This window comes from Hippopotamus amphibius, chromosome 11 (genome assembly GCF_030028045.1).
Source record: "Hippopotamus amphibius kiboko isolate mHipAmp2 chromosome 11, mHipAmp2.hap2, whole genome shotgun sequence".
Classification (NCBI taxonomy): domain Eukaryota; kingdom Metazoa; phylum Chordata; class Mammalia; order Artiodactyla; family Hippopotamidae; genus Hippopotamus; species Hippopotamus amphibius.
The window spans coordinates 74,928,041-75,000,129 of NC_080196.1; positions in this window are offsets into that span (position 1 = coordinate 74,928,041).

Sequence of the window (72,089 nt, forward strand, 5' to 3'; positions counted from 1 at the left end):
GTCAGGCTCAGCAGCTGGGCTTGCTTCTGTCTGCCGGCCATGCGTCCGCTCAGGGCAGGGCGGGTGTAGCTAGAGGGAATACAGGGGCTCATGTTTACAGAGGCTGAATGATGAGAAAAACTTAGATCCAAAGTTAGATTCTAAACGTTTGACTCAAACGCAGGCACTGGTGGGAGCAGAAGAATGACGAGAGGAAAATTTCATGTGCAATAATAATATCGTGTAACTCATATCCGACCTTTAAGGGAAGGAAGTGTGTGAGTAACAGGAGTTGTAAAGGGCCACGTCGTCAGCGGAGGCTCCCGTCCCGGGCTGTGTCTTGTGATGTCACCCATGCGAGCCTGACTGGCAGGTGACCTGGTCACAGCATGGTCTCGATGGTCTTGATCAGCCCCGGGGCCCTTCTCCCACCAGCGAAAGAATTTGTTTACAGACTTGCCCGGTCTGTTTCTCACAGAGCTCCGCGTTCTCCCTCTGTCGACTCATAAGTGGAGTTGTTACATTCTCCCTCTGCCCAGGGCCTTGGCCCAGGCTGCTGACGGGCTGAGTTAGACGGCGACTGGAGGGCCCCCCCACCCCCCCACCACAGTGTAGCATGCACAAGCAGCCCTTCTACCCAGGTCCTCATTCAGGTTGCTCCCATGTGAATGAGCTGCTCTCCTGAGGGCGGCTCTGCCAGAAGCCTGCACGGTGGCTCTAGGAGCCCTGGTAACGTCAGGGTCTGGGTCCTGCCACTGGCATTGGCTCAGGTGCGCCCTCACTTTCCTTTCCGCGCATGCGCATTACTTCAGGCCAGTGTGAGGCTGGATGCTCCAACTGCCCGTTTGTGCGCGCCCTCATTTCAGGTGAGTGCTGATGCTTACACTTGCTAGCTTTGAGGTGTGGGACAAGGCACTAACAAACAAACAACTTTCTAAGTCTTGGTTTCCTCATCTGCCATATGGGGACGCCAGCCGCTAACTGAAAAGCAACTTGAGTGGAAACCTCAGTTTATTTTTGTCTGGCACTGGTAGGACAAAGAGATACATAACAAGGAGTCAAGCTCAACTTGGGGCGGGGGGGGGACAGTTCTTCTATAAGCCAACCCACCTGTCCCATCTGATCTCATATGCCCCGCAGTGATATCTCTAGTTCTATAAAATCCTTAAAGTTGCAGGGTGTTTCAGGTTAATGCAGATGCTTTCACAGAGGATTTTGTAACCTTCACATAGTCCTGTGACGTGGGTAGAATTGCTTTTTTGTCCCCCCTTTAGAGAGAAGGAAACAGACTTGGAGGTTTTTGGGTTTTGTTTTTAAGCAACTTGCCCCGAATCTCACAGCTCTAAGCAGAGCCAGTCCTCAGACCCACGTCTTCTGGCTCCAGTCCTCGGTGTTTGTCCCACGGCCACAGCACTGAGGTCAGCGATGACCCAAACGATGATCCAAACGATGACTCTGAGGCTGAACACGATTCCAGATCTTCAAAGAGAGATTCTATTTGATCAATTCTATTGTACCAGCAAAGCAGGCTTGAAATCTGTAGAAAGATCTTTTTCAAAAATAGCAGATGAAACAATACTGGTTAAAGAACATTCCAACTTCTAAACATTCCCATTGTAAATCTGTGCCCCAGCCATCAACCCGAGGTGGGGGTGGCGTTGGTCATACATAGATTCACCATTTGAAGAAAAGAATAAAAGAGTCATCACAGGAACTTAAAACAGCACGTAGCAGGAAATGAGGGAAAACATCATGCATCGTAATCCTGCCTCTGTCTCTAAGGAGCAAGGTGGAAAACAGATGCCTATGGCTTGAAGAGAAACAGTCATATTGGGAGAGTGTTACAGGTGCTAAGGAAGAGAATGTTTTTCATGCCTTGGTTCAGGGGATTCCCGAGGGCCCGGGTCTGCTTCCAACAGCACACCCTTCAACGTCTGTGTTATCTGATATATGTTTATCATTGGGTATGAACAATGTGGGGAGGAAAGTACCGTTCCCTTCCAGGGGAACCTTGCTCCCCATGACAGCTCCATCACTTCATCTCTGTGGGGAGATGGTGACCCAAGGATTCAGGGTCATTGCAAAGATCCTACCTCTACCCTCCTTCCTCAGTACCCCCCTTCCTCTCTGTCATTTCCATTTGTTCCTAATTTTTTTTCTGTTTTCCTTGCTTCTGAAGAAAGTACTGGGCCATGAATCACTGGTTGAGATACACGCAGGATTTTTCTAAATCAGGCCTCATCGCTGTGAACTCTCTTCTGCATTAGAGGTGAGAACTGGATCATGCTATGGGCAGGGTCCGACCGCTCCTTGGTCCAGCTGACTAGCGGTATGAGGTGAGTCCAAATGGTGAGCAAGCTGATTCAGTTCTTCTCAGGAGCTTCAGTTCTTTTCACCTGTATTTCTTGATTTTGCCAAACTTACCTACTTTCAAACATCAGGCATATTACCTGGAATGCTACACCCGAGATCCTGGTGCCTTGGAGTTTCCCTTACCTCTTCTTTCTCAGTGTGGCCCAGATCTGTGGGCTGGTTTTCCTTAGTCATGGTTGCTACTAACTGTGTTCCCTTAAAGATCAGCAGTCATATCTTAAGTGCCAAATCCAATTTCCTCTGTCCATTTTCCATCTTCCTGGACTGACCAGATGACCCAGTTAGGAGGGTCCCATTCTGATTCTCCTCCTTTCTCTCCATATAATGCTTTTACCTCCTTGGTGGTTCCTATTCTTTCTTCTTTCCTCTGACAATGGGTGTGACCCTCAATGTTACCCTTGGTCCTCTCACCTTCTCTCTGCACAGTTTGTTTTGGTAAACTCACCAATGACTACTTTAAATGTTACCTCTACATGAATGACACTTGTACCTCAAGCCCCACAATGCTCTTTGTGGTATCAATATCAGAGGCTATCGTCTGGCATTTGAAAATGTGAAAGTTGGAAAAAAATATTAGAGGTGGATTCCGGATTTACAGTTTTATAAATGAATCAGCCAAATGCTATAGACACGCCTGAGTTCATATCATTTAATTGTGGTAGAGACAGCGGAGATTTGCCCTAGCCTACTTCCCCTCCTTGTCTTTCCCTTCATGTCTGCACCAGTCAAACTGGGCTATATAAGCTGCTCCTTTGTCCTGATGCCATGCCCACAATTTTTCACATTGTTTCCTTTCTGAAATGCACTCCTCCTTCCACCACCTTCATCTATAAAAACGCTACCTCTCATTCAGCATACCTGAAATATTGTTCTCTCCTATCAAAAAAAAAAAAAAATCCCAGTTGATCAAAGTGGTACGCAATGGCCAGGAGCGTGGGACTCTAATGGACCAGCATCTTTAGGAATCTTAGTGGGACCTACCCATAGATTTAAGGGGACAAAGGCAATGAACCTCCCCCCGCCCCATTCTTCCTACTACTTACTTCCCCATCACCAATCATTAGTAAAATCCAAAATGTCTTTAACTGATCACATGTCAAAAAGTTAACTGTTATGTGGGATGGAATTCAATGAAAACTTTTAAACCTTTAAAACAAACAAACAAACTTCTATCTCCAAAAGAAGTACAAAATATCTGTTGATAATTTAAAAGGCATAGCAAAGATTTTGCCCCTGTTAAACTTCCTTAGACAATGACTTATTTTAGGCATTAGAAAATTTTTGATTCAAAGGACAACTATTTTTATCAACTACATGAGTCACTCTTTCTTACCGTTTATTTTATCTGCCTCCCACTTTCTCCTTTACACACTCATACAGTTGGAATATTACATGGTTTCCCAATTCTCTTTTATTCTAGTCAGATTTTGGTTAGAATTTAATGTTGAATGTAAGTATGCCAGAAATGTTTTTATATTTATTCTAATTCTTAATTTTTCCTGCCATTAAAATATGTTGAAGAAAGAAAGATGGGAAATTTACGCTGATGAATAGCTTTGCATCGGGACGAACAAATACCCCACAAATGAACTTCTGCTTTTAATTTATTATTAATCATCAGTGTTATTGGACAAGGATGCAACTATTTTTAGGTCTCTTAAAACTAAATCTTTGCTTAGTCTACTGAGCTCCTTTGTTAAGTGGTCCAAGAAAATCCATATTTAGTGGGAATTTGAATACTTGCATTTAACTTTTTACACAGCGGGTTACAAAACCATCTTGACATTAGTGAAATTACACAGTCCCCACACTCAAGCCCCAGTGATGCCATGTCTGGCCAAGAAGCTATTGAGAGAGAAGAGCAAAGAGAATGAGGCCACACTCTGAGCTTGATACTAAGACAAATCACTTATACTTCACCCCACTGAGTCTTGCTTTTCTTGCAAATGAAAGCAGCTCCATATCCAAATTCTACCTTCCCTGCTCTCTAGCTTATGGGCCATCACCCTTTCCAAAGTGGAGAGCCCAGTGTCTGACCCCTGTTGTAAATGAGATAGTGTATGACAAGTACTCGATGACTAGTATATCATCGAAACCCAGAAAGTGGCAACACATTCCTATTATTTACCCTGAGGGGTCTATGAATCCCTCTGAGGTCCTGAAAATGGATGCTGTTTGAAGCCTCATGCCACTGAAAATTGACCAACCTGTCTTCCTCTTCACCTTGTACCCTCCTTCATAAAATCACTTGTCGTGATGGTAAGGCCAATTATCTCTGAAGCTTGGAAAATCCTAACATCCACATGGTCGGGAAATCATAGCTGTAAGGGACCTAGTCCTTTAAAACCTGCCTCTTTTGCTAAACTCTAAGTTCCATTAAAGGCTGGGACCCTTTGGTCTTGTTCCCCCACTGATTTCTAGTCTCAAGGAATCGTCTCAAGGAGCAGAGTAGGCACTCAGCATTAATACATGGTACCCTGGCTCCTGATCCAGGCCATGTCTTCTCAGTCCTCTGATTTCGGCTATAAATACAGCTGTTCTCACGGAATTGGTGCCACTTGACTCATTCTTCTCTAGGTCAAGAAAGGCCCTTCACTGTGGGACGATGAGTTGGCCAAGACTGAGTTTCCCTCCCACACAGTACCTCAGGGGAGACACTGGAGGGCCTGCTCTTTTGTGTGCTCAAAAAGCACATTCTTTGCACACAGGGGATAGTCAAGCTGCTTCGGTAGCACAGAACCCTCTGGAATGAAGAAGTTCTGTAAACAACCATCTCATCTCACAGGGTTCAGTAAACACCTGCAAACACTAACGGCTACTAGTTAGTGTCTTCAAATGCATGTTCAGTCTAGGGTTATTTTCACTTTTTTTTTTTTTTTAAGTAATGGAGAGTTTCTAGGATCATTTTAATTGACTTTTCTATTTTTCATCTGTACCTAACCACAGACAAAAGGGAGCCAACAGTTCCTTTATGAAACTTCTTGTTGCCAGATACCCTTGGGTGTTTTTGATTGTGTGGTGCACACCCATTGTTAAATACGCCGATTGTTATCCCTAGTAGAGGAACAAATAAGACTCTGGCTCTGAAGCTTGGGAAAGCCCCATTTTCAGGACAGACAGGAAACCACAGCCTGGGCTTTGATTGACCTTGAGCTTTACTCTCACCTTCCTGGCCCCCTTCCTCACCTTCTACTCGCCCACATTCAAACATACCCAATATCCACTTGGGCATAAGTGATAGGAGGAGAGCTTCAGTAAAAGTGGGAAGCTATTTTCCCAGTGATCATCTGGAAATTGTAGAATCTGGAACTGGGAAATGATCTAGGGTTCTATTATTTCATCCAATTCCTTCATTTAACAGAGAAAGAGAATTGAGCCCCAAGTGGCTAAATGATGAAGCAAAACTAGGACCAGGATCCCGAGGGCCGACTTAGAATTCTCCAGACAAAGCCTGCATGAGGGCCCACCCCATGCTGGATTTTACTGTACACCTTTAAGCTCATATGGAGCAGAATCTACACTGAAAAATAGTTAATAGTCTTTTGTATACTTTGATCTAAAAACTTCCCAGCCTCTAAGGCATATTTTAAAAGTAGAAGTAAAGAGAGAGAAAGAGGTGATAGGTACTTAATTTAGATGTTGGATGTAGCTTCCTAGTTGTTCCAGAATTCCTCTTGATTTTATTCAGCTAAGTGAAGACCAAATTACCATCATGGGTAATTTTTATGAAGGGTTGAATGACTTAATTAGCTTGGTTTTTATAGTAGCCTGAAGAGATCCATCCCTACTGACTCCTGTGTTTTGACAAAGCTCAAACACTGTTATAGATCAAAGGGAAGATAACATGAAATCTGGACATGTCAAGGGTGCTACACTGAGAGCCTCCTGTAAATGGGTAATTGAGGAGCTGTTTCCAGGCTGGACTCCTGACCCCAGCGGCTGTAACATCAAGGACAGAGATAACCACAGTCTGGGGCGTCTGAGCCCTGGCTGCTGGGAGAAACGGATCCTCATCCACACACCTCTGAGTATGTGATCGTCCTGGCAACGATTCAGAATATCAACTAACTGCCGAGACTCTTGTAAACGTGTCTTTCAAAAAGGAACCTTCCTTCATGCCAAGTCTTTACTGCTTCCGAAGTCTCATGCTTCCTTCAAAATTCACATTCTCCTTATTTATTATTGACATTAATATAAACCACACCAAAGCTATCAAAGCCAAAGTTATTAATCTTGCTAACGCTAATTTAAGCCAATATTGGTTACAAATAATGTTTCATCTAATGTTGTGTGTGGTTGAATTCAAAGCCAGTGACCTTGGGTTAAAGTATCAGCTGTGTACCCTTAGAAATGACACATTTTTTCAGAGTCTATAAAATGAGAATAAAAACACCTATTCTGTGAGGCTTTTGCTTCTTAACAATTTCATAGATAATGTGTGCATTGTAAGAAACAATTTTTGTAGAGCAAGGTACATTATGTTTTAAGAAATAGAAGAAAAGTAGGTGCAATGGCAATTAAACTTACAAACAATTCCAAAATTTAAACTAGAATTAGCCATTTTAGAAACTTACACTTTACCCATACTTAAAATTTATAGTTTCTAATCAGAAGAAAATGAATTTTTTTCTTTTGAAAAAAACTCAGACTCCAAATGAGTTCTAAAAGGCTGGCTATTCACATAATGTTCTTGAAGTAATCAAAATAAACAATATGTTTCTTTTTAGGTGACTAGATAGATGTTCATGTAAAAATTTCAAATAGTCTCAACCCTGTGAATTCTAAATACACGGGATTATTTTTTACTTTGGCTCTTTCATTAAAATTTACTAACTTTTATTATAATCATCAGGATTTTTCCAGGGGGACCTGAGACCCTGTGAATATCTCACAATTATGCTTAGATGCTACATGAATGGATTATGTAAAGCTCGTAGAGGAATCTGTTTTTCTCGAAATTTTTCTAGGATGAAATGCTGTGAAGAAAGAATTTTAAGTGCTAAGAGAGAATACATATTCAGACCTTTTCTGTACAAAAGGGTTTGCTCTGAAATCTTGAGAAATCATCAAAAAAAAAAAAAAAAAAAAAGGAGGACATTCAGATGTATTGTTATTTAAAGATTTTATAGGAAAATCATAAATGCCTCATTTCTGTAGCACTTAAGTTTTGCCCTCCAGATGGATGAAACATATTTGTTACAGAGAGTCACGCAGCAATTTATGAATCTTTGAACATGTCTGTTTAATGGAGAAAATAGTAGACCCTTCATGGATGTACAGTGGTGCTATCTATTAATTCAGTGAATTTTACAAAGTAGGCACAGGACCTTTTCTGGTTTCAATCTTTAGAGGTCAAGATCTCCACCACAATTCTGACATAGAACCTAATATATAGAGAGTTTTCACAGCTTGCTTCCATGTGGCTTCCTGGTCTACCAAGCAGCCTCTGCTACCTGGTTCATAGCCCACACCAGCTCTGAGGGGCATGGATGCGGGTCTACTTGGAGTCTAGTGGATAGTGTGTCCTCTCTTGCTGGAGAAGGGAGAATGTTGGTCAATTTGTTGAAAATTTTCTTCCCAGATTTAAAGGACAAAGAGAGATTTTCTCCTGAACAGATATATGTCAATTACAGAATATATCAGGACTACATCTCAGTCCTCTAAGCCTGCTGGTTAATTTTCAATTTCCTACCCTTAAAAAAGAAAATAGAATGGAAAAGAAAGAGGAGGACTGACTCTGAAACTGTCAAGAGAGTGAAAAAAATCCTCAAAATCACAGTATAGTTTTTTTTTTTTTAATTAGCAAGCATATGACACTGTGTAAAGAGGCCTTATGTACAATTACTGGCTCTCCTTATCTCTAGTAAGAATTCTATTTTGCAATAAGAGAAACTCAAGTATTGAGGGACAAACACATTCAAGGTCACATAGCATTGGATGTATGATGCAAGATACTGGAATAGCATTCCAATGATGGTGACATTCCCAGTTATCTCTCAGGCCCCAGAAGACTGGTACACAAAATAGAGACACATTACATATGGTTGCCAGATAAACTACAGGACATCCAGTTATATTTGAGTTTCAGGTAAACAACAAATATTTTTTAATATAAGGGTGTGCGTGCAATATTTGGGATATATTGATGCTAAAAAATGATTCATTGTTTATTCAAAATTCAAACTTAACTGGATGTCTTGCATTTTTATTTTCTAAATTACCACATTAGATTTAAATAACTATATTTCTTTGGTTCTGTTTTCATCAGTTATTGAAGAATCTCTAATCTCTCTTAAAAACATTGGAAGAACAATCCATAGAGAAAGAACAGTCTTTTCAACAAATGGTACAAATAAAAAGACAAATAGCCCGAATTTAAAGATGGGCAAAGAACTTGAATAGACATTTCACCAAAATATTTACATACAAATGACCATAATTCCATGAAAAGATGCTCCTCCAACATCATTAGCAACTAGGGAGATGCAAACCAAACCCACAGTGAGATATTTCACACCACTAGGATGCCTAAAATAAATGACAGATGATAGCAAATGTTCATAAGGATGTAGAAAAATTGGAGCTTTTATTCTTGGCTGGTGGTAATATAAAATGGTGCAGCCATCTTGGAAAACTTTCCCTTCAAAATGTTGGACATGTAGTTACCATTTTGCAATTCCACTCATAGATATAAATCCAGAGAACTGAAAACATGTTTGCACAGAAATTCGTACATGAAACATGCACAATATTATTTATAATAGCCCCAAAGTTGAAGCATCTGAAATGGTCATCAGCTGATGAATAAACAAAATGTGTTACATCCATACATGTTGCATGTTATTTGGCAATAAGAAGGAGTGAAGTGTTGATACACGCTGCAATGTGGATGAGCCTTAAAAACATCATGTTAAGTGAAAGAAGCATGTGATAGAAGACCACACACTGTGTGGTTCCATTTATATAAAAGAAAGAATGTATATTAGTGGTTTCCAGGGGATAGGAATAGGGAGAAATGAGAAATGAGTGCAAATGACATGGGGTTCCTTCTGGGTGATAGAAATGTTCTCAAGTGAGAGAGTGATAAGAGTTGTACAACTCTGTGATTATACTAAAAACCACTGAATTGTATATTTTTAAAGGGTGAATTATATGATATGTTGCATATATGATAATGTTATATATGTTATAAAATATATGTGAATATGCTTTTTTTGCAAAGAGAAACATGAAATGAATAACCCATAAACTAATGAAATTGTAAAGCACAGGTAGTGAGAGGGAATGAGGTAAAAGGGATAGGAAAGAGAAGGAGATTTCTCTGAGTGTAACTTTTAAATAATGATTTTACTTTGACTATGCTAATGTTTTATGTATTCAAAAATAAAATGAAATAATACAGTACAGAAATATGAAAACTGAATACAAAAAGAAACAAATGAACCTAATTTTATCAATTTGATAATAAAAATATTCAGAAGAAAATAGAATTGATCCAAATAACTACTCTGACAATAGATATAGAACAAGACGAACTGCAGAAAATTGATGCCCAGGAGAACCAATATCCTCACTGTGGGAGAAGAGATATATTATGTTGAACCATTTGTAACTGCTGATATTCAATAGTTCTTAACCCTCCAAAAGGAAATTTTGTTTTATTTTATTTTTTATTATCTTTTATTGTTTAAAATTTTTATTGGAGTATAGTTGATTTACAATGTGTTAGTTTCAGGTGTACAGCAAAGTGGATCAGTTCTACATATACATATATCCACTCTTTTTTCTTTTTATATTCTTTTCCCTTACAGGCCATTATACAGTACTGAGTAGAGTTTCCTGTGCTGTGCAGCAGGTTTTTATTAGTTGTCTATTTTATGTAAAGTAGTATGTATATATATGCCAGTCCCAATCTCCCCAATTTATCCCTCTCCCCCCATATCCCCTGGTAACCATAAGTTTGTTTTCTATATCTGTGACTTAACTTCTGTTTTGTAAGTTCATTTGTACCCCCCCTTTTTTTAGATCCCACATATAAGTGATATCATATGATATTTGTCTTTCTACGTCTGACTTACTTCACTCAGTATGACAGTCTCTAGGTCCCTGAAGAGAAGCCTTCTTTATTCTTTACTGTATGAATAGTGGTCCAGACATGTATCGTAAGAGTTTCCCTGACATTTTTTGTAAGGTTAAATAGGTGATAAACTTTTGAAAAATTTTTAGTGCTATTACTTTTCTGTATCACCCCCCACCTTTCTGGAATTCAAATTCTGTGTACATCAGGCTGTTCGATGTTATTTCACAGATCACAGATGCTCTGTTTATTTTTTTCCCCAGCTTTTAAATTTTATTTTGGATAGATTCTATTGCTTTGTCTTCAAGTTCACTGATCATATCTTCTGCAGTGTCTAATTTCTTAATTTGATCAAGTATATTTTTCATCTTAGGTATTTATTTTTTCATGTCTGTAATACTGATCTGGGTCTTATATCTTCCATTTATATTCTATCATTCTCATACTTTCCCCTAATTTCTGAAACTATAGGGTATATTTATAATAGCTGTTTTAGTACTCTTGTGTATTAATTCTATCATCTATGTCACTTTAGGTCTGTTTCTGTTGATATATCTCCTAGCTTTACATCTTTTATTTTTCTTTACACCTAGTAATTTTTCACTGGATGCCAGATGTTGTTAACTTTATAGCAATGAGTGAAGTTGGGTGAAGCTGGAAAAGGTGTAGTCTGTTAAAAATTATTATGCTTTGTTATGGAATGCAGTTAAGTCACTCTGGAATGGCTTGATCCTTTTGAGCCTTGCTATAGAATTGCCATTATTTTGTGGATTTGGAACAACTTTCAGTCTAAATATCATTTGGCTCCACTCCTGAAGCAATACGCTTCTAAGGACTACCAAATGCCCAGGTATAGGAGGTCCTTCCTCTCTTTTCTTTCATCCAGAAAGTGAACTATTCCAGGCTATGTAAAAGCATTAGTGATGTTTCCATCTGCTTATTTCCAGCAGTTCTTTCTTTAATCTTAGCCATTTTCTTACACAAATATATAGATCAGAACTCAATCAAAGACTCAAGGGAAACTTTGAAGTTCTCAGAAACTCTTTCCCTCTGTACAATTCCCTCCTCTCTCTGGTACTCTATTAGGAAAAATAAACTAAATTAAACTAAACTCTGAATACTGCTTTCTCAATTCAGGGAGCCATTCAGGCAATATGTAGGTTCTGCCTCCCTGTGCTGTGACCTTGAAATTCTCTCCAGGCAGTGAGCTGGGGCATTCACAGGGATCACCTCATATGTTTATTTTGTCTAGGGATTATCCTCTATGCTACCTGTTGTGCATCACCTAGAAAGGTTATTTCATTTTGTCTAGCTTTGTAGTAGTTTAACGGGGGAGGGAAAATTTGGTTACTGTTACTACATAATGGCTGGAAATGAAAGTCTTTAGTAATACTATTTCTATTATAAAATGAGAAAATATTTACGAAAATGTGGAAATTACGCATAAGTAAATTAGAACAAAATGCCCATTGATCATTCACTAAACACATGAAAATTTGGTATATTTCATTCAGGTATTGTATTTCCTATGATTAGCTGGCTTTATTTTTTTTTAAAGCAACAGATAAATATGGCATTTAAAATACAACTTTAATATTTTCCTATGCTCTTCATTAGAATCACTTACAAAGCCTGGACAATATCCCAACATGTAGACCTGTATACTGTGGACTATTTAACCTTCTCTCTGCAGATGGACGTTTAGCTGATTCTCAGTTTTTGTTATTATAAATAATGAATATTTTTATACAGATATTTTTGTTTACATTTGAATGATTTACTTAGGTAACATTGGAATTACTGGATATAAGTATTTTAAGGGACTCAATTCATTTTTTCAAGTTGGTTTCCAAAGAACTATATCATTTAAAATATCTTATTCAGAAGGGAGGGAATATGGGGGTATGTGTATAAAAACAGATGATTGAACCTGGTGTACCCCCCAAAAAAAAATTAAAAAAAAAAAATGATCCAACTAAAAAAAAAAATAATAAAATAAAATATCTTATTCACCATTCTACATGCAATTATGAAGTACTTACTCTGTGCCCCTCATTGTGCAAGGTTCTGGTGATGTCAGATGAGTAAGACCCCGACTTTGAGTTCTAAATGCTTACAGCCTAGCTGTGGAGACCAATATGTTAATAGATAAGTGCTGCAAAGCATTATGGGGGCTCTGTATGCACATGAACAGGTTGCAGCAAGTTGCTTTGGTCAGAGAAATGTGTCTACTTTATTAGCTTACAGAGGCTGATGTAAAGTAAGCATTTAATAAATAGTTGTTGAAAGAAAGTTAGTTAAAGAAGTGAATGTTATTTGCATTTAGTGACTTGTTCAGAAAAAGTTTCTTAGACAAACCTATAATTTATAGTTAGTGTATCACTAATTCATTCACACATTCATTTAATAAGTATTTTTTTGGCAATATGCCAGGGAACATGTTAAGTGCTAAGGACGTTGTTGCTACAGTTCCTGTGGAATTTGCTGCCTGGCATGGAAGACAGATAGTAAACAAGCAATTAAAATAATGGAGGATGTAGGGTAGTCTAAGAATATATAATAAGAGTGAGTCACTTAGTCTAGGGGTCAGTGGAGGCTTCCCATTGGGAGTGACAGTTAAGGCATGACTTCAAGTGTAAGTAAAAGTTAGAAAAAAGAAGAAAGTGAAAAATGGTTCCAGGCAGAGGCAGTCATATCATTCATCTATATGCAAATAAATGCTTTTCTAATGTTTGATGTGGCTTAAAGACAGTTTATTTGCTTAGAAATTTTCACATTCCTCCTCCCAGCAATGTGGTTTGTATGGTTCTTGATTTTCTAATCCTTTTCTTTGATGAATAGTACAAAGGTAACTTCACCCAAGATCCTATCTACATTCAAATTTAATGGGATCTTAATCCAAAGGGTCTTAATTGTGTTGCTTTAATACCATCCTGTGTGATAAACAATGTTGTGTCCTTCCTATAGCAGAGGAAACTGAGCCATAAGCCACGATGTGCAGGTGGACATCAAAGAGCCAGTCAGCCCAGGTCACATGTCCTTCAGCCTGTCTGACACCATCATGGGACAATCCCCAAAATCCAGATCACTGATTGAGATGACCACGAAAAAGGTACAATATATAGAATTTATATGTATGTATGTAAACTCTATCTTTCTGGTTACTTAGAGATCACCTATGAACCAATGCTGCGGACCAGGTCCTGGAGTTTTTTGTTTTTTTTAATTGCACATTATTGTTTATATAATGTCTTCATTCATCTGGAACTGAGAGGAAATGAGGTGTTCTAGAGAAGTGTATCTCCATCTAACTGAAATTTACCTCTGTTAGGCACAATACTTCTTACAAATGCAAATGTTCAGGAATATAAATAATTCTAAAATAAACTGCACACTCTCAGCGTTCTTAAACGGTGTTTCTAACCTCCATTTAACCTGATAACTCAGTCCATGAGCACTGATTGTTTTCTCTCATTTGTTGATCACTATTAATTTGTCTATGTATCTGGCTCTATGCTAGGAATTGGGAATAAATTAATCAGAATCCCTAACAGATAGAAATTTTAAGCTTAGTGGGCTTCCCTGGTGGTGCAGAGGTTAAGAATTCACCTGCTAATGCAGGGGACACAGGTTCGAGCCCTGGTGAGGGAAGATCCCATATGCTGCGGAGCGACTAAGCCCGTGCGCCACAACTACTGAGGCTGTGCTCTAGAGCCTGTGAGCCACAACTACTGAAGCCCGTGAGCCTAGAGTCCACGCTCCACAACAAGAGAAGCCAATGCAATGAAGAGTAGCCCCCACTTGCTGCAACTAGAGAAAGCCCGTGTGCAGCAAGGAAGACCCAATGTAGCCAAAAATAAAAATAAAAAAATAAATAAATTTATAAATTTATTTTTTAAAAAAAGAAATTTTAAGCTTAGAAGGACAAAACATACTGAACAACTAAGTGTAATATGTCCAGTAAATAAGCTGTGTTGAAGGAATTTGAGGCAGAGGCTGCCCCACGTGAGTCCAGGAAGATGACGTAGGTGGACCTTGATGGTAGGGGAGGAAGGCGGTGTTGGTGATGGTGTGGTGGTGGATGGCTGGGTGCTGTTTCTAGGTTTGAGAGGAGGAGGAAGAGCTTCCCAGCCAATGAAGTAGCATGAACAAAGCATAAGGTCCGTTTAGAAAACTGGATATGGGCCAGGGCATGGGTAGCACAGTGGGACGTGGTAGACAGTTGGGATTTTTTTTTTTATGGCGCACAGGCTTAGTTGCTCCGTGGCATGTGGAATCTTCCCAGAGCAGGGCTCGAACCCATGTCTCCTGCCTTGGCAGGTGGATTCTTTACCACTGCGCCACCTAGGAAGTCCTGGGACGTGGTAGAGATGGCACTGGAAGGGCAAATTGCGGTCAGCTCAGAAAGGGCTTTGGGTGCCATACCAAGAAGGGGCAGCTGAGGTTTCTAACAGGGAATGGTGTGATCTGCATTGGTTTTGATAAAGATTGTTCAGGGAGAGCCTGAAAAATGATGCATGGGATGGTGGGCAGACTAGAAACAGAGAAGTCAGGCATCTGTTAAAACGACACAGAGCAATAGGTGGAGGGTTGAATTGGCCCAGATTGGAGAAAAGGTGGAACTCAGGTTGAGGTAACGGTTCAAATGAGGTAGTAAGATATGGTTGAGAGGCAGATCTGACCTGGATGGACGCCTTGCCCCTTACCGGTTGAAGGACTCCCCTTCTCTGTGCTTCCATTTCCTTGTCTGTGAAATGGTGTTCTTAATACCTCGCAGGATGGCTGCATAAGTAAGTGAGATAATAAATTAAGTACCTAACACTGAGCAGGCAGTTTGTAATTTAGAGATTTTTTCCTTGTCCTAAGAGACCCAAGGCATGAGAGCATCCGTTTTAACAGATTGGGTGCGTTTTGGGGGTCCTCTCTTGCTGTTAACTGTGCCTTTTTAGATTCCTTTTGTTCAATAAGTATGCACTGAGCATCTACTACGTTCTAGGCAATGTCACTGGGCCTGTCCCTGTGGCTCCAGGATCCTCGGAGAATTGAGGACTTCTGCTGGCTGTGGGCCCAGAAATCAGAGAGCTCATCGTGTTGTTTGTGTAAATGAATGTGTGAGTGCACATAAGGTAAGTGAAACCCTCGAGGCCTATCCTATCATGTAAAGGGGCTTTATGCTTGGCTTTGGAACTTTATGCTGCTCAGAGCACTTTCCCCTCGACTGCTGGGTTCTCACACATCTTTCAACTTAACCGAGGACCCCATAGACATGGGAGAACTTGCTTCTGCACAGATGGTGGGGCCATGCTGGGAGCACAGCTGAACACAGCAGAGGACACTGGCTCACCCTGCTTCATTATCCTAAGAAGAAGAATGTCCTGCAAGCAGAGGGCATTGGGAACTAGATTGTTAGTCAAAAGGCTGTGGAATCCACCCCTGGAGATGCCTGGGACAAGAGACGTTCTCCCAGAATTGCTTATACACTGTAGCCATTTGTCATAAGAGAGAGGGATAGCCCACCCAATTCCCCTGCCCCCTGCCCCCTGTAAGTACACGCCACCTTCCGCCTTTGGGGGAGATTGTAGCATGCATCTCCACAAGGCATTACATCATCTCCCAAAGGCAAGGGCCACTCGTCAGTTTTTGCTGGCTAAGACCTCAGGGCAGGACTTGGTGTTCTTGATATAGAACATCTGTCTGGGGAGGCACAGTCGGGAAAGAATGAAGGATTTTCTGGGAGCCCGACTGGCTCACTGAGCAAAGGCCAGGAAGCATTTGGTGAAGTAGTGGGAAGGCTGTGATATGTAAACATGATGTGAGTGTGTTTCTCAGGAGTGACTGGGAGTCTGCAGAAATGGATCACAGGCCTCCCTTCTCTGCAGGCACAGAGAGCAAGAAGGAGCCTTGTAACGCATGTATGTTTACTTGTTTGATTCAGTGGATAAACAGATATATATCTTACCCTGGGGGCATGAATCAGTGTCCATGGATATCATCTTTTCCCCTTCACAGTTGCTATTTGTACAAAATTCACTTTCTTTATAGATAGTTTTCCCCCATCAAATGCCCCAATGTCCTGAAATCAGTTTATCTATGGAATATTTTTCCAAATATGCTGATAGCAACACAAAAAGTAAATAAGCCCCCTTTTGGCGATCTGTATTTCTGTGGAGATAGAGGAATTGTGTAACAGATTCCTATTCTCTGAAAGCAAAAATAATAATAATAATAATAAAGGGACACATAGTATGAAGCAGTATATTCCAACTAACCTGGCTAATAAGCTTGACAGAAGCTTACAGGAAACAAGTCAGAGAATAAGAGCTAGAACTCAGAGGAAATGGTTAATAAAGAACCTAAATGGCCGTTTATCAGAAATTCTGTCCTGACTTCACTAGATTTGGAAAATCCGTGGCTGTTGGGACTCACCAGCTGGGAAAGAGAATAGAGGAATGATATGAGGAAGGCAGTTGGAAAAGTTCTTCTTCCATCCCAGGACCTCCTGAGATGAGATAGAACTGATCTGAAGGTACAGTGGATCTTTTTCCCTTAAGCTCTCCAACTACAAGGTAGACATGGCTACTGGGATATTGAAAACTATATATATGCTGCCTCTATGTGCATAAGATTGTGTGTGAGGGGGGTGGTGACTCTAGTTGTCTCAGGACAGCCGATCGCACCTAATCATCTTTCAAGAAGTGATTCAAGTGAAAGTGCTTCTTCTGACTCCTCTCCTTGGCACCCACACCAGGAGGAATCTATCCCTTTGTGTCCCCACTTTACTGCATATATTCACACACCTATAATTCTCACTCCCCATGTGATTCTGGTCAGGGATTGTCTGGTTCTTTAAGTAACCATGCTACTAACACAGACTCTGCTACATAATCAAGGATGCAAATTGAATAAATAAATTGGTGTATATGCAATCTATTGTCTCCATGTATACATTCATCTACAAACAGAAAAGTATATCAAAGGTTAGAGATGTAAGGATACATGAACTGTACATGAGATATGTTTGTGGTTATGCTTTGAAAATAGAGTCAAAGACATACTTTAAATCAATGTTTCTCAAGAAAATATTATGATTCAACTAATCTGGAATAGGTGTTTTGTTTTTGTTTTTGACACTCTCCAGATGAGTCAGATGTGCCGCCAGCATTACAAACCACTGATGTAAGAGGAGAAAGGTTTATTTTGGAAAGTCAAATTTATCCATTTTTTTCTTTTATGATTAGTGAGTTCTGTATCTCAAAATATCTGCCTGCACCAAAATTGTAAAGCTTCCTTCCTGTTATTTTTTTCCCTAGAAGTTTTATAATTTGGCATTTACATTTAGGTCTATGATCTATTTCAAATTAATTTTTCTGTATGATGTGAGGTTGGAGCCCATGCTCATTTACATATAATGATTTACATTCAATCAGTTCCATCCACTTTAAGTGTACAGTTCAATGGGTTTTGACAAATTTGTGTACCCGTGTAACCACCACCACAATTAAGATGCAGAACATTTCCATCAATATTCTCTCTTTCTATTGAATTACATAGGCACCTTTTTCAGAAGTCAATTGACCATATATGTGTGGATCCACTTTTGGTCATGCTATTATGTTCCATTAATCTGTGTATCCATTTTAGCACTAACTGTACATTGTCTTGATTATATGAGTTTTATAGTAAGACCTGAAAATGGTCTTCAAATATTGTTGGTTTTTTTTCCAAAATTGTTTTGGCTATTCTGTATCTTTGAATTTCGGTATACATTTTAGAATCAGCTTGTATTTTGATTGGGGTTGCAATGAATTTATAAATCAAGTTCAGAAGAATTGTTGTCTTAACAATATTAAGTCTTCTTATCCATGAACATATTTCTCCATTTATTTAGGTCTTCTTTAATTTCTCTAAGTAACATTTGGTAGTTTTCAGTGTGGAAGTCTTTCCTGCCTTTCATTGCATTTATTCTAAAGCATTTAATGGGATTTTTTGATACTGTTATAAATGGAATTGACTTGTTTTAAGTAAACTTTTTAGTTTGAGATAATTGCAAATTCACATGAAACAGTAAGAAATAATAGAGATCCCATATGCTTTACCTAAGTTTCTCTTAATGGTAACATCTTGCAAAACTATAGTACAACATTACAATCAGGAGATCGACGTAGATTCAGTGAAGATAAAGAAAATGTCACTGAAGGATCCCTCAGGTTGCCCTTTTGTAGCTATACTGATTTCCCTCTGTCCTTATCCACTCCTTAACCCCTGGCAGTGATTAATCTGTTCCCCACTTCTATAACTTGTTATTTTAGGAATTTTATATGAATGGAATAATAAAGTATGTAACCTTTGGGGATGGGCTTTTTTCACTCAGCATAATTCTTTAGAGATTCATGTAAGTTGTTGTGTGTATCAATAGTTTGTTCCTTTCCTTACTGAGAAACATTCCATGGTATGAATTTAATGGTTTGTTTAACAATTCACTCATTGAAGAGCATCTGGGTTATTTCTAGTTTGGGGCTATTACAAGTAAAGCTGCTATAAACATTCATGTACAGGTTTTTGTGTGGACATAGCCTTTATTTCTCTGGGTTAAATGCTCAGGAGTGCAATCGCTGGGTTGTATGTTTCGTTGTTTGCTTTTTTTTTTTCAACTGTCAATCTATTTTCCAGAATGACTGTATCATTTTTCATTTCCAACGGCAATGAGTGAGTGATCCCCATTTTCTGCATTCTCACCAGCATTTGGTGTTTCACTTTTTAAAAATTTTTATCTGTTCCAATAGGTGTATTAGTGATATCTCATTGTAGTTTAATTTGTAGTTCTCTGTTGGCAAATGATGCCATCTGTATATCCTTTTCTGTGAAATGTCTTTTCATATTTTTTGCCCATTTTCTAATTAGATTTGTGTGATTTTTTTAACTGCTGAGTTTTGAGAAGATATTTTCTATATACTAGTCCTTTGTTAGATATGTGGTTTGCAAATATTTTCTTCCAGCCTCTTGCTTGTCTTTTTATCCTCTGAAGAGAGTCTTTCACAGAGCAAAAAATTTATATTTCGATAAGCTGTAACTTATCCATTTTTTCATGAATAGATCATATTTTTGGTGTCGAGTCTAAGAACTCTGCCTAACTCTGGATCCCCAAGAGCTTCTCCTATTTTCTTCTGAGTTGGTAGATTTATGTTTTGCTTTTAAGCCTGTGATTGAACTTGTGTTAATTTTTGTAAAAGGTGAAGACTTAGGTCAAAGTTAATTTTTCTGCCTATCAATGTCCAATTGTTCCAGCACCATTTGTTGAAAAGGTATCTTTCTTCCAATGAATCACTTTTGTACCTTTATCAAAATCAGTTGGGCACATTTGTGGGGATTAGTTCTGGGGTTCTCTGTTCTTTTCCACTGATCTATGTGTCTATTCCTCCACCAGTACCATAGACTTTATTAGTATAACTATATAATAAGTCTTGAAATAGAATAGACTGAATTCTCCCGCTTTATCCTCTTTTTCAAAAATATTTTAGCTCTTCTATTTCCTTTGCTGTCAATATAAATTTTATGATTTTAGTTCTTACATTGAAGTCCTTAATCAACTTTGAATTAACTTTTGTATATGGTATAAGATAGTGATGTAGCTTTATTCTTTTGCATGTGGCTGTCCAGTTTTCCCAACACTATTTATTGAAGAGATTATTCCTTTCCCCATTGTATGGTCTTTGCTCCTTTGTCATAAATTAGTTGTTCATATACATGTAGATTTAATTCTAGGCTGTCAATTCTGTTCCATTGATCTATGTGTCTGTTTCTGTGCCAGTACTATACTGTTTTGATTACTACAGTTTTGTAGTACAGTTTGAAATCAGGGGACCTGATACCTTCAGCTTTATGCTTCTTTCTCAAGGTCGTTTTAGCTATTTGGGATCTTTTGTGGTTCCATACAAATTTTAAAATTATTTGTTCTAGTTCTGTGACATATGCCATTGGAATTTTGATAGAAATTGCATTGAACCTGCAGATTGCTTTGTGGAATATGGAAATTCTAACAATATTAATTCTTCCAATCCATGAACATGGAATATCTTTCTATTTATTTGTGTCTTCTTCAGTTTCTTTTCTCAATGTCTTATGGTTTTCTCTGTAAGGTCTTTCATCTCCTTGGTTAAATATATTCCTAGGTGTTTTATTCTTTTTGATGCAATTGTAAATGGGATTTTTTTTTCTTAATTTCTCTGATAGTTAGTTATTAGCATATAGAAATGACACAGATTTCTGTATATTTATTTTGTATCCTGTGACTTTACTGAATTTATTTATTAGTTCTATTTTTCTAAATTTTGAAGTGGAGGCTTAGATTATTGACTTGAGACCTATCCTCTTTTCTAACGATATATTTAGTGCTATAAATTTCACTCTCAGCACTGCTTTGGAAGTGTCCCCAAAATTTTATCATGTTGTATTTTTGTTTTCATTCAATTAAATGTTATCTTGAAATTTTCTCTTTGACCCATGGGTTATTTAGGGTTATTTATATTAGTGTTGCTTAATTTCCAAATGTTTGGATATTTTCCTGTTATTTTTCTGTTATTAATTAATATCTTGATTCCTTTGCAGTCAGAGAACAGTTTTTATAATTTCAACTCTTTTAATTTTTTTGAGTTTTGTTTTATGCTCAAGGAATGGTCTGTCTGTTACTTAGGGACTTGAGAGAATGTATATTTTACTGCTGGGCGGTATTCTATGTCAATTAGATCCTGTTGGTTGATAGTGTTTTTGACTGTTTTTATATTCTTGCTAATTCTCTGTCTGGTTGTTCTATCATTGTTGAGAGAGAAAGAAGTGTTGAAGTCTCCAAATATAATTGTGGACTTGTCTATTTCTCCTTTCTATTTTATTGGTTTTTGCTTCACATACTTTGCAACTCTGTTGTTTGGTGCACACACACTTAGGATTGCTATGTCTTCTTGATGAATTGATTCTTTCATCCTTGCATAATGCCTCTCTCTGTCTCTGGTAATGTTCTTTGTTCTGAAGTCTACTTTATCTGATATTAATATAGGCACTTCTTCTTTCCTTTAATTAGCATTTGCATGGTGTATCTTATTCCACTCCTTTAGTTTCAACCCAACTATATGATATTTAAAGTGAGTTTTTCTTGAAGACAGCATAGAGTTGGGTTACATTTTAAATTTTGCTACACAGTAATCAATACCTAATACAATTGACATAATATCAGTGTTTCCACCTTCCAAACCCAAAATAAAGCCACATGACTCTGCAGAACAAGTAGGTGACCTTGGAGCATATACTCAGTACATGAACTTCACTATAGCACATCTACCAAATCCCTCTGGATTCCTCTCTTAATAATAGAGATACTTTCCCAAGGCCTCCCTAAGACCCATAATGAAAATGTCATAGATATAACCTAGTTATCATAATGTAGGTGACTGTTCCAAGAGGTCACAAACTCCGAACTTCAAGGAAGTTCTCAACGTTAGACTTTAGAGAGTTGTGGGGAGGAGTGGAAAGCTGGGTGCAGTCTCTGTCTATCTCAGTATTCTTCTTGCTCTGTACCTAAGTGTGGATCCTTACTGCCTTTAAGGGTATCCTCATGTGAGTGTTCCTTGGCTAATAAAAATGTTCAATGTGGATCCCCTCCACCTTCTCTCAATGCTCTCTTTTCTCTCTTTCTCTCCAGAGTCCCTGACTCTCTTCTTAATCCCAGAGTAACTTTGCCTTTTATTCTTATGCCACGGGTCTTCCCACAACCTCTTCTTGCCTTGAAAATCTTCAAGCTTTTAGCGTGGGATATGAGTCACAGCTATTTTTCTTCCACCTCATTTTATAGAATAAAGACTTACCATACCTGAGAGGTTGGATGAAAGGACAGGTTATTTTCACTTCAGGTAGAAGAGTGTTGTAAGTCTTCTTGTTTTCTTTTTAAATTTCCACTAAAAAAAATCACCTGCATGAATCACTTTTGGAACTTATTATATTTTTAAAAGTGTGTTTGTCTCCTTCCTGAATTTTTGTTCCACCATCCAGCAATTTTCTACAGATTTAGCCTTGGGAGAGGCCATGTCCATCCTAACCTTGACTTTTCCCAATTCCTGTTTTGTTTCCATTGTTGCAGAAGGTAAAGGCAATAGCAATTCCAATTCACTTAGCTTCACTCTCTGTGTTTGGTACCTTCTCTTACCCTGTGCTCTTTGGTAAACTCTGTCCAAGCATGCTAGGTGTGCTTTGGCATCAATCTACACAGTGGTCAAGTAACAATTAAAACTTCCATCTCCTGAAAAGGAGTTTTAATTATCAAGAGAGGTATGAGACTGAGGACGTGACATGAACTCCTCCAATGCTGAGCTTCTGCAAAGACAGGGTGAGTTTAAGAGACCCAGTGTGAATCCTGAAAAAGACCTCAAAAAGCCATGGTTCTTGAATTTGTAGCCTAGAGCTGGAAGTCTTTTTTGCCCTGAAAATGCCCCATTTTGCTCATTCTACCCACTGGGTGTAAGCTCCAAATGACTGGAAAAAATTTTACAGTTCTAATCCTATTGAAGCTGCTGCCTGAGATGGAATTGCCCAGAGGCCCCGGAAGCAGGAGAGGCAGGGGGAGCAACAGATCTAGGCTGGGAGATATCTGGCTCTGCTGCCTCACAGCCCCTCAGCTTCCGGGCTCTCAGCTTGCTGTCAGTCTCCTTCCCTGAATCTTGAACAACATGACCTTAGACCTTTGTCTCTCTAGACCTCTAGTGTCCTACACCTAACCTTGACCTGACTCCTTTTGACTTCACCAGACATGGGACACGCTCTTGGCTTGAACTCAACAAACTATACTGGACCCATCTCAGGTTCTGGCCCACCACCCACTTCCCACCTGGAGAAGGGGTTCTGAGCTCATATATGACATCCCTCCCGGGGGTATTATGAGGCTAAAATGAACTGAAAGGATGTTCTTAATGGTGGAGGTAGTAGTGGTAGAAGTAGCGGTCAATAGGACTGAATAAAGAGTAACTGACCACCAACCTTCAGAGGGAAAAGCCTTGGGCTCTCTAAATTCATTAGCTCAGAACCAGATACAAATTCTTTCTCCAGGCATGTAATGCAGGAGACTAAAGGTCCAAGGAAACCCAGCTCTAGTCACAGATCTGTGTCTATAGCTCTCTAGCAGTCATTAAAAATGTTTCTGCTTATTCGGCAAGGCACATTTACTGGGGATTAGGAGAACTCATAAAACATTGCACTCTATTCAAAGTCTTCTTCAGATAAACCCTCTGAAGCTTTGAAGTATCCACTTGCCAAGGATTTTTCATTACCCCTTATCCCCTTGGCAAATGGCCTGTGTGTGTGTGTGTGTACATGCAATATTTTTTTTGAGGTCTTAGTAGATCTAAAGATCAACCCATACCACAGAGGTGGATGGGGAATAGTTTTATTTTTGGATCATCAGTCTAGAATATCCAAATATCCCATTCGTAGTCCCATTTCGTTCCAAGAGCATGGTGTGCTGGGAAGAGTACTTGGCTGGGACTTAGAGACTTGGTCTGTAATAGCAGGTCTGCCACCAACTGGTTACATGACCTTGGGCAAGACACACGAAGCCTTAGATTCCTGCTGTATAAAGTTAAGGGATAGACAGATGATCTCTAAGCTTCCCTTCAAAAAGTTAAACTCCCCCTGTAATTGACTGTTTTCAGCTTAGGACTCCGTCACATGCAGTGTTTCCCTAACTCCCAGCAGCACCTGGGGGCTGCCTTTGGGGGACCATAGGGCATGAAAAGAAAATGACACACGATTCTTTTTCAACATGAGCCTTGGGATGTTATGCAATCTTGTTTTTTGCACTGTGGAGGGTGTGTGTGTGTAAGTGTGTATGTGTCCGAGTTCACAAGTGTATGTGAAGATGAACTCAGAAGACTTTTGTTTTAGAACTGAGAACGTGAAAAGCAAATCCTGTGCTTTTCAAACTCTTTATAAGCAGAGAGTCCTTTCCTCAGTGAAACTTTATGCAGACTCCGAACATAGACAATGGAGCTCTGGCTACAGGAGCCCAGGGCCCCCTCTCTCTCAGCTCTTCTCCAGCCACCCACCTCCCACCTGGACCTCAGATACTCTCTTAGAACCCAGAGCTTTGGATGCCCAGCTGAAGAGTTCACAGGGGAGCTAACCGAGGCTCAGAGAGGCAGGGACTTGCTCAGACTCATACACCAACTGGTGGGAAAGCTGGGGCTTGTGAATGTCTATCCAGGGATCTTTGAACACATCGTGTTATGATCACTGTTAACATAAATGATTAGGTACATAATTTCAAGTGTGCCAACACTCCCACAAAGAACTCTCTGGGGATGGTGGGAGTTTTAAAACTCAGCGATAGTCAAAACAGCATCTGTGTTAAGATTCAGGAAGCTCTGGACTTATTATCCTCTGGCTCAACACATGGAAGACTCTTCCTGTGAAGACAAATATGACCTTATTTCTAAAGTGCTGAGTTGAACGGAGTTATTTAAAAAGCCTTGTTTAAAAGTTCATTTCATATACAATCAAAGAAAAGAAACGGGTCAAGAAGAGGCAAAGGGAAATTTTTTCAGCTGCTTGTTTGGGAAAATGTTCATAGAACCACAGCACCATGAGCAGAGTAAGCTCACAAAATAGCACAGAGAAATGTGAGGGCTCCTCGGTATGGCCCTGAATGTTTCTGGGAAATTCTGTATCGGTAATCATGATCGTATAGCTCCAGGGTCCAACTCTAGATTGCAAAATATTTCCCCTTTTGGACTTCAACTGGACCATAATTCAACAGTATGACAAGTCAGTAGGAAGTGGACCTTGAACATGAGTGATAGGTATCTTGAGCTCTGCCAGAGCTGCCCAGGAAGCTCCGTGGCGGATCAAGTAATGATATCCTATGGCCTTCCTCTCTCACAAAAGAAACACTTGTGTCGTGCAACCCAAGCACATTTCATACAAAATCCTGTTCCCATTTTTTTCTCTAAGTGGTATTTGGCAGCTTTTATCAGTTCCTAATATATTGTTCTGGTCACAAACAAACCTTCCCTGTCCACTTTACAAGCAAGCTGAATTGCAGGCTATTTGAGCTGGAATTGGCCTCAGAAGCCATCAAATCCAATCCCATTGTTTCCTAGCAAAGGAGTCAGAGACAGAGGGGGGGAAGTGACCTGACCAGAGTCACACAAGTCAGTAGCAGAGCTGGGGCATGAGCGCAGCTGCTGCCTGATTTTTTTTTTTTTTTTTGGCCGTATTGGATTTTCATTGCTGGCTGTGGGCTTTCTCTAGTTGCAGCTAGCAGGGGCTACTCTTCGTTGTGGTGTGCTGGCTTCTCATTGTGATGGCTTCTCTTGCTGTGGCACCATCTCTAGGCTTATGGGCTTCAGTAGTTGCAGCGCTCGGGCTCAGTAGTTGTGGCTCTTGGGCTTTGTTGCTCTACGGCATGTGGGATCTTCCCAGACCAGGGATTGCACCTGTGTCCCCTGCATTGGCAGGCAGATTCTTAACCACTGTGCCACCAGAGAAGTCCGATGTTGCCCTGATTTCAAGGACTTTTCCATGATTCTGTGCCACTTTTTAAGCTAGCTGCAATACGAGATGAGGTCTTTTCTACCTGCATCACTGGTGTGGTGTTTGTAGTCTGATCACAGGGATGTATTGAGGGCCTAGGGAAACCCCTCAATTGGCTGACAGTCTGGAGAGGAAGACAGATATTGAACAAACAATAGCAAATGATTAGGTACATAGTTGTAAGTGTGCAAACACCTCTGTGAAGAAGGATCAGCTGCTTTGGGAGTGTTATCTCTGGGGCTGATTGGGACTGTTTATGTCCACGGTCAAATCTGATTGGTTGGTCCTGTGACTTAGCAGTTGAATATGTTGACTCTTACCTTTGGTTGTCTTCCAAAGGTGGTTTCTGTAATGCGTGGTTTGTTTAAACCACTTGGTTCTGCTGCTGTTTGTTTCTTCTTCCTGTCAAGTCTACCTTCAGTAAGAGTACTGCGAAAAGGACTAAGATCTGTACAGACGGTCTTACTCTGTCACATAGCTACACATGGGGCAGTGACGTGGACATTGGAATTATCCATGAGTCCTGTGTGTTTGTGCTCTTCCCAGAACAGGACACGTTGGATACTGAGACCTTGGTATCCCAGTAATACAGTTCTAAAATTGCTTACATTTACATTGAAACTAAAGCAGTGATTTCAAATTGAACACCAACTTAATTTTGAATAGTAACCCTCCTCCTCTTCAACCCCCACCAACACTTTAAATGCTATTCCTGTTACAGTTGCTGCAAATGCAACCTCTGCAGAGTTAGAAATCTAACCATGAATCTTTCTGGAAAATCAGCTATCACGCCTGAATTTCTTGTCATTCCAGAAGTATGTAAAGAAGCTACAGTTAAAGGAAACTCCTACACACTGGGCTTCACATTGAAGGGTTAATCATAGGACATCTTTCTAAATCAAGGAGGTTTGAGTTTAGGGTCTGGATTAGCACCTGGACTTTCTCTCAGCTTGATCCAGCCTTCTCTGTGTGTCTTCCCAGCTCACTTTCCATCCTGGGATTCTTCATTTCCTCCTTCTTTTCAGTCATGTTCATGTGGTTTCCCTGAACCCTTTCCTCATTTTTCCCTTAGTCCCCAAGTTTGTTCAAATTTTCTTTTCCCCAGTAACTCCCTCCTGGCTTTTCCTGGCCTTCTGTGAGCCCTGCATCTTCATGGGTGGCCCTGTTGCCTCTCCTTCCACTTGCCAGTCTTTTCCTCCCCTCCCCCCGCCCCCCCCCTCCCCAATTGTAAGAGCTGCACAAAAGCTGGAACCAGGCAGCAGAAGGGGAAAGAGCAGAGCTGCTTGTCCCAGCGTTTCCTTCCCCTGTCTGGGTAAGTACCTCAGGGAAAGGGTACTGGGCTTGCCTGGCAGAGGACAATGTGTCCAAAGCAACTTGGCTTTGAGTCAGCGTTTAGTTTTGGTCAGCGCTCTCTCCTAGTTGAGAAATTGGGCCAAGTTTGGCCAAAGGCCCATTCGAACTCCAGTTCTGGAATATGTGTCTATTCTTTCTCTCCATCTACTTTTCCCAGAGAGCCCAGGAGGCCAGACAAGCTGTTCCCACACCGGGACCTCATCAGGGTAGCTTGACATCACTTTTCCTCTCCAGGAAAAGAACTAGAGTTGAACTTTCCTTTAAACAGATCCAATATAGATTTAAAATTAGAGAGTAACATCTCTTTTTACAAAAAGTTTTATCATGAAAGTGTTTTCAGTAGAGCATTTATGTTACATGTAAGACATGATTCAATTTGCAAATGCTTCTAAGCTACTTTCAGGAATATATTCAATATATATGTAAGACACATTATAAAAGCAAGTCATCACCCAGCCAGGAGAAGACAGACCAACCTGGCCTTATCACTAAGTTCTTGTCCTAAACGTCTACCTCATACCGTCTTCATCTCTCTCTGCTAGCTTTTCCTGTTCTTCCCACATGTCTGAGGTGGAACCACAAAATGTTACCAATGCACTGGAATGCAGTAAAGTAAGCATTCAATACATATTATTAAAATCACCTGACTTGAATTATGCATCCAAATGAATATTGTCCCCTAAAGTAGTCATACTTTAATTTATTGCTACGATGCTGCTATATGTAAAACCCCATTTTGGAATTTGTCTCTTTGAATTGCTTTGGAATTACATCCAGATCCAGTTTATGAGCCAAAATTATAGACTCATAGAGAGAGGGCTTAAAAATCATCTGGTGCACCCCTTGATTTTATAAACAAAGAAACTGAGCCCGTAGAGTTTGTGCATTTGTTTTTTTCCTCCTATATTGAGAAGTTGTTAACTCTTTCTTACTTAGAATAAACCTCAAAGTGACTTCACTGTTCATCCATTAGTCATTTCATCAGCAAACTCAAATGTCTTCATTAAGTCTGTAGACATTACACTATGAGTTATCATCTACTAAAGATGGATGGTGCCAACACCTGTACCAGTCACTTATCACAACAAAAACATACACCAGGGATATATAATGTGCAATTTATGGAGGAGGAACAAGAACTTTGTGAACCAGAAGTGACTTTCTCAATAAGAGGCGGCCATGGTGGAAGCTGGATCCAGGTCTCTCAGCCTTCAAAGCTTGTGCCCTTCTCACCCCTCCATGGTGCACTAGGAAAGCCGAGAATTCCATTGTTTTCAGAATTTTAGAAATTGTCAGACGTTGGCATTATGAAAACTAAAAGAGCGTACAATTTTATACAAAGCATTTCCCGCAAACCACACACATACCCACACGTGCACACACAGTTCACAAGAGATTATAAAATGTCAGAGCTGGACGAGAATTGAAGAGAAACCCTTATTTTTAAAGTAAAAAGAGGGATAGTTAGGGAGTTTGGGATGGACATGTACACACTGCTATATTTATAATGGATAACCAACCAGGACCTAATGTACAGCACAGGGAACTCTGTGCAATATTATGTAACAACCTAAATGGGAAAAGAATTTGGAAAAGAAGGGTTATATGTATATGTATAACTGAGTCACTTTGCTGTATACCTGAAACTAACACAACATTCTTAATCAACTATACTCCAATGCAAAATAAAAAGTTAAAACAAAAAACAAAACCTGAGGGCTAGAGATATCTCAGACTTTGTCCTGAGCCCCGTCTGTAGCAAGTTCAGGCCTGGAGCTTCCTGCATTGCATGCTGTGGAGGACTCTCAGCCCCACCCTTGCCCTTGGGGGAAACAACCTGGAGGTGTGGAAACTTCGGGACACCACCTCAACCCAGGTGTGTCATCGGCCCTTTCTGATAAATCGTTCTCATGCAGTAGAAAAGTTTCTCCAAGACAACTCACCCAAATATTGCCTAACTTCTAAAGCTAGTAGTCTCTGTGTCTAGATCTTCCCATTGACATGAGTGGTGCACAAAAGAACTCACTCTAAGTACCTATCATTCTGGAAGATTTTTTTTTTTTAAATCACACAAAAGAAAACAGACGGAGAAGAACACAAAGATTCTTGAAATCTCACCTTTCTAGCCACTTTCTTTTATGAATTAGGGCACTGAAGCAGGGAGCAGCTTGCCCAAGTCAAAACAGTTAGTTAAGGGCTGATCCAAAGCCTGAAGATAACTCTTCCCAGCTCCCAACTCACTCCAGCTGCCCCGCCGCTCAGTCGCTTCTCATGCATCATGCATCTGAGCAGAAAGGGTCTTTACTGCCGTGACTGGAATTCCTCTTGGCTGCTGTTAAAAATCAAGTCCACCCTGCAAGAGCAAAAAACTGCTGTCTTGTCAGAGCTCCAGATAAGATTTTGCCTTTTTGGGGTGTGAGCACAGCAGGAGCAGACCTAACATGGCCAAAGCAGATGAAAGCCGCATTTTAGGGACGGCCTGCAATATTTATTATCACTACTCACATTGTATAAGAAGAGAATTTTGGTGGTCCAGAAGGACATCAAATTTCATCCATCAAGGTTTGCTATGAAGTTTCTCTTCTGCAGGCTTGAATCAGTCATCTTCTGGTTGATACACTATTTGTTGAGGTTTGGCTCTGTGTGTAGCCTGAGCAGTCCACCATGAGGACCAGTAAAGAGGAAGGTGGACCTCGTGTGCCTTCAGGAGGCCTAGAGTGACTTGTTGATATTATGTCAGCTCCTCCAACGGAAGGCCAGATGCCTGAGGGCTGGGACCATGCCTGAGTCAACAGTGTGCCCATCACCTGCCCAGGATGTGTGGATGGGTCACCCTAAATATTCGCTGAGGGAATAAGTAGTTGGAGCTCACCTGTGAGATAAGAGATTGAGCAAGTGGAATAGCAATATGAGGGCCTTCAAGTCTTTGCTCTAAACATAATACTAATAACAAGTGCTATTGGAGGTCAGAAGAAAGTGGGAAAAGATGTTTCTTGGAAGCATAGGAACTAAACCGGGCTCAGAAAGATGGCTCAAGTGTGGTCAGTATTAGAAGCAAAGGTGGCTGTATTCCAGGCAGAGAAGAATAATGAGAGCAAATGAATGTACATGGAAATTAATGGAGTGGTAGAGAAAGCTTGAACATCTCCATCTGGCTGTCCTAGACAGTTTCCTTGAAATTGATGTGTTCAGAAATGAATGCTTCTCATTTCCTCCCAAACCACTCCCTGCCCTAGATGGTAACCCTATAGTCTAAGCCAGAAACCTTGAGGTCATTTCCCTTTCCATCCCAACTAGTCAGTCATTAAGCTGAGATGTTTCTGCCTTACAAATCTCAGTTCTATTTCCTTCTCTCCATACAAACGTTCATGGCCCCAGCTCAAACTGTCCCTTTGCCATGCTTCTCTGACTGGAGTCTCTGCCTCCAGACTGGTCCTGCCCAATCATCAGTACGACAATACGCTTATCAAGACTTTTTCTCCTTCCAAAAATGTAAAAATTACTATACCATAAGAGATAGTGCATTGTGGAAACATATGAATACAGATATTCTTTATATAAATGTGGATTTACATGAACAGGCATACCTCATCTTGTTGCATTTCACTTTATTTCGCTTCACAGATAGTGCGTTTTTTACAAATCGAAAGTCTGTGGCAACCGGGCATCAAGGAGCAAATGCTGTTGCAAAAATGCCATTTCAGTGGCATTTTTGCAACAGCATTTGCTCACTTTGCGTCTCTGTCACATTTTGGTACACCTCGCGGTATTTCAAACTTTTTCACTGCTGCTATATTTGTTATGGCAATCTGTGCTCAGTGATCTTTGAGGTTACTATTGTAATTGTTTTGGCATTTTTTAGCAGTAAAGTATTTTTAAATTAAAGTATGTACATTTTTAAACATAATGCTATTGCACACTTAACAGGCTACAATATAGTATAAACATAACTTTTATAGGCACTGGGAAGCAAAAATTAGTATGACTTGCTTTATTGATATTCTCTTTATCGCGGTGGTCTGAAACCAAACCTGCAATAATCTCTGAGCTATGCCTGTATATGTATGTGTGTGTGCATGTATAAATATGTGTGTGTGTGTATATTTATCAGGGGGTCAGGGGAAATAGAAAGTAAGTATAGAGTAAGACAAAGCCAGATAAAAATTGAGGACACAAATGTATGCCACAAAGTTCTGCATGGGCGCTAGCATCTGAAGCAGTACTATATGTGACATGAAGTACTTTTCTGTATTTGTATATTTTGCTATAATAAGGGAACGGAGGATAATGTGCATTGAGAATATTTTGAAAAATAATCCATTGACTCGAATTTTATTTTTTGGTCTTTGGCTGTTTAAATGATGATTTTGGAAGATTAAACTTATACTGTTTGTATTGTGTAGTGTGTGGACCAAAATTGCCTGTAATAAAGTTTTTTTTAATGCAATATTGAACCATATACTACACAATACCACAACGTATGGACTGGTTCATACACTAGAACGTTGGCTCTAATCTCCTAGTGGCCAATAAAAAGAAGGGAATACACAAGTGACCTGAGTTGCATTGTCAATAAGTTTCCTTAAAACTCATGCTCTCTATTAAAGAGAAGCAAAACATCTTTTAGCAATAAGCTAGGAGAAGAATGTTTCTCTTGAGGCCTCTTAAGGGAGACATTGCCTGATGCAGTGGACAAGACCTCAATAACATCTTTAGAGCAAACACAACAGCACATTTCATATTAAAAATGCTATCTCTTTTACAAGCTGAGAACATAACACCAAAATACAATTAAAAATACAATTTTACAGTAGATTTAAGCAATTCAGAACAATTTTGTGGCTCCGAGATAGCTTTTCTTGACCCAGGGCCAGGGGAGGAATGGGGGGTCTAGATTATTTGGAGGATTGTAGGAATGGCAAATGCTTTAGGAAACACTTTATTAGTTTGTACAACTGACTTCCTGTTGAAAGGTGGGCTTATGGTAAAAGAAAGTGAAAAAAATTACGATATTCCATGTAACCTATGCTATTTTATTCAGAGAAAGACTAGGAAAAAATACACCAGTGTGTTAACAGTGGGACTCTAGGTTGCGAGTGTATATATAACTCTTTTTTCCTCATTGTTATTTATAGTTCTCTGTACATTTTAACAGGATTACTTTGGCTTCTGTGTTGAGAATAGAACAGAGGTTGGGAGGGGAGGAGAGCAGAAGGGCAACCAGTCAGGAGGCTTCTTATTGCCCCATTTTCAGAGACAAGGGAAATGGACATGAAATAAAACAAAGCACAGCAACAGCGAAGTACCATATACCTGTAATCTCAGCTATTTTAAATTATGGATAGAAAAAAGACTGGAAGAATGTGTTCCAAAACGTTGTTAATGTTTACCTCTGCACAAAAGAGGTTACATGTAATTTTTTTTTCCTACTATTGATTTTACACTTTCCAAAGTTGCTGCAAGGTATATGTATTAGTTTCATCATCTGAAAGAGTGAGACAATCACTTTCTTCAGAAGACAATGCTGGGACTATTCTAAATTAATAAGGGAGAATGGTGCATCCAAAACGTACCATGTTAATCCTGGGGGAAAAAAATCCACTTGGTGATTTCCCATTGCCTGTGGGATAAAGACAGGTTCCCTACCATGCGTTATGAGGCCATTTATGACCTGTCTGTTCTCCAACTCCTCGCGTCTCACTCTGGCAACACCAGACTCCCTGTGGCTCTTCAGTGCTTCCAGCCTTGATTCACGTTCTGTTCTTTTCGTAGAGCACTCTCCTCTGCCTCTCTTCCTCCTCCTCTGGAAGCCAATCCTCCTCACGGAGCCAGTCCTTCATGGATCAGCTTCCAAGTGAACGTCCCCACTCTAGGAAGCCTGCTTGGACCCCACAGGTTAGTTTCCATGTAGAACACTTGTGTAGCCCCTACCATGTTGAGTTTAAATTCTGTCCACTTGTCTGTCTCCCCACAAGTGAACCCTTTGTGTCACTCATCCTTGCTTATCCTGGCACGAGCATTGTTTCCTGCCACAGAGGTTTTCTATAACCTTTCTCACAAAGTAGATTCTAAGAGGATCAAATCATTCTCCCAGGTTCTTCCCGAGACAGCCCTTACGGTATCCTGTGAAAAGACAATGTCTGACTAGTGATCAAAATCTTTTATGTTGAGAACATGGTGGATCCTTTGAGGGCTGTCTTCCTGGTCCTACTGCTGTCCTCCCATGCCCTTAGATACTGTGTTTGAACTCATAAAATCCTGAAGCTGGTCCAATGCCTGCATTTGACTGAGAGGCACTTAGTGTCCAGAGGATTGGTCTGCCCTGGACCCAGAGCTGGAATCGTGGAGGTGTCTTTTGTGTCTTTTGAGTCTAGTGCATCAGGGCTAGGTAGGCAGTTCTATATGACATTACAAACAATCAAGTTTTTATTTGTTCTGAGTACAGCTTTCAAATATTAGCTTTCCTCTTAGCATCAAGTCTCTTTGTCATCACTGAAGGACCAGTTTCCAATTTTATCCAAGGTTTCCTCTGGTGGCAAAGCAAGGGAACACTCTGCTTTGTGTTCACCAGAACCTATCCCCCCTTCTTCCTGGGCCCACAGCTAGACTACATTACCCAGGCTTCCTTTCAGTTAGGTATGGCAATGTGATTGAGTTCCAGCCAATGACATGGGAGTGAACATGAAGAGCGTCACTTCCAAGCCTGGCCCATAGAAACCTCCCATGGATGTTTCATCATTCTCTCTCTTCCTCCATCTTCTGGGGGGATGCCAACATCCAGGATAACTTGAGAAGTTACATGTTAAATACAGCAGAGCTTCCCTCAGCCCAGGTACCTAAATGATAGCCAATTAGACTGTTTTCGGGCAAGAAATAAACTTCTCTTGTGTAAAGCCTCAGAAATTTTAGCTCCTTTAACAGTACTTAGAGTTACCTTAACTTTTATACTACGACACATGTTCCACACTCTGAGTGGTGAAAAGCATATAGCATGCAATGTTTAACTTGATCTCTTTATGAAGTGATCACCATGGAGGGTCACAGTTCCTCCAGGAGAGAGAATGGTAAATCTGCCTCACTGACACATTGTATGAATCTAGAAGAAAAATTCATTGTTACTTGCTAGGTATACACCCACTCATGGCTGTAAAGATGTTTTCTTTCATTCTAGAACTGGAGTTGCCAACTTTTTAAAAAATCCAGATAGTAAATATTTTTTGGCTTAGTGAGCCACATATAGTCTGTCACCTGCTTTTCTTTATTTGATTTTTTTAAATTAACAATTCTTTACATACATAAGAACCAGTCCTATCCGGTTGGCCAAAAAGTTCATTCGGGTTTTTCCATAAGCTATAGCATGAGACCCCAGTGGGTCTTAAGCAGGGATGATCTGAGCCCCCACAGGACATGTGGTAACATCTGTAGATACTTTCGATTGTCATGATTGGAGGGGGTGCAGCTGACACCCAGTGAATAGAGGCCAGGGATGCTGCTAAACACCTTACAGTGCACAGGACAACTGCTGTCATGAAGAACATCCTCGTCCTAAATGTCAGTAATGCACATGCTGAAAAGCCTGGGATAGAGGAATGAGTTCCTTCTTTTGCCAATAATGGGGAAGATTTTAGGGGCCTGTCATGGGGATCTTCAGAGTCCTCTGGACCTGACCCAGTCCAGGGAGGCCCTGCCTGGAACAGCTGTGATCTTTGGTCAGATAGCAGGAAACCCAGGAATGGGTACCAGCTGAGGAAGTAATGGGCTCTGTGTTCCAGAAAGGTGGAATCTTCTGGAAGAGAGATAGAAGTGAAGGTCACCACGATATCATCAAATCAACTGCAATAGAGAAGAAACCTGTTCCTGGAAAAAAGCATCTCTGGGCCCAAATCATGGAGACTTGGTTGGAAGTGGTGACCAGGCTCTGCCCTGCCATGGACTTTTTCCTCCTTTTTTTTTTTTTCAAGCTTTATTGAGATATAATTGGAGGAAGGATAAATGATAAAGTTGCCTTCTACTTTTCTCTTTGCAAGAATAGAACTGAATGTTTAATGAGCTATTATTTTATGTTATACACTCACCCTCAAGGGATGGGGCTTTCAGCCCAAGAATCCGAGCTTTCCACTTCACTTGGCCCCTTACACTCCATGGGGGCTCCATCTTTTTCCTCCATAGGAAGAATCCTGATATTGAAAAAAAATCACTGAGCTTTGGTGATTAAGTTTCAAGACAGGCACTCAAAGATCTCTCAGATTCAATCACCAAAACTCCAAGGGAACTTGGTTGGTAGTTCTCTTCCTGACTACTAAACCTTTCAACTTTGGGTAGAGATAAGTGTGGGATACTCCAAAGGCGCCTTTCATTTATCTCCTAGAGATGAATTAAGTACCTCTCAGTGCCAAATAAGTTGGTATAGGGAATGCAGAAATTTAAACAAACAAACAAATGAAAGAGTGCCTTGGTTTGTAAGGGTGACAAGTGAATCAACATTTACAAGTCAGGGTGATGGGTGTAAGGGGGTGCCTTCAGTGTGCTCTTGGAACCATTCAGTATGCTGAGGGGTAGGATGTAGGAGGAGAGGCTTGGGATTTCCCAGAAAAATTGAAAGCTGAGCTGGACCTTTTGTTTTTCTCCCTTCTTCTCATTTACTTATTTGTTTACTTATCCTAGACTTCTCAATATGGATTCCCTTCCTCAATCAAATCTGTACATAACTACAACTTCCCTTAAGGGAGTTCCTTATTAAAAGAAAGGAGGGGAGGGAGGGAGAGAGGGAGGGAGGGAGGAAAGAAGGATGGAAGGAAGGATGGAAGGAAGGAAGGAAGGAAAGAAGGATGGAAGGCAGGCAGGCCCTGGAAGAACCCTCAGCCAATGGCAAAGTGGAGTTGGTGGATCAACATCCCAGCTGCCTTGCCCTAGAAAGCTAGGGCTCTGGGTGCATCCTACACCGCCCCCCAGATGTTCCATAGCAGTAAATGCCCATTAACACACCCGCTCCCCTCCTGGTGCTCCCCAAGACCACCTCCCAAATCACCTCCTCCAACTCAAATGCCATTCTCGGGGTTGGCTCCCAGCTGAAGACAAAACACGTGCCAAGTAGCACACACTTGTCTCATTCCTGGGGTTCAACCGGGGCATGCACCCTTGGTAAGGCTGTTCCCGCTTTGATGTAAAAGGTATTTTTGTTCTTCAAGAAAACTCATGCAGTTGCAAATGCTTTGATGACGTAGGGGACTATCCTGAAACACAAGGTCACAGGCAGGGAAGATCTTCTGGGAGCAGTGGTGTGTGGGTCCAGGTAGGCTGTTGTCACTGCTCTGCTGACTTCCACAGCTCGGGGCAGACTCAGACAGAAGCTGTCCTTGAGATGCGATTGACGTGATGGGGTGTCCCGGCTGGTCCGTCCTAATCCAGCATCACAGCATATAATTCAAACATGACCAGCAATGCTCGGTCAGATCTCACATGCTGACGTCCCCACTGCAGACCAAAAACCATTTACGGCTAGTTTTGGAATCCATGATATATTTGTAAGTGTGTATGTACATAATATGTGTGTCTGTGTCTGGTGGGAGGCATCTTTATGTCTCTAATGATGCTTTAATTAAGCTGATATTCAAATTAGCTTGAATTCTCAGAGCCCCCAGGAGATGCAGCTTATGGAGTAGCAGCTGATGGGGAAAAGACAGTCCACGATTAAAACGTCACATGGGATAAATGCCAAAGCAGAGGTCCCACCCTGGGAGAGTTATGAATTGACTGCACCCCTTCTCATCTCCACCCCCTCAATCATTGCTGATGGGCAGAGGGAAACCATTTTCTGCCATCTGGTTTTTGCAAAAGTCAGGCAGTAAGCTCCCTGGGACAGGGATCTTATCTTGTGTAGTTCAAGAATGAGCACATGGCTGTGTACACTCAACAAGCCCTATTAGTACTGAATGCAATCATAAAAATAGCCCAAACGTGGATATTTGATAACAACCCTGCGGTCAGCCTTAGTCATCGTGTCCAAAGGGCATTGGGATCCCCGGGCCAGTGCCTTCTGTCTTACAGACAAACACCTTGGCTGATAAGGCAGAGGACTATTGTGAAAATCACACAGTAGTTTCCAGGATCCTGGAAAAACACAGCAGTTCAATCACAACTTTTTTTTTTTTTCTCTTGGTGTTTGACTTTGGCACTGAGTTCTTTTCAAATGAGAACTATGCCAAACATCTTGTCCGAACCCTTCTACTCAGCAAGTATGCGAACAAGCTCTCTGTAGCACGCCAGGGGCAGGGTGAGGAGGACGGGGGAGGGTTCTGGTGGAAGGCTGGAGAGGCGCAGCAGCCTTTCTCTGCAGGCAGCAGCCAGCTTGAGGGCATGGATGGGAGCAGGATGTGGACTGAGCAGCAAGGAGCACACAGCGCAGTGAGGGCCTGCCCAGCTCAGGCAGTGCTGGAGCCAGTCTCTGCCTCCAGGGCCCCAGGCCAGGCCCGTGGGTGATTTTCAGGATTGGCCGTCACTGGGGTTTCCTCCCCCAAGGAAAGTGCACAGACTTTAGGGGAATGTCTCACTGTTGGGGCATCTGGAGCTTAATTCTCCTCTGGGACCAGCTATGAAATCACTGGAGCCCAGCAGGGGAAAGCTCATGGGATGGAGGGTATGCTTGCATATAGATAGATGAATGTGCAGGCGATCACATATTCACAGAGAGCCAGGATGGCTGTGGGATGGACACAGTGGTCTGTGTCTGGAGGAGGACCTTGCACACAGGATTTCCTAGGGAAGAAGGTCCCCTTTGGAGCGAGTAAATCCTTTTCCCAGGCACTGAGAAGCGGCAGGAGGCTGGGCTGGCATGAGGGCAGGGACTAGCGTTCCCCAAGACGAGCCATCCCAGTTCCCAGCCGCCTTCTGGGGCTCCGAGCCTCTGCACCAAGGCTGCCCATCTCCCACTGCAGGAAAACCATCGTTCTTCATTCCCAGAGCAAATTGTTCTTAGGAAAGAGCAGAATCTTAGGAGGAAATCACATCATCCGCGAGGGGAGAGCCAGTTCCTTTGTACTATTTTTCAGGGCTGCCTTTGGAGCCAATAATCTGTCATTCCTTGAATAAACAAGCACCTTATCATATCACAAACATTTATTTAACCCTTTTCTCCTGCACTTTTACCAGCAGGGAGAAAGAAGGCGGTGAGCAGGGCAGCCGGAGCCCTGTGGCAGAAATGCCAAATTCCCTGAACATGACACCCAATCTGTAAAGTGTCAGCCGACCCTTCTCTGTCTCCATAAAACGCCGGAGCCGGTCACCCAGACTCAAGCGCCACATTCCCGTCTCCCACTACTCTTCCCATCCCCCCCCCTCCATTAATACCCCTCACCCTTTTGCAGACAGACCCTTAATTCCATCCAAATGGAGTCTGGACTAATTTGTTAGGTTCTTTAGGGGGCTGATGAGGGAAATGAAGTGGTGAGGGGGGAGGGGGCAGGCAGGGGAGTATTTACATTTCTCCTTGTCCTTTGCATGACAGTCGCTTGACGGACAGAGCTGGTGAGCCTCAGCATTTTTAACACGTGTGTGATTTTTTAAGAGGGATATTCTTTGGCTCTGACATCACCAGAAAATGGAATGAGCAAAGTATGTAAATTTCTCCAAGCTCCCACAATATCCATTTTCTCTCAGTGGATGGATTTTGTTTTTCTTTTCTGGTGTTGCTCCCACACAATGGGGCCAAATCTTGTTCAGGACAAAGAAACATATAAATAGAACATGCATGTGGTATGCGAGAGAACTCTTGGAGACCAGAGAGAGGCTGTTTTGGAAAGGCATCTGGTGCTGCCAGGGGGAACCGTGGAGTCTCAGCCCCATGGGTTGGACAGGCAGATGTCTGCTTGTCCCTAAAGTTACAAGTCAGAAATTTCAAAACTGTTCTCATTCTTGGGGAAATACTAAGAAACACTGGAATGGGTACAGGTGTACAAGGAGAATGTGAAGTATCTGTGTGTGAGTGTGAACAAGAATGTGTGTGTTGGACGTAAGAGGACGATAAGCCCAATTAAGAGGCTAAACATACTTTGTAGAGCTGATGGAGTAAGTTCTCTTTCTCCTCCATTACAAAGGATGCTCAATCACAGGCAGTTTCTCACTCTGCCTCATCTCAGTGGCTCTCAGGAACCAGCTGAAACTTTCCTCACACGTGTTTTCCTGTATGAAGCATTTGCAATTGTTTCAGTGTCAATCATCCGCCAAGCCCTCCAGTCTCATGACTGCACACTACAGCTCCAGCCAAAAAAACTTTTATCAGCGCAAGTTTGAACAAACTAATGTGTGTAGGCCCTGAGTGGTTATTTTTGTTTCCAAGTCTGGACATAGAATCACTTGTTCAATTTCCTGCTGGGTTATATCAAGTGGTTTTAACATGTAAATCTCTGATAAGGAAACTGACTAATTTATGTAGGTTGCCATCTGAGTAACTGTCATTATTGCTTTATTTTTTTCCCCCTGCTTCCTTTATTCTTTATTCTTTCTTGGTCATTAAAGTCATTGCCATTACTGGGACTATCGAGTACATCCTTATGTGTTATATGTTTGGAATATGTTCTATACTAAATATACTTTGAAAACAAACAAACTCTGCCTCCTTGACATTTGTGTGGGTGTTCTGTTGGTCTGGATGTCCATGCTTCAAAACCTGGATTCAAAATAAATATGCCTCTCAGACTCCTTCAAGTAATGTCCTTGACAATTAGAAGAAGATTGTTAATTTCTGAAATTAAAATGTAAAAACCGTAATAATAAATTACTTCTGTTTTATGGATATCCCTTAAACAGCCTCATCCAACTTCAGCCGATGGACCTTCACTACATCTGAGTAGAAATCCTGCTAGCTGCTTGAGCATCAGTTTCCAAAACCCACTCTGGCTACAACCTGCAGACACATCGATCCCTGTGGGTGCTTCCATTCAGAAGCTTGTTGAAAGAAGCAGGTATTTTCAAATCGTTATAAATTCTATGCCCCCAAACACAGACTGGGGTGGATTGAAACCTGTAATCCAATAGCTGTGCTGTCCTCACACCCAGCAGCAAACCTGGCCTGAGCAAAGTCCAGAGCTGCCCCCAGACTTGAGAGCTGGGGCCCAGTCTCTAAGGACTCAGAGTCAGCGCCTGCCTCCCCATTGGCTGGGAACAGAAATAGAATCCATCTATTCTGGGACCTGGACAGCAAGTCAGGTAGGGCTCTGCTCCGTCCTCCGTTCAGTGGCTGGGGGGATGGGGGGTGGGGAGGGATGGGCGCGGGGGTGGGGTGCAGGCCAGGGGGCCCCAGAAGTGGCTGCCTTCCCTCCACTCTGCAGCCCCAAGCCTCTCCCTGCTGCTTCCACGGCTGCCCCGGACCTCTCAGAAGCCTTTCATTTGAGAGATTTTTTAAGACCACAAGACAGTGTGAGACTAAATGCAAACGGGCTTCAAAAATGACCATTTTTGTATCCACTGGTAATTCATAAAGGCCCCTCCCTCCCCTTGTCTCCCCTTCCCCCACGGTGAACTTTAAATCCTTTCGTCCGTGGGGACTGAAGGCAAAGAATCTGGGTTTTCTTTCCCAGCCCACTTGCCAGTCTGGCTTTTCTCCCCTTTGTTTGGATGCTCTTCTTCATGGCTCCTTGCCAACACACAGATGTAAACTATTGTCTGATTATGAAAAGAAAAAAAACCAAAACTCAAAAAAGCACACATGCCATCAGTATTAACGACTATATAACTGTCCACAAACAGTCGAGACCTTGTGGTCTGGCGCCAGTGACAAGCCATCAGCCCCTGCTGCTCAAGGATCTTCGGCCTTCTCCAAGGTTGCATTAAAAATGAATCTAGGAATTTCCCTGTTGGTTCAGTGGATAAGACTCTGTGCTCTCAATGCAGGGGGCCCGGGTTCGATCCCTAGTCAGGGAACTAGATCCCGCATGCATGTCGCAGCTAAGAGTTCACATGCTGCAACTAACAAGTCCACATGCCGCAACTAAGATCCTGCCTGCTGCAACTAACACCCAGTGCAGCCAAAATAAATAAATAAATAAATAAATATTTTAAAAAAAATGAATCTAGGCAAACACAGCAGGCTAGGAAAGGAGCACCACCCTTTGGGGCTTTGGTGGGCAGCCCTCAGTGCCACCTCCCCCCCAAGTTCACTATCTTGGTACCCTCAGCAGCCTCTTCGTGCAATCTTCCCCAGTCCAGTGGCCGGTGACCTTGTGTTTGGTCTCCCTCACCCTCAACGAAACAGGTGTAGCCATGCTGAGTCCTATTCATAGCTTGCAGTGGAGGGAGCACTGGGTGAGGAGTCGGGCCTGGCTTCACTCCTACTGTGGCTTGCTGGCTGCGTGGCCCTGGGCACGTTCCCACTCCCTGCCCAGTTTCCTTGTCTGTAAGCGAAGAGGGCTGAACTACACATCGATACATTCCTCCCATTTTTCCTTAAGCAAATATTTATTTAGCCCCTACTCTGTGCTAGACACTGAGGATGGAACTGGGAACAGGGCAAACATGGTCCCTGCCCCCATGGAGCATTTGAAACAGCGGGAGGAAGAGAAAAGAAAGTAAAAGAAAACAAAGTCTGAACATCCTTGTAAACGCCAACGACCTCTGAATGTTTTGTGACTAACAGCCTATGAGTTGTCCTTCTGGTTTATCGAGGATCAATGTTTTTAGTGAAAGATGTGGGGTTCTAGGATGTTGGGCATTGGCTTCTGGGAAGAAGGGAGAGTGATCAGGCCTCATGCCCTGACATCCCCGCCTGCGTGGGCACCTCCAGCTCTCCTCGAGGCGGAGCTCACCCAGAGCCAGCTCTAGGTTTCTGTCTCTCCCCGAGGGCTGGGCACCGGCAGCCGTGGCTCCACTCTCCACTTCCACTGTGGGAATTTTCAGAGACAGCGGCCCGTGTGACACAACATCAGCCTCCATCTCCACCATTCAGGGGAAGTGTTATTTTTCGTCTTCTCCTCTCTCTCCACAGCCAACTACACGTCTCCATGGGTGAGTCACTGCTGTTGTTAGCCCCGTGTTTCATGACTCCCAGAACCTGGGCCTGGTTGTCCTAACGAACCCGTTCACTCAGCTCCATCTCTACTCGCAACACTGGTGTGGGACTAGCTGTGGGGCCCCTGGTGTCCCCAGACGCACGCTATACAAGATGACAGCAACCCGTAGACAAGCTGCGGGATGGAGATGCCTGTGGGCTGATGTGTTACCCGGTCATAGAGCATATGATTTCCATATTTTCTTTGCCCCCGTTCATATTCACGTGACTGATGCTTGACCCCAGAGTTTTGGGTACGAGGTAACGCTCTCACTCAGCTGGGGACCATTTTACTCAGGCAGCAGGCATCGAGGACCGTCCTGAAAACTCACACCTTTATAAATCCGTTCAACAGTCACGCTTTGGGTGTTCACTGTGTCATCCCAACCCACCTCCCCTGGCCTCACCACGCTTCAGACCCATGTTGTGTTTCGACTCTGGCTTGTTTTACTTCGTCTTCCGCGATCTCGGGCTTTCTTACCACAGAGCATCCTCACGTGATATCTGCCTAAGCTTCTCTCCTCTCCCCCTACTCGTCACCTGGCTGACTCTTTTGTTTCTCTGTTTAAAAGTCTTTTCTCCAGGGACGCTCTCTCTAGCCCTTGAGGTACAAGTGCATTTCCCTATTCCTTACACTCCAAGCATCAGTGATGTTCCTTTGTTGCACTTATCACAGCTGTATGTAAATGATCACTTGTTAACTTACTGAAATCCGCCTTCCTCACCAGATTCTTACGGAGGCAATCCTCATTCATGCACTGCTGCTGCTCTGACACCCAGAACATTGTCTTACAAATAGAGCCTTTTTCCCAATAAATGTGTTGATTTGGTACACATCCTCATTCTCTAAATTCACAATCCAGCTGTGAGCAGTGTGGTGACATTTCCTGTTATACAAATATGGGCATCATGATACAGACACACAAAGAAAGCAACAAATGACTCTGACAGGAATCACGTGAGGGGAGACTGAATCCAAGTGGTCACATTTGAGAAGGGCCCTGAGGTGGGAAGAGGAGTTCAGGTGAAAAGGGAGAACGGAATTCTAAGCAGGAGACTTGGTACAAAAAAGACAGGGAGGCAAAGCCACAATGAGGTATCACCTCATACCAGTCAAAACGGCCATCATCAAAAAATCTAGGAACAATAAATGCTGGAGAGGGTGTGGAGAAAAGGGAACCCTCCTGCACTGTTGGTGGGAATGTAAGTTGGTACAGCCACTATGGAAAACAGTATGGAGGTTCCTTAAAAAACTAAAAATGGAACTACCTATGACCTAGCAATCCCACTACTGGGCATATACCCAGAGAAAACCATAATCCAAAAAGAAACATGTACCATAATGTTCATTGCAGCACTATTTACAATAGCCAGGACAAGGAAGCAACCTAAATGCCCATCAACAGATGAATGGATAAAAAAGATGTGGCACCTATATACAATGGAATATTACTCAGCCATAAAAAGGAATGAAATTGAGTTATTTGTAATGAGGTGGATAGACCTAGAGACTGTCATACAGAGTGAAGTAAGCCAGAAAGAGAAAAACAAATACCATATGTAACTCATATATATGGAATCTAAAAAAAATGGCACTGATGAACCCAGTGACAGGGCAAGAATAAAGATGCAGATGTAGAGAACAGACTTGAGGACACGGGGTTGAGGGGGGTGGTGTCAAGGGGAAACTGGGACGAAGTGAGAGAGCAGCACTGACATATACACACTACCAAATGTAAAATAGATAGCTAGTGGGAATTTGCTGCATAACATAGGGAGATAGACTTGATGATGGGTGATGCCTTAGAGGGCCAGGATAGGGAGGGTGGGAGGGAGACGCCGGAAGGAGGAGATATGGGGATATATGTATAAATACAGCTGATTCAGTTTGGTGTACCTCAAAAACTGGCACAAGAATGTAAAGCAGTTATATTCCAATAAAGAGCTTAAAAAAAAAAAAAAGACAGGGAAGGACGAAAGTATAGATTGGGTTCCAGGGAAAGCACACAGACAGTGTGTTAGGAGGAATGTAGGGGAATGCAGGAAAGGGCAGAGGGCTTGTATTTTCTGCTAGAGACTTTATATTTTAAGCAAACAGGAATAGAACTTTGAATACATGAAAATTAAATGATCTAGGGACTGCCCTGGTGGTCCAGTGGTTAAGATTCTGAGCTTCCACTACAGGGGGCACGGGTTCAATCCCTGGTTGGGGAACTAAGATCCCCCATGCCATGCAGTGTGGTTAAAAAAAAAAAAATAACAAATATAAACAGCTGTGACTGTGAAAAGTAAGGCTTTACGTGATAAAATCAGCTTATAAAAAATTAAATGATCTGTCTGTGTCTTAGAACATTCTCTCTAGTGGCAGAGTGAAAGAAGTTGGAGTAGGAAAGTGGACGGAAAACATTTAGGGATCTGTTGCTGTGGTCCAGACAAGAGATGATGAGGCCAGGAGGCTGGAATGGTGAAAGATGGTGGCGGGTCAGCAAGGCAGGCTCGGCAGGACTAGATGTGGGCGACCAGGGCGAGGGGTTCACCAGCATGCCTGAGGACCCCAGCAAGGATGCTGGGTCATTGACAACGACATTAACTGTGACAAGAACAGGGGAGGAGTAGGGCGGGGACTTGGGAGCAAGACGTGGGGCCGCTCATTTCGTTTTGTACCAACTAGGTTTGGCGTGTCTCTTTCTCAGCCAGGTGGAAACGTTAAGAGTAGTGTTTCTCAGCTGTCCTTTCATTGTCACCCCTTTAGGAGGCTTTTTAGAATTGTTTTCCCCTAATCTCCCTGCCCACGTGAAATCTGAATACCACAGCTATACTATATATCTATTTATATACTGTACATAGATCTGTGCTTTGTACATAAAAAGAATAAGATTTTTTGCCCCTCCCCCCGAACCCATTTTTGTCCCCTTGAGAAGGCATGGGAGGAAGGGGAGGGAGTGGGCTGACACAATTCTGTCAGTAGGGAGTAAGGAATGCTTCATGCAGAGAAGCCTTTGCAATGGGCTTTGCAGATTGGATTAAAAACAGTTTTTAATTTTTTTTGTTTCTATTGAGATATAACTGACATAACATTGTGTATGTTTAAGATGTACAACATGTTGTATAAAAACAGATGATTGAACTTGGTGTACCCCCCAAAAAATAATAAAAAAATAAAAGATGTACAACATGTTGATTTCATACACTTACATATGATCCCTGCATAGTGTTAGCTACCACTTCCACCATGTCACATAATCACTATTTCTTTTTTGTGGTGAGAACATTTACAATCTCCTCCTTCAGCAACTTTCAAGTATATACTGCAGTGTCATTAACTATAGTCACCATGCAGGACATTAGATGCCCAGAACTTATTCATCTTATTACTGGAAGTTTGCACCATTTGACCAACGTCTCCCACTTCCCCCGCTCCCAGCTCCTGGTAACCACCACTCTACTCTCTGTTTCTATAAGTTTGGCTTTTTTAGATTCCACATATAAGTGAGATCACACAGTATTTATCTTTGTCTGACTTCATCTCACTTAGCATAAAGAAGGCATATGATACACACACACACACACACCCCACCACCACCACCACCATCACCATCACCACCACCACGAGGGTGAGTCAAAAATTATCTGCACTCCAGTTATATTAAAACTTCTGTAAATTCTACAGCCAGAGTGTGGATAATTTCTGACTCACCCTCGTGTGCGCGCGCGCGTGTGTGTGTATACAACAGAATATTGTTCAGTCACGAGAAAGAAGGAAATTCTGCTATTTGCAGCAAGACGGATGGACCTTAAGGGCATTACACTTTAAACCATTTTCAAGCTGAGGTACAATTCACAGGGAGAGGTTGGTTGGAGTCACAGATATGGGAGCATTACAAACGACAAATGAAACCACAGAAGCAGGTGAGAATGCCATCAGAGAGAGCCCACAGCGGGAAAGGATGGAGGGCAGAGCCCCAGAGGCCCCTAGAATTCCCAGTCAGCAAGACAGGGAGAGGGCCCCCCCGGGTGGAAAGGGGAAAGGCGGCAGCATCACACAGGAGAGCTGTGTGCTGAGGGGAGCGGGAGAGAGGAGGCAGAGCAGCGAGGCCTCGGGCCACAAGCCGGCTGGGCCGGCCAAGAGCTGGAGCAGGGTCAGTAAATTCGGCAGATCAAAGCTTGTTAATGACCCTCTCGTGGGCAATTTGAGCATAAATGTGAATAGAAGAGTAAAATAAAGATGAATATGTATGTTAGGAAGTTTAAAACATACGTTCAAAGATTCCACAGGCAGAAGAGGAGAAAGCTATTGAAATGTGCATGGAGTTACAGATTGGGGCGGGGGAAGGTGGATTCCTTTTGATGTCTTCTATACTTTTGCCATCTTCTGTTATCAAGCTGACAACTCTCTCTTGTTGTTAGGGATTCTTCCTCTCTACTCTTCTAGTTTTCTATGAAATTGGAAACCTGAGCTATCTCTTGGAACTGTTTGTAAAATTAGTTGGTGAGCTGGAAGGGATCCTCTGAAGGTTCTCCCATGTGCAAGGAGCCTGAGGAATATGTGTGCCAGGTAATGTGCACATGAGGTGGTAAGAGAGACAGAGGGGGAAAAGAAAGACAGTTGGCACGAGGCTCAGACGCTTCCCCAAAGATAAGATAAGGATTTAAGTTGTTTCCAAGCTTTTGTTTTCACAATGTTGTGATGAATATCCCTGAGCACTCTATTTCATATATTGGTGACTACTATATCTGTAAGATAAATTCCTAGAAGTAAAGTTGCCCGGGTCAAAGAGCACGTGATTTAAAATCTTGGTCCAGAGCATCAAATGCTCTCCAAGAAGACAGTACCAAGTTACATTCTTACTGGCAAAGTACAAGACAAAGCTCTGCTTACATCCTCGTCAACACAAGGTGCTCAAATGTTTTCATCTTTGCAAACTGACAGTGGAAGAGTAAGTAGTATTACATTTTAGTTTAAATTTGCATTTCTCTTTTTATGAGTGGAATTGGGTATCTTTACATATGGTTAGAAGCCAGTTTTATTTGGGGTTTTGGTGAAATGTTGTAGAGCTTTGGTCCATTTTATATTTGATTATGTTTTGCACGAGATTATTATCTGTACAAATTCTTCATACATTAAGGAAAATTTGTTTTTGTTCAGTGATATGAACTGTGGTTCATTACTTTTCATTCACTTGGAGTGTTATTGTGCAAGACATTTAAAAAAGGGTTTTGGTAGTAAAAGTCACCAGTATATATTTTTTTTATGGTTTTTCAGTTTTTCATTATACAGAGAAAAGCCTTTAGTACTCGAATTTAATTTTTAAATACATTCTATTTTCCCCTCTAGCACTTTTCTGGGTTTTTTTTACCTTCTAAATTTTGGGTCTATCTAGAATTTAATTGAAATAATGTGTAAGGCTGGAATCCAAGTATGTGTTTTTTCCCAGAGGCTTATATATTTCAGTATCAGTTATTAAATAAGCCATCTTTCCCTGCTGATTTTAACTGCCAACTTTTGTCATATACTAAAATTCCCAGATATCTTTGATTTATTTATGGACTTTTTATTCTGTTACATAGACCTATCTATTTACTCTTGTACCAATGTCATGAGGTATTAATTAATAGCATATTACCATGTATTTTGACATCTCGTAGGGCTAGTCTTATTCATTAATCATCACACACCACCCCACCTCAATTCTGACTGCTTTTAAGATCTTCTCTTTGTCTATGATATCCTACAGTTTCTTTGTGATTGTGTCTTGGTGTGAATTTATTTTCATTTAAATTTAAGATCTTTTTTTTTTTTAAATCAATCCACCCACCCTGTATTCTATTCTTTTCTTGCCTTCTGAAATACCATTTACATTTTTAAGAAAGAAGAGAGACTTTATTCAAGAAGAGAGACCTTCTCTCTCTTTCATATCTATTACCCTCTCTTTCATATTTTCCATTTCTTTGCCTCTCTGCACTACAATTCTATATATTTTATTCTCACTATCTTCAGCTCTCTAATTCTCTCTTCTGCTGTGTCTAATTTTTTGCCACACCTACATATTGACTTTTTCATTTCACATTTTTCATTTCTGGAATTTCTAGTCGGTCTTTTTTTTACTTCTTTGTATTTAAATTTTTAAATTTTTTTTATACATCTTTATTGGAGTATAATTGTTTTACAATGTTGTGTTAGTTTCTATTCTAGTTGGTCTTTTTCAAACCCTCTATGTCGCTTTTTATTGTCTCCTATTCCTTGCAGATATTTCAAAGCTTATTTCCATTTATTTAAATAAAATTAGCATAGCTGTTTATACTCTGTAGCTGTTTATTCAAATACCTGAAGTTGTGTGATTCCCTCTGCTATTTATTTCTGTGGCACTAACTAATGGTGCCTTGTTTTCTAATGTATTTGGTGGACTTCAACCACACTGTTTATTGTCCATGAAAAATCATTTGTACAAAATACCTGAAGCTTAGGATGAAAGTGTCTACCTCTAGAGATGATTAGAGTTTGCTTCCCCTGGGTGTTATGGTTTGACATCACTTTAAACTAAATTTGTAGCTTGAAGTTTCTTGGCCCACTCAAATGGCATGCATTTGGGCTATAAATATGTGCAGATACTGGCCAGTGGTTCAGTGGTGACATCCTCTCAGGGACAGGTTTTGTTTTGTTCTTTTTTTTCCCCTGCTTTGCTTAGTGTCAAGGCAACTCTCTTTATGGTCCACTGAGCAGGGGGGATGAGAGTAGATCTACCTCTGGTTCCCCTTGGATTTCCCAGCTTAATGTGGGAAAGTCTTCTATGAAATCCCCCCTTCTACTTTGGGTGAGTCCCACCTTTGCCTTCTGTCTTCATTCTGAGACTCTATTAAATCTATAGCCATGGCAATTTAACCTGATCAACAAAGATGTTCATGGCAAAAGCTAATCACTTAGTAGCTCCTTGTTATTTGTCAGCTTTTCAGTGCTTTTAAGAAAAATCTTTTTAATATTTTATTCAATTTTTCTTTGTTTTCAGTGGAAAGGTTAATCTAAATAACAAGTCTACTGTTACCAGAAATGGAATAATGCCTGTTGATTTTTCTTACAAGCATTTGAAGCAGCTTATTTAGTTCTTAAAAATCCTTATCTTTATTGACCTCACAATCCATTTACAGATTTTTTTAAGGGAGAATTGAAGTTTTTGTTTTAAATCTTCCTGTTTAAGAATATTATATGCCTTTCTATTTCTTGAAGTCTTTTGTTTCTCAATAGCATTCTAAAGTTGTCTTCCACATAATTTATATTTTTGTTAAAATTTTACTTTTTGGTTAAACATGCCTAGGCACTTCTTTCTTTTCATTATATTAATATAAATACTAAACCTTTAAATTTTAGTAAGTTCTGCTTTAGTTCTACCCTGTAGGTTCTGCTATACACCAACTTTATTTTTTAAAATATTATTCACATATAATCCCTGGTTGTAAAGTTATACAAGAAAGAGTAGTTTAGCATTTCCAGGTGGAAGGGTTTTTCTTTCTTTCCCTAGTTTACTTTTTTTATATGGATTTATTTATTTATTTTTAATTATTCATTTATTTATTTATTTTTGGTTGTGTTGGGTCTTCATTGCTGCATGCGGGCTTTTCTCTAGTTGCAGAGAGCGGTGGCTACTCTTTGTTGTGGTGTGTGGTCTTCTCATTGTGGTGGCTTCTCTTGTTGCAGAGCATGGGCTCTAGGTGTGCCGGCTTCAGTAGTTGCAGCAGGTGGGCTCAGTAGTCGTGGCGCACGTGCTTAGTTGCTCTGCGGCATGTGGGATCTTCTTGGATCAGGGATTGAACCTGTGTCCCCTGCATTGGCAAGCAGATTCTTAAGCACTTTGCCACCAGGGAAGTTCTTTCCCTAGTTTTATTATTAAAGAATACTTTTTTTATATATAAATTTATTTATTTATTTTATTGACTGTGTTGGGTCTTTTTTTTTTTGCTGTGCATGGGCTTTCTTTAGTTGCAGTCAGTGGGGGCTACTCTTCGTTGTGGTGCGTGGGATCCTCATTGCCGTGGCTTCTCTTGTTGCGGAGATTGGGCTCTAGGCATGTGGGCTTCAGTAGTTGCAGCACATGGGCTCAATAGCTGGGCTCAATAGCTGTGGCTCACAGGCTCTAAAGCGCAGGCTCAATAGTTGTGGTGCACGGGCTTAGTTGCTCCGCAGCATGTGGGATCTTCCTGGAGCAGGGATCGAACCCGTGTCCCCTGCATTGGCAGGCGGATTCTCAGCCACTGCGCCACCTAGGAAGCCCTCCTTAGTTTTATTATTAATTTTTAAATAATTGCTTTGTGATCAAAGAAGCTTTTCTGTTACTCTAATTTTTGGAAGATACTAAAGTTTTCTTTCTGACTTTGTATACATAGTTAATTTTTTTTTACTATTCAAAGAGTTCTTAAAAAAGGGTATTTTTAAGATACAGAGTTTTAGTATTTCAAATATATTTACTCTGTCAATTACATTAGTTTATATTGATTGGCACTGAAAAGCACAGTAAAAGGGAACTAAAGTAACAAACACAGGACTTAAATTTTTCTCAGTTTTTGTATATTCAGCATGTTTGTCTTCTGCTTTTTGATTTGGAATTGGTTTGCTGGGTGTAAAATCCTTTGGTCATGCATTGTAGACAAGTCTCTTCCAGCTCTTCTGAGTGCTATGGTGAAACCTAAGACCAGCTTGAATTTTTTCAAGTATCTTTGCAGGTGACTTGATGTTACTATTAGAAAGCCCTAAGGATTCTTTTGTATCTTTAAAGTCCAATAGCTTTTCTAGTATATGTCTCAAAGTTCATCATTCCGTGTTAATTTTTAAAATTAACAAAAGGAGTCCCTTTCGATCTGAATTATCCAGTCATTTATACATGGAAAATGTTAAAATTTTATTTATTAAAATATTATTACTGTCCCACACTTTCTGTATTCTTTTTCAAGTATATTTTATCTACTATCTGTCCTTCTTATCTATCTCCTTCCTGCTAATCCTTTATAAATCTTTGTTCATTACCATTTAATTTCATTCATTTTCCTGACTCCCATTCTGTGAGTACTTGGTGTGTTTCCAGCTGAATTGATCCTTTTTCTGCTGCTTCCATTGTGGTCTTTATTTCCAAGTCAGCTTCTTTGCTAAGTCTGCTAGTATTTATTTCACCTCCTGTTGTCTTGCTAAATATTTTCTGAACTATTATATATGTCTTTTGTTTTGTTTTTGTGGGGATTTTTTTTTTTGAGCTTCTATTTTTTAATTTTTAAAAAATATTTATTTATTATTTATTTATTTGGCTGCATCAGGTCTTAGTTGCAGCACGTGGGATCTTTAGTTGCATTAAGCAGAATTCTTAGTTGTGGCATGTATGTGGGATCTAGTTCCCCCACCAGGGATTGAACCCAGGCCCACTGCATTGGGAGAGTGGCGTCTTACCCACTGGACACCAGGGAAGTCCCAGAGCTTCTATTTTTTAAAGATGAGTGCCTCACTGAGCTTTTTTTTTTTTTCTTATTAAATTCATAACAGTATGTTGGCTCCGAAATTTCATCTGTTTTGTGGCACTCTTTTTCTAGTGAATCTTTTTCAACTCTTACTCATTTGTTTTTCCTGTCTCCTTTGTCCTTTTTTCATGGATTGGCACTGTGGTAGTTCCTTTTTGATTACTCATCTTAAGTGAGGTGAGGCTTTCTGAATCAGCTATTTGCAAGAAATTTAAGTTGGGGGAGGGCCAGGGCTATAATTGACGCTAACAGGAAATCTCCTTAAACATAAGGTTTTATGGATGAGAGACAGCTTTTAGTTGTCAGCTTTTCATTTCTCCTCCAGGTCTGCACACAAGGAAATCTTTTCTCCTTCCTCTGACACACGAAGACACTAAATGATGACTTTTTCCTTATTACTGTATATCTGAGTCATCAGATTGCTCAGTTTTCTGGAACTCTGGTCACATGACCCTTCCCTTTAGAATAGTGATGCTCCAAAATAAAGGGCTACGGTTGATCTGCAAGTGCCACCATCATCACTACTGTTATTGAATTCTGTAACCTCAACCTCCTTCTTCAATCCAGCTTAAAGACTAGGACATGGAACATAAGAAAGTGTGAAGTAATTTCCAGAAAGGGATGACTTCTGTGAAGAACAAGGCCCTGACTGATTGGCCATTAACACATCTGAAGGCATAAATTCTCTGTTTAAGACAAGAAGTCGCCTACTGCCCTTAAAAAAAAAACCATCATATTTCAATTATATCATCTGGGAAGACAGATTATCCTGAAAAATAAAAGACACCAGCCTCTGCTGAAGCTAGGATTTTCAGGAATAAAAAGCAGGAGCACACCTCAGGCAAGAGCAACAAAAGCAAAAGTAAACAAATGAGACTACACCAAACAAAAAAGATTTCGCACAACAAAGGAAACTATTGACAAAACAAAAAGGCAACCTACTGAATGGGAGAAGATATTTGCAAGTGATATCTCCAGCAAGGAGTTAATATCCAAAATATATAAAGAACTCACACAACTCAATATCAAAACCACAAGCAATCCAATTAAAAATGGACAGAGAACCTGTACAGACATATTTCCAAGGAAGACACACAGGTGGTCAACAGATGCATGAAACGATGTCCAATCATCAGGGAGATACAAAATCAAAACCACACCTGTCAGAATAGCTATTAACAAAAAGACAACAAAAAACAAGAATTGGTGAGAATGTGGAGAAAAGGAATCATCGTGCCCAATAGGTGGGAATGAAAACTGGTGCAGTCACTATGGAAAACAGTAAGGAGTTTCCTCAAAAAATTAAAAATAGAACTACCATATGATCCAGCAATCCTACTTCTGGGAATTATCTAAAAGAATTGAAATGAGGATCTCAAATAGATGTTAGCACTCCCACATTAACTGCAGCACTATTCACAGGAGCCAAGATGTGAAAACAAGCTAAATGCCTATCCATAGATGAATGAATGAAGAAAATGTCTATACATGCAATGGAATTCTAAATAGCCTTTACAAAAAAGAAGATAATTCTGCAATATGCAGTAACATGGATGAACCTTGAGAATATTATGCTAAGTGAAATTAGCTTGTCACAGAAAGACAAATACTGCATGATTCCTCTCACTCATTCTCTGTAACAAATCTTCACAGCATGTATGATTATCCAACATTTTGCAAATGTAGTACATAAGGCTCAGAGAGGGTAAGAAACTTGACAAAGTCATCCAGTAAGCAAAGTTCAAATCTGGGATTCAAACACAGGTCCCCAAATCTTTTTTGCCATGTTCTCTAGAGGCTCAGGCAAGAGCTGGTGCTTCTGAGGAGAGGAGAGTGGGCAGAGCCTAGGATCCTGTAGGGAGGCAGGCCTGATCCTGAGAAGGGACCCAGGTCTCAGGGGGAGACTTGCCCAGGGATTTTGCCATGCTGGAACCCCCATATCTCCCTCCTCCAGCCTGCAATTTTCCATCTCCACCAGACAGCTGTTTGAAATACTACAGCTCCAATCCCCATGACCCTCTTGGAATTCTTCCACCATCCCCACGGCCTCAAAGTCCCAGTATGGGAAATTGTGCTTTAGAGGGATGTTATGAATATTAAGGAACAAGTGATTATAAATCTTTTGGCAAACAGACAGTCCTATAGAAATGTTAAATAACCGTATGTTCCCATTTAACTTCATTTATAGTGTTTGGATGAAACTAAGACATTTTGCCTCTTGTTTAGGACTTACACTGTTCAATGTTTGTAAAGAAATCATTAGCCACCTCTTATGTAAGGCTTAGGGATGTTCTCTTCATCTTCATGCCATCTGCTCCAGAGGATTTTTGGGGGGGGAGTGGGGGGTGCAGGGCTGGAGGGTTGGTCTGCTCTGAATACCCTGTAGTTGGCTGGGTCTGTTACAAATAATCTCTTAATTCTGTGACTTTACTCCGGTCAAAAGGCTTCATCCATTCACTGACTCTCCAAGGGCATTTACAGGTCATTACAAATCTAAGTTCTGTACAGTCAGCCTTCATCTTGGACCATAGATGATGTTCAACATGATTCCTTTCCACGTGTTTCCATTTTGTTGTGCAACATAATCCTCCTCCCACCCCCAAGTGAGCGTGTATGTCTCCAAAACCCAATTATCCATAAAACTGTGGGACCTGTATCTGGATAAATGGTATCCATAAGTGTTCCAAGAAACTTTAACCTTAACTACTTCATAATAATTAATAGTTCTAAATTAATCTAGAGAGCCGTTCACTAGAGTTGCCAAAAAGGAACTTAACTACTTTGAGAGCCTTTACTCTGCTCCCATCCCATGCCTCCGTGGACGTTCCAAAGAGACGCAGCAGAAAGGTGCCTGTCACAGGAGAAGGAGTTGGAAAGAGTTTCTGGTTATCTGCAGGCTGGAACGTCGACCCTACACTTCCCTGAGCTGCAGTCCCTCCCTCAAGATTCTTTCTACAGTTGGGGGACCTCTGTGTTTCCTCTCTCATTAGTGGGGTGTTAATGAGTACTTCCAATTGCTCTGGAATCTTCCTCCCACATGAAGTCTTTGGGGAGGCCTTAGGATGGACCACGGTCTTCTGTGGCTTCATGGCCTCCTCACTTTGATATAATCTTCAAAGTTTGTCCACACCCAGTGCCCAGGGCCCATTCTCTGGCCTGGCTATAGCCCCCAGGCCCCAAATACGAAGTTTCTGGGGATCTGGGGCTCAGAAATGCCTCATCAGACTCTTCTTCTGCATCTTAGTAAACTAAGTTAGGACTAAGACTTTTAAAGCAATAAAGTCTTCATTTACACCCTTTAAATATCTCTAGACAGTTGTCATGGGCCTCAGTCAAGCAACACGCTAACCCAGCTCTGCCCTCAGAAAATGCGCACGAGCAGCGTTTGTGCTGTTTCAGAAGATCTTTGATGGCACAAAACAGACTCTGACTCCCTCATTATCAGAAACAGAAGGTGAACTGTCCCTATCCTGCACAGAGGGAAGCTTCTCCTCCTCTTCGTAGGAACTCCCCATGGAGCCTACAAACAACAAAGATGTGATCAAATGGCCATCAGTAAAGAACACTTTATTAAGCAGGTTTTCATAGTGCTAAGAGCCTTCTCTTCTCTTTTTTTCTCTAAACTGCTTTTCCTCCTCTATTTTCGTTTGCTCTTATCTTCTAGTAAAATGTGTGAATCTGCACTTTGTAGCAAACTTTGAACAGATTTCACTATAAATTCTTGAAGGACAGTGATTATAATAGTAACCTCTTTGTGTGTGTGTGTGTGTGAGAGAGAGAGAGAGAGAGGGAAAGAGAGAGAGAGCCAAATAAGGGAGCGAGCGGATGAATAAATATGAATAAATGAATACAATTGCAAAAAGGAATTATCAAGAAAAAGAAGATAATACAAGTTACAAAGAAGGAAGAAAATCTGGTTGCATTTCTACATTCACGACTGATGTCATACTGTGACTGAAATAGTAAATCCTGAGAAAACCATGATGACTAAGAAAGGCACACAGCAATTTACTGGCTTTGGCAACAGACAGTCTTAAACTCGAATCCTGGCCCGGCCATTGACGAGCCTTCTAAACCTGTCCCAGCCTCAGTTTTCTCTTCTTTCGGAGGCAGGTCAAAACAGCCATCACACCCACGTCGCGGAATTCACGGTAGAATTATGTCGTGACATGCGTGCCTCTGTGCCTCGCACAGGGAGTGCTTAACAAATGCTGTAATTATCTCCGGGTGACATTCTAGCAAGTGTTAAAGACATTTCTTCTTTTTGCTAGATATATGATATGTGTTGCCTGGATCTATTCTCTCATTTCTTCTAATTTTCATCTCCTGTTTTTAAACCCTTCGTGTTTATTTTACTGAAGTAATTCCCACACTTTTCAGATTAGGATTTAGTAAGTAATGCCTTTGCCATGTGTTGACCAGCTTTTGGAGGAGAAGGTCAAAGACCGAGGTGGTGCTGGCCCAGTCCCCAGCTGTACTCAGAGTCCTCTCGTAGTCCCTTCCTTCCCGTTTTTGATGATGCAACTGCACTGGAGTATAACATAAAGGAGAGTGCTCCAGCAAGCAAAGAATCGTCTCAACATGAATCAGAAGTAGGAGAAAGGTCAATAAGCATTTTTCAAATTCTAAAAGTATCCTTTGAATGGTCTCTCTTCCAGAATTTCTTATCTGAAGTTGGGAAAAGATTCTTGGAATCCTGGCTGCCAATAAAACTTGGAAGTTTGCAAGAACCCCAACAGGGCAGGCATCTTAGACGTGGTGTCGCCATGTTGCCTGTAAACTCAATCCGGGTCCCATCCTGTTAGTCCCCTCAAAGCAAAACCGCACAGCTGGGGTTATCCTGGACACTATCACAACTGACAAGTGAGTCAAGAAGAGAAAAAGGATGCTGGAGTGAGTTTGCTGTGAGCGGGAAAGGAAGGAGCAGCAGGGCAATTTAGCTGAGAGATTTGGGGACTGAGGGCTTCATGTGATTTAGAAAACAATGAATCCCCAAATTAACAGCGTTTGGCCAGGGAGACCTCACAATGCCATTTTTATTTAGGATTCAACTGTGTTTGTGCAAGATGGGCTGCTTGGTGTGGCTGAGAGCCCCAGATCTGCCACAAGCAGAGGACACTGAGTCCGCGGATGGAAAAGGTACGTGCCAGCCCCGATGGTCAGCTTTTGCAGGAGTCGTCTCAGTCAATCCTCACAAACCCCCATGAGTAAGGTGATGGCTGTTTCCCGTTTTACAGAAGGGGAAACTGAACAGAGGGACATGAAGTAACTTGCCCAAGCTCATACAGGGTTGGGATGCCCACTCTGGCACAGGGACTCCTGAGCCGTGCTCCTAACCACTGTGCCATCTGGCCTCTTTAGCAACCCAGAAAGGAGACACAGTGATGTCTTAGAGGTGAGCTTTGGTGGTCGTTACCTAAGCCCTGTCCTAGGCCCGAGATACATCAGGGTCCCTGAAGGTGTATTTCCTACTTCAGCATGGCGGGTGGAAACGTGGGTATTCCAGTATGTTCATGGGGAAGAGGAGAGAGGCTTGGTGGAGGATAGAATGTGGTAAGATGTATATGTAGCAAATAAGACACGTGCCCACACACACTCACTCACTCACTCACTCACGTGTCCATGAGAAGCCCCAGGCAAGATGGCGCTCAGTCCCCTACCCAATGCTGACGTTAACACACTCTTACCATTCCCTTACCGTCCTCACCGGTCTTACCCCCCAGATCCTGACCACCCAGCTAGCATATTCCTTCCTATCATCGGGATATCCAGATTTTCAGGTGTAACTTGCATCTTCATTTCTCTTTGTTCTTTGAAAGCTGCAGACACAGAGACTTGCTGCTTATTTATAACATCCTTATGTTCCAAGTCCTGGCTGAAATTGATAGGACTGAAATTAAACCACAGCAGGAAAAGAGCTTAACGCTAAATAAAAGTAGCTCTTCTTTTTTAAAATGTTTTCATGAGCTTTCGTGTCATTCTGACTACTGGAAACTTTTCTTCCCACGAAACACATATATTTTCTGTGCTTAACACCTCAGTCATTACGACCACTTTACATTTTTACCTCTTCCAACTGGGTTTTTGCAACCCGGAGATCAAGCTTGTTGCATAACAACATTAACAGCTAATAAATTAGGCTTCCCTTTGCCATTTTCTTGAGCGGGGCTGGTGGAGCCAAGGCCTCATGGAATTTGGCGAGAACCTATTCTGAGGCTGATCCTCTCCTTGGACTCTGAGGTCAAGATTCCGTGCCAGAGCCGTGCCACTCCTAACAAGGGGGTAGATGTGAGAGTCACCTGGATACGGGTCCATAAGCGCGTCGCTGAAGCCCTTTGAACCCATGTGATGCAGAATTTTTTAGGTTTCAGAGAAGAAATGTGCATATACTGCGTATTATGGAACATCTTCCACTGGGGTCTGGGACGGCACCCCCTAATCAAACACAGTGGGGTAAATGTGAAATACGAACAGTCTAGCGTCAGGTCAGCTTCGCTTTGACTGTCATGACTTTAGATCAGATCACAGTTGCCAAATGAGTTACCAAAGCCCTTTTGATTTTCGGTTGTTTGGGACTGGGGATTTACTGGGGAGGAGATTGTGGACCTGCAAGTGCAAATTGCTTCCTTTCATCAAGCGGTGGTTTGTATGCTCTCGTGTCATCCCAACAGGAGCCTGCGCAGGAAGGGGCTGTTGTTCTAAGCTTCCTGTTGTAGGTGAGTCGATGAGGAAACTTCCAAGTGGAGAGTCTAGGAAAACGGCCTGAGGTCTCAGAGCGAGAACAAGGGCTCAAAGCTGGCCTATCTGAACCCGTGTGAGGCTGCCGCGATGTCCTCCCCCTGAGAAAATAACCAGCTGGGAGGATGTTTCCTTAAGCTGACAGCTTTGTGCATCTCACCTGTCTGACAAGCAGGCCCCTGGCTCCTGGGGGAGCTCTGCTGTCCTCACGAAGCATTCGCTTCGAGGGCCGTGGAGTCGCTGCTGATCCCTGCCCTTTGCACAGGGCCTCTCTAGTCTCCCGCTCAAGATATTTTAGAAATAGTTGAGTGCCCCAGACATTCTTGAAACAGGCATTTCCTTCCCTTCTCCTTTATTAATGGGTTTATTTCTTTGACTCCCCAGTGCTGCTCGGAGGCCCCGCGGAAGGCCTGTGTATTGCTTTTGGCTGACATTACCTTTCTTCTCCTCCACCCACAACCTTATCTTCTCCCCGCCAGCAGGACTAACCTTTGTGCCTTTCCTCCTCTGGGCGTCCCTCTCCCGCTCTGCATTTTTCTGGGGCGAGCCTTCTCCTCCCCACCCCCCACCCCCACCTCCAGCGGAGGGGGGGTTCTGAGGGCAGGCTCCCCAGGCTGTGGGACTGCGCCTGCTCCTGGCCCCCTCCTTCTGCGGGGCCTGGCTGTGGGGGAGTCACCCCCTGGATGGAAAACGTTCAAGCGCTGTGTGAAAGAGCTGATCGTCTTAAATGTTCTTTTGCATTTCATCTTTTCCCAGGGCTCACACGGGCACACACAGCACCCGGGCCTGGGGCTGGAGCTCTTCTTATTGGAAACCTAGGGCAGGATCACGTGCCCCTGGGCCGCTCCTGGCTGCTTTGTGAGGACCTGCAGCAGACGGAGCTTCTGCTCTCCCAGGCCTCTCCGTAGCAGACCCTGGGTTTTTAGGCACGACTGGCCGAGGGTGGGCCCGATATGGTCTAGCAGTTCCCGGCTCACCCTTTGGGTGACCTCCCAAGCAAGCTCTTACTTAACCTCTTGAGTGTCCTACAATCCAACTCAAGTCTCACCCTGTCTACCTGGAGAGAGCATCAGATCCCACAAGGTAAGGGTTCAGCTCTAACAAGATTCCTCTTCAATGCCAGTGGCAAGTCCAGCTTGTCACCTGTGCTTCTGACCTACTGGGCTATCGTTCAGAGGTTCCTAAGACCCCCATCTATGGGTTTGATTACTTTGCTAGAGGAGCTCACAGAACTCAGAAAAACATTTACGTATGTTTACCAGTTTATTATAAAAGGATATAACTCAGGGCAAGGTATGTGGGAAGGGGCACAGAACTTCTACCATCTCTGAGCCGGCTCCTCTACCCAAATCTCCATGTGTTCACCAGTCCAGAAGCTCTCTGAGCCCCGTCCTTTTAGGTTTTTATGAAGGCACTAGTGATGAAATCACTGGCCACGGGTGATCGATTCAACCTGCAGCCCCTCTCTGTTCTATGGAGGCCTGGGGTGGGACTGAAAGTTCCAACCCTCTAAGCCTGGGGTTGGTTCCCCAGGCAACAAGCTCCCTCCCCACCCCCAGATTACTGAGAGACTTTCAAAAAGTCACTTTATTCATATAACAATAGATAGCTTTCCCACTCTCATCACATAGGCAATCCTAAGGGTTTTAGGACCTCTGTGCCTGGAACATGGACTAAAATCAAATATATATTTCTCATTATAAATCACAAAATCACAACCACCAAACCCATTGACTTGTTATGAGGAGTAAGTCAATTAATGAGCAAATGTGCGTAGAGCCTCCCATACTCTGTCAGCTCTCTGGACAGAGTCCCCCACCACCCCCAACTCTTTTGTGCTCCAATGAGAAGTCCTAAGGCCATCAAGACGTACAAGTGCTGACGTTAAGATCCTCGTCTCCCACTCGTTTCTGCACCTTCACTATGGCTACGCTATTGTCTTCCTAGAATCTTGAATGCCATCCATTTCAGAGCTGACAGGAGCATCAGTCATTCTTTGATTGCTTCATTTTACAGATCAGGAAAGAGGATTCCATGAACTTGTCCAGGGTGGGACACCCCCCACACAAACACAGGGCCGAAACTAAAACCCGACTCGGTGCTCTGTACTGGGGGGACTAACCGTCTTGATTTGCTAGAGACTCTTCCAGTTTTAGCACCAAAAGCTCCTCTTCTCAGAAAATCCTCAGCCCAGTGGAGGGTTCATGACCGTCTGGTATTCATGAGCCTTGTTGTTTTATTAATCAAAATAGTATGTTTGTTGTCCTCACAGCTTTTCACAGTGGGGAAAAACCCCTTCGGATGCCAGTTCTGCACACAGACAATATTTTAAGCCACCGAATCCTAACATTTTATAAGATAAACATTTTTAGCTAGCCATGCTGTTTGTTTTTACTTACCTTCCGTGTCATAGCTCATTAGATTATTTCAAACCAAATGAGTAGTCTGTTGCTGGCTGTCCAGAGGGAGGAGATGCACTTTCAAATTGACTGAGGATGAGTTCAGTGCTGTTAATAAAAAAAAATTTTCAGGAAGTTCTAACTAACTTTTGAGAGTAGCTTACAATCCATCAGACTTAATCCCCAAGTTTGAAAAATTTTGGCCTTCTGGAAACCATTATAAGGAGCTTTTGTTGCAAGCACACCGATGGAGTAGAAATGCTATGCAAACTTAAACATTAAGTGATGTTATTAATCCAAATATCTTACCACAGTGGCTGTTTCTTTTGGAAGAGAGTGGGTAAATCCAAGACTTCACTTGGCCTGAAATCTGCAGGAACTCCAGAAAAGCGATTCTGGCTCCCATCGGTTCAATCTGTAACAGATATTTATTGCATGCTCAATATATGCTTGTCACAGGTGTTGGCTATTAAAGTAAATTATACTAAATAAGATAGAAAACGGCTGCTGTCCTCATGGAGCTCTCGGATAGGGAAAAAGAGAAAATGGTATAATTACGCAAATAACGATGGAATTGTAATTGTGGTAAGTACTATGAAATAGATTTGTTGGGTGCTCTAAGAGTGTTTCACAGGGCACCAAATCTAAACTGTGGAAGTGACATTTAAGCTGAAATCTGAAGGATAAGTGAGCCAGGCTCAGACTTGGGGAAGCAGCTTTTCAGGTGGGGAGAGCAGCAAAGGCCCTGTGGTGGGAAGATACCAAGATACTGAAAGAAAGCCAATGGACCACTGACTTGATAGGCACAGGAATACAATGGATGATAACAATATTTGCAGAAACCCCACCAGCCATCAGAACCTCTTTAGCACTTCCACCATGCCACACGTGCACCAAGAGCTTCCAGTCTTCCCTAGTGACATCACAGCATCACCTTTCCCAGAGGAAACCTCGCCATCAGTCAACATCCTCAAACTGTGACTGGGGCTCAAGGTGTGGATGAGGTTTGCCAAGATGCACACAACCAGCTAGAGGCAGAGTGGGAATTGCAAACAAGATCCTTTGATCCTGAGTCCAAAATCCTTTCCACAGCATCCTTATTACCCCGCCATCTTAAGACGAAGTTTTCTTCTGAAGTCTTTCACTCCCAGAGGCCTTTTGAGTCTGCCAACCAAGCGTGGCTTCTTCGCTGCCCCTCAGTACCATCAGAGCCTGCTAATGGTGCTCTGCCTTCACTGCCTGAGATGTTACCCCTCACACTTGTCAGCAGGACCCCAGCACCTACAGAGGAGTTTGTGAGTGTCTCCAATGGGGGTCTCAAAAGAAGGCCTTATATAGTCACCATCCTTGGTCCTCCTTCCTGTCTAGTATTTGAAGGCCACTTTTCGTTTTGTCATCAGTAACCAAAATGGGAGTTATCTTAAACCTGTCTGCTTTGAAAATCACTTACTGTTTCACCACCCCCTGTGCCTCTGCTTCTCATCAGAGCCTAGAGTCAGCATTCATCCTCCCCTTGTTGCCATGAGTCATCCAACCAGATGGTTATCAAGCACTCTGTTAGGGTAGATCCTTGTCATTCACTATTGCAAAATAGATGGCAGGAGAATCCCACAGACACTCAGGCTACATCACTTGGGAAACTGTGTATCAGATTGCTTTTTTCAATGAACACAAGGAAAGAATAATCATTTCTTTGATCCTGATAGATCCCTGCAAGGAAAGCTTGGTACATGTGTCACCTCGGGGAGAGACAGGTGGGGGCCACTGCAGTCTTCTGGTTGGAAAGGGCTGCCTGCCAAATTTTCTTAGGAATATATGTCACTTTGTGGTATCTTTATTTTCCTCCCCAGGGAAATAACAACTTGGCAGAGTTTGAGGTGAAGATGGTAAATCAATACCAGATTGATTTACTTACAAAACTTGCAAAAGTGTTCCACTAATTCCTCAAGCAGCGTTTAAGAACTTGAGAACCACCCAGAGAAAGAAGTTCCCCTGCATTGGAGCATTTTGTGACTTGGGAAGTCAATGAGGATCCCTACTTTCTTGTCAAGTAAAGAAAAGCCACAGCGAGCAAGATTGGTTTCTCATCTTCAAGGTGGTTATGTAGATTCTATGGAAGTGAGAAGAACGCTTCTGTAAAACTGTGCTTTTGAAGTTGCTCTTTCAGCAGTCATTCAATATTGCCATGCCGGGTCTGGAGAGGCAGAGCCTTGGTAGAATTTCATCAGACATCTTTGAGATGGAGGTCAACGTGAGTAGCTTATTGTCAATAACACATTCTTGATAAGCTGTTAGCTAAGAATCATTTCTAAATTTAGGATCAATTTGCCTTAAATTATCAAAATAACAAGTTGGTGCCCATATAACATGACTTCTTATTGAAAAGAGAGAATACACATTTGCAGGGCTGAATTTAATTTCCAAGATGGGGCAGAACTGTGACCATAAACAACTGCTATTATGGAATGAGGTACATCCCTAATTTTGAGGAAGGTTGGAATAATCCTTGTGGGAGAGTTGGATGAGATTTATCTTGCAGTGACATGAATACCTAGGTATTTAATTAACCTAAGTTGTTGTAATGCATCTTAGGGAAAGGCAGCAAAGGTCTACTACCAGAAAGGAAATTGATTGGGCCTTGTTTACAATTGTAGATGGTCAGTGGCCACACAGAAAAACCTGGCCTGAGAATTGACTGCATCTCAGACCCTGGGACATCTAGCATGAGGGCACCCCCCCACCCAGAAATGTCCAGCACAGTCCTCTGATGACTGAAAGAGAGATTTCCCAGGACTGACATTTCTGCAATTATTCTCGTTTATTTTCTCCATTCTCAGTCTCTCTCTCTCTCCTCTCCATTCTTGTCAAACTCAGGAAAGATTTAGAAGTCGCTGGTTTTCTATAGATGACTGCAAATATACAGCTGCCCCCCTGAAATAATGTTGAAAAGGAATTTTTTAAAGACTTTAAAGGATATTCATTGTTTCATGAATGACATTTATTCTTTTGAGCTCTGTTATATCAATAGCTCCCAAACACTAGCATAAAAGATAATGAACCCCTGAATGGTGAGCCCTGAAAATCCTCTGCCCTCAGAGAGGAATGATTGAGGATCTCGGCATCAGGTGCTCTAGGGTGAAAACCAGTACAACTTGGGGGCTGTCTAATCCACCCCCTGCCTTTTGGACTCAAAAGCATTCCTACAAGCCAGTGAGATTTTTCATGTTTTAGTAACAATTCTACAAAAATAAAACAACAACAAAACCAAAACCTTCTCGTGATGGGATTTCCTGGGAAAGGCACATTTTGATTGTTTCTTTTTGGCAAGGGTGGTTTGTTTGTTCATTTGTTTACTATGTTGGCTTTTCTCATTGTATGTTGTATATTGGTATGTTGGTTTTTGTTTTTTCCTGTCTAAGCCCTAAAAACCAATAAGTTATCTCAAGAAAGTAATTAAACCCACCATTGAAAACATCTTCCATATCTTTCCAGTCTCTTCTACCACCCAGATACCTGGCTTCACCATACTTCTTACTCTATCCCAGCCAGGCCTGGCATGATTTACCTTTGTTCTGTAGTTCTGGCTGCCTGAAGGCAGTCCCCACCTCTATCTCCAACCTGCTGACTTTTCTGTCCCCCAGGTGTGTGCTGACTTGCCATTTCCTCCATTTGCTCATCCTCACAGTTGGAAAGAATCAATCTTTTGATGTTGCTTTGATGTATGTTTTCATAACAACTAGTGGATGGAACATATTCACTGCCACTTGTGATCTTTCTTCTGCAATATGTTGAATCCTTGCTCAGGTCCTTTGCACAATCTGCTGTTGAACAGTTGTCTACTGTAATACTTTTAAAGTTTCTTTTTCATTAAAGATATTGATCCTTTCCCCACTATGAAAGTTGCAGTTATCCTTGAGTTTTTTTGTCCACCTCTCATTTTGTTTACTGTGCTTTTGAAGTGCATTTATTTTTGTGTTGTCATTTTAAAACTGTATGGCTTCTGCCTTTGATGCCCTTCACATTCATTTATATTTTCTTCTAGAATTTTTATGGTTCACTTTTTTACATTTGGATGCTAACTCATGTGAAAATTATTTTGTTGTACGGTTTAAGGAAGAGATTAAATCTATTTCCTGCCAAATGGATAACCAACTACCCCAACACAATTTATTGAATAAGCTATTCTTCCCCAGTGATTTATGATGCCAACTTTATTATATACTAAATATACATGCATGTGTGTATGATCTTCAACTCTGCTCTGTACTATTATTTTATTATTTTAGTTTACAGTTATTTTTAACATTTAGTATAATTGCATACTCGTTCCTCAAATGGCATCCTGTTTTTAGAGATTAACTGTAGAATTACTTTTCCAACTCTTTACTGCAGTTTCATGAAATTCAATATAATTGTATTGCTATTAATTTAAGTATATGTATAATATACTTACATATATATGTTATATACATATAATAAAGAATAGATGTAAACTTTTTCTTTTTATGAACAATATCTTATTTGTTCTTGTCAGTAAGTGAAGATTTTTATCACGATTTTTTACGTGAATTAACTGAACCTCAGAAACTAATTTTGTAAGAAACTGCCAAACTATCTTCCAAAGCAGCTGTACCATTTACATTTCCCCTAGCAGTGAATGAGGGTTCCTGCTGCTTCATATCATCCCCATCATTTGGTGTCGTCAGCACTGGGGATTTTGGCCATTCTAATAAGCGTGTAGTGGTATCTCTTTGTTGTTTTACTTATTTGTTCTTCTTCTTTCTTCTTCTTGTTTCAATTTGTGATTCTTTAACGACATATGACGCTGAACATCTTTTCACATGTTTATTTACATCTGAATACCTGCTTTTCTGAGATATTTGTTCAGGTCTTTTGCCCACTTTTGAACTGGGTTACATGTTTTCTTATTGTTGAGCTTTAAAGTTCTTTGTATATTTTGGATAATAGTCCTTTACCAAGCATGTCTTTGCAAATATTTTTTCCCAGTTTGTGGCTTTTGTTCTCATCCTCTTGACAGAAATTTTTGCAAAGCAGAAATGTTTAACTTTAATGAAGTCCAGCTTATTTACTTCTTTCATGCATTGGGCCTGTAGTGTCGTATCTGAAAAGTCATCACCAAACCCAATGTCATCCAGAATTTTCTCCTATATTATCTTCTAGAAGTTTTATAGCTTTCCCTTTTTTTTAATTATTATTTTTTTTTGGGGGTACACCAAGTTCAATCATCTGTTTTTATACATATATCCCCGTATTCCCTCCCTTCCTTGACTCCCCCCACCTCGAATCCCCCCCACCCTCCCCACCCCAGTCCTCTAAGGCATCTTCCATCCTCGAGTTGGACTCCCTTTGTTATACAACAACTTCCCACTGACTATCTATTTTACAGTTGGTAGTATATATATGTCTGTGCTACTCTCTCGCTTCGTCTCAGTTTCCCCTTCACTCCCCGCCCCCTCCCATACCTCGAGTTCTCCAGTCCATTCTCTGTATCTGCGTCCTTGTTCTTGTCACTGAGTTCATCAGTACCACTTTTAGATTCCATATATGTGAGTTAGCATACAATATTTGTCCTTCTCTTTCTGACTTACTTCACTCTGTATGACAGATTGTAGTTCTATCCACCTCATGACATATAGCTCCATCTCATCCCTTTTTATAGCTGAGTAATATTCCATTGTATATATATGCCACATCTTCTGTATCCATTCATTTGTTGATGGGCATTTAGGTTGCTTCCATGTCCTGGCTATTGTAAATAGTGCTGCAATAAACATTATGGTACAAGTTTCTTTTGGGTTATGGTTTTCTTTGCGTATATGCCCAGTAGTGGGATTACTGGATCATATGGTAGTTCTATTTGTAGTTTTTTAAGGAACCTCAAAATTGTTTTCCATAGTGGCTGTACCAACTTACAATCCCACCAACAGTGCAAGAGAGTTCCCTTTTCTCCACACCCTCTCCAACATTTGTTGTTTCCAGATTTTGTGATGATGGCCATTCTGATCGGTGTGAGGTGATACCTCATTGTGGCTTTGACTTGCATTTCTCTAGTGATTAGTGATGTTGAGCATCTTTTCATGTGTTTGTTGGCTATCTGGATGTCTTCTTTGGAGAAATGTCTATTTAGGTCTTCTGCCCATTTGAGGATTGGGTTATTTGCTTTTTTGGTATTAAGCTTCATGTGTTGCTTGTATATTTTGGAGGTTAATTCTTTGTCCATTGTTTCATAGGCAACTATTTTTTCCCATTCTGAGGGTTGCCTTTTAGTCTTGTTTATGGTTTCTTTCGCTGTGCAAAAGCTTTTAAGTTTCATGAGGTCCCATTTGTTTATTCTTGATTTTATTTCCATGATTCTAGGAGGTGGGTCCAAAAGGATCTTGCTTTGATGTATGTCATAGAGTGTTCTGCCTATGTTTTCCTCTAGGAGTTTTATAGTGTCTGGCCTTCCATGTAGGTCTTTAATCCATTTGGAGTTTATTTTTGTGTATGGTGTTAGGAAGTATTCTAATTTCATTCTTTTACATGTTGCTGTCCAGTTTTCCCAGCACCACTTATTGAAGAGGCTGTCTTTTTTCAATTGTATACTCATGCCTCCTTTGTCAAAGATAAGGTGCCCATATGTGTTTGGGCTTACTTCTGAGTTCTCTATTCTATTCCATTGATCTTCCTTTCTATTTTTGTGCCAGTACCATACTGTCTTGATCACTATGGCCTTGTAGTATAGTTTGAAGTCAGGAAGCCTGATTCCACCAACTCCGTTTTTCCTTCTCAAGATGGCTTTGGCTATTCGGGGTCTTTTGCATTTCCATACAAATCGTAAGATTTCTTGCTCTAGTTCTGTGAAAAATGCCATTGGTAATTTGATCGGGATTGCATTGAATCTGTAAATTGCTTTGGGTAGTACAGACATTTTCACGATGTTGATTCTTCCAATCCAGGAACATGGTATGTCCCTCCATCTGTTTGTGTCGTCTTTGATTTCTTTCATTAATGTCTTAAAGTTTTCTGCATACAGATCTTTTGCCTCCTTAGGCAGGTTTATTCCTAGGTATTTTATTCTTTTGGTTGCAATGGTGAATGGGAGAGTTTCCTTAATTTCTCTTTCTGCTCTTCCATTGTTAGTGTATAGGAATGCAAGAGATTTCTGTGCATTAATTTTGTATCCTACTACTTTACTAAACTCATCAATGAGTGCTAGCAGTTTTCTGGTAGAGTCTTTAGAGTTTTCTATATATAATATCATGTCATCTGCAAAGAGTGACAATTTTACTTCTTCTTTTCCAATTTGGATTCCTTTGATTTCTTTTTCTTCTCTGATTGCTGTGGCTAAAACTTCCAAAACTATGTTGAATAATAGTAGTGAGAGTGGACACCCTTGTCTTGTTCCTGTTCTTAGAGGGAATGCTTCCAGTTTTTCCCCATTGAGAACAATGTTGGCTTTTGGTTTTTCATATATGGCTTTTATTATGTTGAGGTAATTTCCTTCTATGCCCATTTTCTGGAGAGCTTTTATCATAAATGGATGTTGAACTTTGTCAAAAGCTTTTTCTGCATCTATTGAAATGATCATATGGTTTTTATCCTTCAGTTTGTTGATATGATGTATCACATTGATTGATTTGCGTATATTGAAGAATCCTTGCATCCCAGGGATAAACCCCACTTGATCATGGTGTATGATTTTTTTCATGTGCTGTTGGAGTCTGTTAGCTAGTATTTTGTTGAGGATTTTTGCATCTATATTCATCAGTGATATTGGTCTGTAGTTTTCTTTTTTTGTGACATCTTTGCCTGGTTTTGGTATCAGGGTGATGGTAGCCTCGTAGAATGAGTTTGGGAGTGTTCCGCCTTCCACAGTATTTTGGAAGAGTTTGAGAAGGATAGGTGTTAGCTCTTCTCGAAATGTTTGATAGAATTCGCCCGTGAACCCATCTGGTCCTGGGCTTTTGTGTGTTGGGAGATTTTTAATCATGCCTCAATTTCCATACTTGTGATTGGTCTGTTCATGGTTTCTATTTCTTCCTGGTTCAGTCTTGGAAGATTGTATTTTCCTAAGAATTCATCCATTTCTTCCAGGTTATCCAATTGATTGGCATATAGTTGCTTGTAGTAGTCTCTCATGATCTTTTGTATTTCTGAGGTGTCCATTGTTACTTCTCCTTTTTCATTTCTAATTCTGTTGATTTGCATCTTCTCCCTTTTTTTCTTGATGAGTCTGGCTAATGGTTTATCAATTTTGTTAATCTTCTCAAAGAACCAGCTTTTAGTTTTATTTATTTTTCTTATGGTTTCTTTCCTTTCTTTTTCATTTATTTCTGCTCTGATCTTTATGATTTCTTTCCTTCTGCTCACTTTGGGGTTTCTTTGTTCTTCTTTCTCTAGTTGTTTTAGGTGTAAGGTTAGGTTGTTTATTCGATCATTTTCTTGTTTCTTAAGGTAGGACTGTATTGCTATAAACTTCCCTCTTAGAACTGCTTTTGCTGCATCCCATAGGTTTTGGGTTGTTGTGTTTTCATTGTCATTTGTTTCTAGATATTTTTTGATTTCCTCTTTGATTTCTTTAGTGATTCCTTGGTTGTTTAGGAGTGAATTGTTTAGCCTCCATGTGTTTGTATTTTTTGCAGTGTTTTTCCTGTAATTGATATCTAGTCTCATGGCGTTGTGGTCTGAGAAGATGCTTGATATGATTTCAATTTTCTTGAATTTGCCAAGGTTTGATTTGTGACCCAAGATGTGATCTATCCTGAAAAATGTTCTGTGTGCACTTGAGAAGAAAGTGTAGTCTGTTGTTTTTGGATGGAATGTCCTATAAATATCAATTAAGTCGAGATGGTCTAATGTGTCATTTAAAGCTTGTGTGTCTTTATTTATTTTCTGTTTGGATGATCTGTCCATTGATGTAAGTGGGGTGTTCAAGTCTCCCACTATTATTGTGTTACTGTCGATGTCCCCTTTTATAGCTCTTAGCATTTGCCTTATGTATTGAGGTGCTCCTATATTGGGGGCATAGATATTTACCATTGTGATATGTTCTTCTTGAATGGATCCCTTGATCATTATGTAGTGTCCTTCCTTGTCTCTTTTAATAGTCTTTACTTTCAAGTCCAATTTGTCTGGTATGAGTATTGCTACTCCAGCTTTCTTTTGACTTCCATTGGCATGGAATATCTTTTTCCACCCCTTTACTTTCAGTCTATATGTATCCCTTGGTCTGAAGTGGGTTTCTTGTAGGCAGCATATAGAAGGGTCTTGTTTTTGGATCCATTCAGCCAGTCTGTGTCTTTTGGTTGGAGCATTTAATCCATTTCCATTTAAAGTGATTATTGACATATGTGTTCCAATTACCATTTTCTGAATTGTTTTGGGTTTGTATTTGTAGGTGTTTTCCTTTTCTTGTGTGTCCTACTTAGAGAAGTTCCTTTAGCACTTGTTGTAAGGCTGGTTTGGTGGTGCTGAATTCTCTTAACTTGTGCTTGTCTGGAAAGCTTTTGATTTCTCCCTCAAATCTGAATGAGATTCTTGCTGGGTAGAGTATTCTTGGCTGTAGGTTTCTCTCTTTCAGGACTTTCAGTATATCCTGCCATTCCCTTCTGGCCTGCAGAGTTTCTGTAGAGAGGTCAGCTATTATCCTTATGGGTTTTCCCTTATATGTTGTTTGTTGCTTTTCTCTTGCTGCTTTTAATATTTTTTCTTTGTGTTTAATTGTCGTTAGTTTGATTAATATGTGTCTTGGTGTATTTCTCCTTGGGTTTATTCTGTATGGGACTCTCTGTGCTTCTTGGACTTGGTGAATTATTTCCTTTCCCATGTTGGGGAAGTTTTCCACTATAACCTCTTCAAATATTTTCTCAGACCCTTTCTTGTTTTCTTCTTCTTCTGGGATGCCTATAATTCGAATGTTGGTATGCTTAATGTTATCACTGAGATCTCTGAGACTGTCTTCTATTCTTTTTATTCTTTTTTCTTTTTCCTGCTCTGTGGCGTTTATTTCCCCCATTCTATCTTCCAACTCACTTATTCATTCTTCTGCCTCAGTCATTCTGCTGGTTATAGCATCTAGAGTATTTTTAATTTCAGTTATTTTGTTATCCATTGCTGTTTGTTTTTCTGAGTTCTTATGAACTGTTTCTTGTACTTTCTCTATTTTGTTATCGAGATTTTGTATCATTTTTACTATCATTACTCTAAATTCTTTTTCAGGCATTTTTCCTATTTCCTCCTCATTTATTTGGTCTTGTGGGTTTTTTTTTTTCCTGCTCCTTTGCCTGCATGGTGTTTCTTTGTTTCCTCATGGTTGTCCAGACTTTGGGGGTTGCTTGTCCTGGTGATAGAGGTGTTTATAGAAGACTGTCCAAGCCTCAGACTAATGTCCAAGTATTGGATTAAATCAATATTAAGTAAGGGACGTTTCATAAGGTTATCAGCTGACTTTCCAGAAGAAACTTGTTTTTAAGATATCTATGCCATCCTTCTGAATTCAAAGGCATGAAGAAGAATCCCTGCCACAAGGAAATCTGCTGGTATTGGAGGGTTGCCTGAAGAGGTGGGGGGCAGCTGTGGCTCACCGAGGAGACAGGGGCACTGGCAGCAGAGGTTCTGAGAAGTGCTCATTGGCATGAGCCCTTCCAGAGTCCACCATTAGCTCTACCAAAGAGCCTATCTAGAAGTTTTATAGCTTTTTAATTTAACATTTAGGTCTGTGACCCACTTTGAGTAATTTTTTGGAAGAGCATAAAGTCTGTTTCTAGATTCTTTTTTTTTTTTTTTTTTTTTGGCATGTGGATATCCAATTGTTTTCGCACCATTTGTTGAAAAAACTGTCTTTGCTCCACTGTATTGCCTTTGCTTCTTTGTCAAAGATCACTTGACTATATTTGTGTCGGTTCATTTCCGGGCTCTTTATTGTTGTCGTTGTTGTCGTTGTTGTTGTTGTTGTTGTTGTTGTTGTTTCCCATTGCTTTATTTGTCTCTTCTTTCACCAATACCATGTTGTCTTGATTGCTGTGGCTTAAATCAGAATGTATTAAAGACTTAAATGTGAGAC